Here is a 71,823-nt window from a genome sequence, read left to right as displayed (position 1 = left end):
GGTGTCCAAGCTTCCTCCTCAGTCAGTTGTTAATCGTCAGAGCTCCAAATCAAGCAACCGTCCTCCACCAGCGCACCAGCCAACTACTACTACTACTACTACTACTACTACTACTACTACTACTACTACTACTACTACTACTACTACTACTACTACTACTACTACTACTACTACTACTACTACTACTACTACTACTACTACTACTACTACTACTACTACTACTACTACTACTACTACTACTACTACTACTACTACTACTACTACTACTACTACTACTACTACTACTACTACTACTACTACTACTACTACTACTACTACTACTACTACTACTACTACTACTACTACTACTACTACTACTACTACTACTACTACTACTACTACTACTACTACTACTACTACTACTACTACTACTACTACTACTACTACTACTACTACTACTACTACTACTACTACTACTACTACTACTACTACTACTACTACTACTACTACTACTACTACTACTACTACTACTACTACTACTACTACTACTACTACTACTACTACTACTACTACTACTACTACTACTACTACTACTACTACTACTACTACTACTACTACTACTACTACTACTACTACTACTACTACTACTACTACTACTACTACTACTACTACTACTACTACTACTACTACTACTACTACTACTACTACTACTACTACTACTACTACTACTACTACTACTACTACTACTACTACTACTACTACTACTACTACTACTACTACTACTACTACTACTACTACTACTACTACTACTACTACTACTACTACTACTACTACTACTACTACTACTACTACTACTACTACTACTACTACTACTACTACTACTACTACTACTACTACTACTACTACTACTACTACTACTACTACTACTACTACTACTACTACTACTACTACTACTACTACTACTACTACTACTACTACTACTACTACTACTACTACTACTACTACTACTACTACTACTACTACTACTACTACTACTACTACTACTACTACTACTACTACTACTACTACTACTACTACTACTACTACTACTACTACTACTACTACTACTACTACTACTACTACTACTACTACTACTACTACTACTACTACTACTACTACTACTACTACTACTACTACTACTACTACTACTACTACTACTACTACTACTACTACTACTACTACTACTACTACTACTACTACTACTACTACTACTACTACTACTACTACTACTACTACTACTACTACTACTACTACTACTACTACTACTACTACTACTACTACTACTACTACTACTACTACTACTACTACTACTACTACTACTACTACTACTACTACTACTACTACTACTACTACTACTACTACTACTACTACTACTACTACTACTACTACTACTACTACTACTACTACTACTACTACTACTACTACTACTACTACTACTACTACTACTACTACTACTACTACTACTACTACTACTACTACTACTACTACTACTACTACTACTACTACTACTACTACTACTACTACTACTACTACTACTACTACTACTACTACTACTACTACTACTACTACTACTACTACTACTACTACTACTACTACTACTACTACTACTACTACTACTACTACTACTACTACTACTACTACTACTACTACTACTACTACTACTACTACTACTACTACTACTACTACTACTACTACTACTACTACTACTACTACTACTACTACTACTACTACTACTACTACTACTACTACTACTACTACTACTACTACTACTACTACTACTACTACTACTACTACTACTACTACTACTACTACTACTACTACTACTACTACTACTACTACTACTACTACTACTACTACTACTACTACTACTACTACTACTACTACTACTACTACTACTACTACTACTACTACTACTACTACTACTACTACTACTACTACTACTACTACTACTACTACTACTACTACTACTACTACTACTACTACTACTACTACTACTACTACTACTACTACTACTACTACTACTACTACTACTACTACTACTACTACTACTACTACTACTACTACTACTACTACTACTACTACTACTACTACTACTACTACTACTACTACTACTACTACTACTACTACTACTACTACTACTACTACTACTACTACTACTACTACTACTACTACTACTACTACTACTACTACTACTACTACTACTACTACTACTACTACTACTACTACTACTACTACTACTACTACTACTACTACTACTACTACTACTACTACTACTACTACTACTACTACTACTACTACTACTACTACTACTACTACTACTACTACTACTACTACTACTACTACTACTACTACTACTACTACTACTACTACTACTACTACTACTACTACTACTACTACTACTACTACTACTACTACTACTACTACTACTACTACTACTACTACTACTACTACTACTACTACTACTACTACTACTACTACTACTACTACTACTACTACTACTACTACTACTACTACTACTACTACTACTACTACTACTACTACTACTACTACTACTACTACTACTACTACTACTACTACTACTACTACTACTACTACTACTACTACTACTACTACTACTACTACTACTACTACTACTACTACTACTACTACTACTACTACTACTACTACTACTACTACTACTACTACTACTACTACTACTACTACTACTACTACTACTACTACTACTACTACTACTACTACTACTACTACTACTACTACTACTACTACTACTACTACTACTACTACTACTACTACTACTACTACTACTACTACTACTACTACTACTACTACTACTACTACTACTACTACTACTACTACTACTACTACTACTACTACTACTACTACTACTACTACTACTACTACTACTACTACTACTACTACTACTACTACTACTACTACTACTACTACTACTACTACTACTACTACTACTACTACTACTACTACTACTACTACTACTACTACTACTACTACTACTACTACTACTACTACTACTACTACTACTACTACTACTACTACTACTACTACTACTACTACTACTACTACTACTACTACTACTACTACTACTACTACTACTACTACTACTACTACTACTACTACTACTACTACTACTACTACTACTACTACTACTACTACTACTACTACTACTACTACTACTACTACTACTACTACTACTACTACTACTACTACTACTACTACTACTACTACTACTACTACTACTACTACTACTACTACTACTACTACTACTACTACTACTACTACTACTACTACTACTACTACTACTACTACTACTACTACTACTACTACTACTACTACTACTACTACTACTACTACTACTACTACTACTACTACTACTACTACTACTACTACTACTACTACTACTACTACTACTACTACTACTACTACTACTACTACTACTACTACTACTACTACTACTACTACTACTACTACTACTACTACTACTACTACTACTACTACTACTACTACTACTACTACTACTACTACTACTACTACTACTACTACTACTACTACTACTACTACTACTACTACTACTACTACTACTACTACTACTACTACTACTACTACTACTACTACTACTACTACTACTACTACTACTACTACTACTACTACTACTACTACTACTACTACTACTACTACTACTACTACTACTACTACTACTACTACTACTACTACTACTACTACTACTACTACTACTACTACTACTACTACTACTACTACTACTACTACTACTACTACTACTACTACTACTACTACTACTACTACTACTACTACTACTACTACTACTACTACTACTACTACTACTACTACTACTACTACTACTACTACTACTACTACTACTACTACTACTACTACTACTACTACTACTACTACTACTACTACTACTACTACTACTACTACTACTACTACTACTACTACTACTACTACTACTACTACTACTACTACTACTACTACTACTACTACTACTACTACTACTACTACTACTACTACTACTACTACTACTACTACTACTACTACTACTACTACTACTACTACTACTACTACTACTACTACTACTACTACTACTACTACTACTACTACTACTACTACTACTACTACTACTACTACTACTACTACTACTACTACTACTACTACTACTACTACTACTACTACTACTACTACTACTACTACTACTACTACTACTACTACTACTACTACTACTACTACTACTACTACTACTACTACTACTACTACTACTACTACTACTACTACTACTACTACTACTACTACTACTACTACTACTACTACTACTACTACTACTACTACTACTACTACTACTACTACTACTACTACTACTACTACTACTACTACTACTACTACTACTACTACTACTACTACTACTACTACTACTACTACTACTACTACTACTACTACTACTACTACTACTACTACTACTACTACTACTACTACTACTACTACTACTACTACTACTACTACTACTACTACTACTACTACTACTACTACTACTACTACTACTACTACTACTACTACTACTACTACTACTACTACTACTACTACTACTACTACTACTACTACTACTACTACTACTACTACTACTACTACTACTACTACTACTACTACTACTACTACTACTACTACTACTACTACTACTACTACTACTACTACTACTACTACTACTACTACTACTACTACTACTACTACTACTACTACTACTACTACTACTACTACTACTACTACTACTACTACTACTACTACTACTACTACTACTACTACTACTACTACTACTACTACTACTACTACTACTACTACTACTACTACTACTACTACTACTACTACTACTACTACTACTACTACTACTACTACTACTACTACTACTACTACTACTACTACTACTACTACTACTACTACTACTACTACTACTACTACTACTACTACTACTACTACTACTACTACTACTACTACTACTACTACTACTACTACTACTACTACTATTGACAGCTGCCAGAAATGGCCACGCCGCTCCCCAAAGGGAGGTACTGTCAGAGAGGTTAGGGGAGAGGTAGGCAGTACTTCAAATGGCGCTCCAGGTCCTGTCGCCTCCGCAACTGGCGTTGATTACAGACTCGGCAATGATGTTCAAAGACTGCTGGCGATCAGTCACTGTAGGGCGCTTTGGGCGGGGTCCACAGCGATGGCGCTTGAGGCCAGCAGTAGACTTGAAAGTACGCTGGCAGGCAGTACACACCGGGACCTCGGCAACAGGAGGAGCATCACTAGGCGGTCGATCGTCACAGTTGTCACTCTCTTGGCACTTATGCACTGCAAGCCCACCCCTGCTCCGGAGCCATCTACTGCAGGCAGGACACTTCACCGACCCAGGCTGCTGTGGTACAGGGAGCTGTCAGACTGCTGTGCACTTGTGCCGGGCCATGTCGGCCGCAAACGTGGCACACAATCGTCTTTGGGGCAGGCTCCTTCACCCCCGCTGCTGCCGACACTATGTCACGCCACTCTCCGCGATCGTTGGCCGATTGGAACCAATTTTGCACACCGGCCACAGTCAGATCAGCCTGGACAACGTCCTTCCAGCGATGTCGGGGGCCGCAAAACGGGCGGGTTCGTGGGAGATGAACGAAGAGCAACTGCTTGGGTAACCGATTGTCATCAAGCCGAGCTAGGTGCCCAAGCCACTCCAAGCGTCTTCGCTGTACCATGCACGACAGTGGAGTAGGGTCACCCCACTGTGTGCGTAGTTGCTCCGATGTAATGTGCTGCTCCCACTGGCGGCCGCGCGAAATGCCAAGGATTGACCGTAGGTTGGCGTGATAGAACCTGTCCAGCTTGTCCAAGTCCGACTTCAATGGGGTCCAACATTCCGAGCCATCCAAAACCGTGGTGAGAACACATGCCACATACAAATGCCGTGGAGTAGGCAGGTTCAGGCTCTGATCATGTAAAATCCGCCGAAGACAGCCAAAGGCCCTGGCACCCTTCGCAAGGCGGCTCTGGACATCGGCATGAGCTCGCGAATCCGGAGTTATAACAGATCCAAGATAGGGGAAGGAGGTAACAGCTTCAACCCTTTCATTGCCAACTGCCAGATCGGAACAATCAGTGGCAGCGACTCCATAGCCCGCGACCAGTAGCTTAGTCTTCGTCATGCTGACCGTGAGGCCAAAGCTGGATGCCACATCGCAGAAGGCGGACAGGGACAGGTCGGCTGCAGCACGAGTTGTTGCGAGTAGGACGGGGTCATCGGCAAACTCAAAATCATCAACATGACCAGTCTGAGACTGTCGACGTCGCCCAGCTGCACGGGGAAACAACTGCCCATCAATCAAGAAGCTGAAATCCACACCAGACTCACACACACACACACACACACACACACACACACACACACGCACACACACACACACACTGTGCACATTGTTACACTGCAATCAAGCATAGTCTCTGCCTCTCTGCTATCAGTGAGAGCAGCCAGTCTATTACAAAGGCGGTCATTGGCAGCCGCGCATGCATTGTCGCTGCGCAACAAATATCGCATAAAAATCTAAAATATCAGAAATATTATAGGTATCAGAGATCACATAAAATATAGAAGCATGTTAGAAAGTTCCGATACCGCTCAGCTCATCCTGGATCAACCCGACTGTACTGGGGTATGATGATTATTAGTCAACTTATACACTATGATAAGGTCAAACCTGCTCAAAGAAATATGTGTGTGCGGCGTGCGCACGCACGCAAGCGGGGCCAGGGAGTCGGGAGTATCATGGATGTCGGTTGTCATTGTTGACGTTTTCATGGAGCACACGTGCTTACTAGCACCGGGTGGGAATGCATGGGCTGACGACGCATGCACACCAACACATACGGGCTGCCGGGGCAAGAACAAGCAGCGGCGGAGTTGTAGGGACTGATGCATGATCTAAAGCAGCGGTGCTGAAATGCCTAGGAAGAGACTGCTTTGTGAAGCAGTCAATGTTTTGATGAGCGTTGCAGCGGAGCTCGCATAGCTGACCCTGCGGGAGCCTGGGATCATCAATCGCCTCTGCTAGTCCTGCGAGAACCTGGGATCGTTGATCACCTCCGCTAACCCTGCGAGAGCCTGGGATCATTGATCACCTCCGCTTTGATCCGCGCAAATGCAGGAGAAGCGAGGAATCTGCGATACGAGTCTCGGCTCATGAGATCCATGATCTGTTTGAGGGAATTGTCAAACAGCACTCCATCGGCATCTTCTTCATTGAGTTGATCCTCGATTTCCTTTCTACTCTGGTACTCTAGATTCACCTGAGCATGCGGAAACAACCATGAACAAGACATACGCTTTTTTAACTAGCTGAAAAAGAACGATTTTCCAAAGTGGTACATCAATGGGAATGTCAAAGATATTTGAGCTAGCATAAAGTCTTGCGTAAAGTTTTGCACTTGAACAGAAGCTGATCTCGAATAGAAGCCACGCTTCTGGACACATCAATTCATTCAAATGGCACATAAGCTACCCTGAGATAGTGGCCGTGGCTTCAAAGCGCGACACTACACTCACTCCTAGATCCTACAGGCTACTTTGAAGTACACTACAGCCACTGTCTGGAGTCAAAGTGTTGCCTGTACAAGCCGCACGGGCATGTGAACCCGTGACATACGCAGCGAAGTGAATCGGGGTCAGTCGGGTCAGTTTCACGCGTAGGCTTGTCTTATACATGAGCCTGTGTAAATACCCCAAACAATTCCTATATTAAAGTCGTGGCTGTTATACAAGACTTAACGGTATGTAGAAGAGCACAAGCGTTATGTACAGACCAAGTCTTACTGTATACTTCAACATAATCCTTGCTCTGTGTTTGGTCCGGAGACACCCCCTGACTTAGGTACCATTGCCTTTGGGTTATCCGTCATAATAATAATAATTTGGAAAGGATTGGGAGAACTTCAAATTCAAAGGATCAGTCGGGGAAGTGAGCTGCCTGAAAAGAGAAAAAAACGCCAGACCCACCATAGCTCAGTGGTTAGAGCATTGCTCATGACAAGCAGGGTCCCAGGTTCGAGTCCTGGTGGGTCCGGCGTTTTTTTCTCTTTTCAGGCAGCTCACTTCCCCGACTGATCCTTTGAATAATAATAATAATAATAAGCTGCGTCCCACCCGCCTGTGTGGATTCACAGGAAGTGTGAGTTACGAAGTCTGAAGAAAATGTTGAACAGTCTATGCTGGGATGACGACTTCACCATAGCTCAGTGGTTAGAGCATCGCTAGCTACAAGCGAGGGTCCCTGGTTCGAGTCCTGGTGGTGACAGTCAATTTTTTCTTCAGACTTTTCCCGTTTGTCTCTTTCCCTCAGACTAGTGAAAAAAAGAAAAAAAAAGAATAATAAAGGTTTGCTCCCCACACCGGAGCTCGCGCTGTTCCGCCGACTTCCGGTGTGGGGAGCAAACCTTTCTTACAAATCATCGCCGAAGTCGCAACCACTACTTAATAATAATAATAATAATTAGGACATGTGTCAAAGTATTGAACGTTTTCGTTCCCTTCTTGTCAAAATACTACAGGGAATGATGGAAATAAGCTAAAAGACTACAACTATAAGGAGAAGAAGTTCAGAAATATATCACTCCAATTATGTGTAGAAGTGACACGAAAAAATAGATGTGAAGAAACAAGAAAACAGCATGCAAATCCAATAAGTGACAAAAACGTAGTGACAAGAAAAAGAGAGAAATATCAAGAGATCTATTTCGCACCTTCACGACGAACAGTGCCAAACAACTGCAAAGACAACACATTCTCCTTCTGAACACAAAGCTCAGGGTCTAACTTACGTATGTACAAAGCTTCCAACACGGCAAGATGTAACAAAGACCTACCACGCGACAAAACAGAGAATACATCATCGTCCTCGTCAAGGCCCTTGTCTACCGTGCACATAGGATATGTTCCCCTCATCTGCTGGACGAGGAACTAGAACGACTCTTAACCATAATGACAAAGAATGGCTATCCAAAGACACTTTTAATGAAACTCATCAACCAGAAACCGACCTTGGAAAAGACGATTACTTTTGGACCAGAGAGATGCCCTGTGGTACTACGTTTGCCATGGGTTGGTGCCGGTTCTTCGCGCGTCGAGAAGGATGTGCGGAATATTGTTTGTTCCTCTTATCCGTGTGTCAAATTGTATGTCATCTTTGGGACGACCCGTGCGTTCAGCGTGAAGAAGGACGTTCTACCTACCCTAAGCAAAAGTAATTTAATCTATTTCTTTCAGTGCCGAAATTGTGAAAATCGGTACGTAGGTAGAACCTTTCAGCACCTGGGCGCACGGATTCGTCAACATGAACTGTTGAATCTTGTCCCTGTAGCTGCACGTGGTTCTCGACCTCGGCGTGGTCGTCCACCGAAGTGTCCAGTGCAGTCTGTATCTGAGGTGGACTTGTCCAAGTCCGCTGTGGATACGCTTGCCGACGCCTCCTCCTTTTCGTCGGGCGGAGGGCTGGAGCCAACCCAAACAACAGTCAACAAGAAGAAGAGACCTATACGGAAACCACCGAAACTGACATCTGGACAATCGAGCCCCGGACGAGTCACCAGAAGTCAATTGAGGAGACGAATTGATGACGAATCAAAAGAACCAATACTGGAAGTGACAACAACGGTTAATGTGAAGAAACGAGGTAGACCACGGAAGCAGGACAGACTGGACGTGGAGCAGCACACTGATCTCGACCGAGGCAATCGGAATTGCAGGGACGCAGGGCGTAATGGGAGAGATTCGCAAGCGGCAATATCGGAGGTGACAACGGCCAAGTCGTCGGGTCAGGGAAACGGTACCTCGGCAATCAAGTGTCACCTGTCGGGCAGTGCTAGTTGTCGTGAGTGGTATTCCGATGATGTATTCTCTGTTTTGTCGCGTGGTAGGTCTTTGTTACATCTTGCCGTGTTGGAAGCTTTGTACATACGTAAGTTAGACCCTGAGCTTTGTGTTCAGAAGGAGAATGTGTTGTCTTTGCAGTTGTTTGGCACTGTTCGTCGTGAAGGTGCGAAATAGATCTCTTGATATTTCTCTCTTTTTCTTGTCACTACGTTTTTGTCACTTATTGGATTTGCATGCTGTTTTCTTGATTCTTCACATCTATTTTTTCGTGTCACTTCTACACATAATTGGAGTGATATATTTCTGAACTTCTTCTCCTTATAGTTGTAGTCTTATTTCCATCATTCCCTGTAGTATTTTGACAAGAAGGGAACGAAAACGTTCAATACTTTGACACATGTCCTAATTGGCTGGTGGTGACTCTTGCGTAGATAATACATTTTTTGTAATATTTTCTGCCTCCGTCCTACTTTCAAATAATAATAATATTATTATTATTGTCTTGGTACCCTATTTTTGCTCACCTGGTATATGCCATCATCATGAACAAACTCTTCATAGATGTCCTGTGCAAAATTCTTGCTTGGGCTGTTGGCATACTTCTGCACAGACTTCCAGAACAGGACATTCTCGCCGCTGTGCTCTGAATCGACAAAGTTTGTGAACTCCGCACAGCCACCTTTCAACAAAACCAAGGAAAAAAGAATGAGAAGCAGCAGGATGTATGGTGACACCAGATGAAGCAGGCTGACAGATTGACCAGGGTAACTGACGTTTATCACAATTATGATCAGGTCAGCTGTTGGTCCTATGGCTTGCATAAAGTCCAGTCGCATAGAAGAGCCAGGCTGGGGGTTTTAAGCCCAGTTTATGGCTGAACTGAGGGTCAAAAGTTAAAACCCCACTTTTAAAAGAGAGTTTAGGATCTGTTTCTCTATACATTTCGGCAAGGTAAAGCTGCCTGTTTTTTTGTGGCTAAAACCTGGCCGAATACTGCAAATCAACGAATGTTCGCTGGAGATTTAATTTTGCAGATTTCGCCGCTTGGTGCCAACCGGCCAAAGTAAAACGCAGGCCAAAGTTTGTCATAGAGGCAAATGATGCATGATTGAACCCCAATCAGCCAAAGTTTGATCATGGCCAACAGTTTCATTTCGAGATTGGCCAATGTTTCTCACCGGCCAATTTTTTTTATTTACAGTATCTAACTCCCCAATGGGTCCTTTGACTTTTCCGGCCTCAAATGCGGAAATGAAATTTTCACGGGATACACAATGCAGGACAGAATCGAAAAGAAGTGGGAAAAGAAGACAGGCAACCAAAAATAGACGCTGCTGCTACTATTGCCTATACCCTCCAGGCAAACATACTTCTAGATTCTTTGTTACAAGCTACTAAACATGATCGTCAGTTGTGAGTGAGACACAGCTGACATTCACACGCACTAGGGGTGAAACGATTCGTTCGAATATTCGAGTATTCGTTCGAAAATTTCAAACGAGCGAGTATTCGAAATTTTGCACTCGATCGGTTTTTTTTTTTTTTTTTTTTTTTTTTTTTTTAGTATTGGCGTTCTATTTTTCAAAAACTTTTGTTGTACCGCTCGTCCACTGGTATACATGACATTGTGTAATGCATGCCTTTGAGTCAGTATTTTATGACTTGGACGATGCAATCACCATGGCAAGTAACGTCAGTTAACGTTCTGACATATGAAAGTACTGATGAAAATCGTTACTTTACACTCTGTACAAGACGTTGGCGACTTTTGTTTTATGTTCACAGATAATTTCTTCCCGAATTTGTGGAGAACTCACAAATCTAGCCCTTTTGAATTTTGATAAAATACTCGAAATAATCGGATACTCGATCGAATATTATGAACGAGTGATCGATTGGTCAAAATAGATACTCGTTTCACCCCTAACACGCACACTAACTTGAACACACATCTTACCTTCATCTTCCAGACATTCTGCTAGAGAGAGCTGCCACCGGAGAATTTGCTGTGCTGAATATTTGGATGTAAGCCTAAACGAAAACCCATACGCCCACGTCCACACAAACACGTCTTGCTGAGCCACTGTCACAAGGGTCACATGGCCGGGCCCGCGAGAGGGTGCGGGGGATGGAGAGAGAATTGGAAGATGTTGTCAAGTGGCGTTTCAGGTTCACCCAAAGTGCACACGGCGACGTTTCCCTTTCTCTCTCTCTCTCTCCATCTTGCAGATGGAAAACACTCGGAAACTTGCCAAGTTGCCGCGAGTGGATGCGAAGAGCAAAGGCAAGAGGTGATAGCTTCAATCACCACCCTCAGCCTACCCTCAACCAACGACCACCACACCCTCAGCCCACCCTCAACCAAAGACCATCCAACATTCAGCCCACCCTCCACCAACGACCATCCCACACTCAGCCCACCCTCAATCAACGACCATCCCACACTCAGTCCATCCTCAACCAAAGGCCATCCAACATTCAGCCCACCCTCAGCCCACTCTCAACCAACGACCATCCCACACTCAGCCCACCCTCAGCCCCCGGTGATGCCCTTCATCGACGATGGTCTTCTTGCCCGAAGCTAGGCAAAAGGAACTACCCAAGGCCTAGAAAACTTCGAAACAACCAGAAATTGGGAGTTTGAAAACCTTCAACCGTAACTAGTACAGAGGACACGTGCGCATACACGCACATACACACGCACACACACACACACACACACACACGCACGCACGCGCACACACACACATCTAATTTGTATTCGGAACATGGAGAAGAAGCAAGGACATGCGCATATCGTTTCTAAAGTAGGAATGTGGGAATTGTAAAAGTACATGCTGTGTGGGAGTTACTACTTCCCACATTCACCTTACCTTTTGGACAGCTCCTTCTCGCTTGCAGATGGAGATGTAGGGAGGGATGACGACTGGCCGAGCTGCCGCTCTTTCCGCATATTCACCAGCTTCTTCGGCAGATGCCTGAGTAGAAAAGCACGCCAGATTCACAATGTGGCCTTCAGTAGCTCCCCTCCAAGTGCAGAGCAGCCAGAAACAAACATTCTGCTTCCAAGCAGGACCTGATCGTCAGATATGCTGTCTCAACCTTGGACTGCTAGCCGGTTAACCCAGCTGAAGTGCTTGGAAATCATCACCCAGCCCAGAAAGCACAGCTAATGCTTGAAGTAAGTAAGAAGGCACAGAGCGTCAACTGGCATGGGTGCATTGCCGGGACATACACATGCATGTGGATCATCTAGCTTAGGTAGGGGGATTCGAAATTCAAAATCCCCCAGAAGAAGAAGAACAACAACAAGAACAACAACAAGACAACTTCACAAGGGTCGACGTCATGACCAGTCTCAACCAAGTATTTTCTGCGAAAAATGCACCCTTCTGGTAATAAAATTAATAACATTGTTACTCACGGATACTGTAGACCGAGAGCTCATAGCTACGGTGTAACGGGATGAGCGATGGTTCACTTTTAAGCCCATGTGCTTATACCCGAACGTAGGCACATGCTTAAGCGCGTCACTATGGTGTATTATTATTATTATTATTATTATTATTATTATACTCCGTTCGCCATGTTGGTTGCACGTCACACATCATTATAGTGAAACCCTTGGAGCTACATGTGCGTTGAGTGAGGTGTCAATTTGTCGTGTGACGTGCAGCAAACATGGAAAACAGAGTTGTTGGGCTTGTGCCGCTAAGTCAGTTGTGCGGCGTATGTCCTACACCGAAAGCGCGGGGGATACACACACTGATGAGACTATGGAGTATGGTGAAACAAACTATGATATCAGTAGTCGACGCGCTAATGCACAGCTTTGCGCCTTTTCACTGAGTCCATATACAACATCAACTTTTCATGCCGCATTGTCAACACGGGGAAAGAGTGTGTGCATGAGACAGAACAGAATTCTTACAGAGCTCGCATGAGTCCGCCGAACGACTTGGGACTGGGCTTGCGATCATTGCTTTGTGCACGCTTCAGCTTGTTGCTCCCATCTGTGCAGTGGTTATTCTGAATGGTGACAAGGTCCGGCTCACTGCTAGTTAGGATAGGAGAGATCATGCCCCGCAGCAGACTGAACGTTGAGCTCTGGACGTTCAGGCTGTGATTGGAGCCAGTTGATTTCATCGACAGAGTGCTGAGAGCATGGTCGCTCTTCGTGGCTCTGCGGCCGAGAGGCGACCCGCAAAACGTGCTGTCACAGCTGAGCGGATCTTGCTGAAGTGCAGTGCCGGCTGACCGATTTGGCGTGCTGTTTAACGGGCGATGGAAGGTACTTTCGTTGGCAGGATCGTCGTTCTCCTCATCACTGTCTCCGGTAATCGGTAAGGACACACCCAGAGCACTGTCGACTGACTGATCATCAGTCGGTGTGATGTGTAAACGAGCTACACCACGTGCACTGCTAAGACTCGATGTCCTGGAGAGAAGGCCGTTCGAGCGTGGCCGTGTCTGCATATCCAGATCGTCGTCGGGCTCCTGCCTCTTAAGCTCCTTGTGGCCGCCATCTTCGTCCTCCACAGTACAGTTGCAGTGCGGAACGCCTTTCTGCACTCCTTCTGCGTCTCCCTCCATGAACACCTCTCGGAACACCGCTTTGCTCTCGCTCTCTCTCTCTCTTTCTCTCTCTGTGACTGAGCAAGGTCATGCACCCACACACATGCACGTGCGTGCACACACACACGCACACACACATACACGCACACACACACACATACACACACACACACACACACATACACACAAGGGCATACGTACATGTATGCAAATTACATACAAGTTCAGAGCCAACATCATACCTGCCAAGTATCCAGATTTTTTCGCGATTATCCCGCAATTTTGGACGAATTCCCGCGATCCCGAAATTCCTGTCGATTATCCCGAAATTCACTGTACAAGAAACAAGCTTGATATTGTACCTGTCCTGGAGCACTTCAAATGACCTGTCACAGGCGAGTAGTTGTCCTTATTGATTCCGGACCACCATAGCCTCCAGTACCAGTGGATCTACTACAGTACTAGTGCTCCTTCCATGAACAGTCCCTGTAAAACCTCCGTTTTGAGTCTTGAACATGCGTAAGTGTGATCCGATGATCACCATCAGTCATCTATTTTCGATATGTTGGTGCTATCAAAAGTTTAAGAAAGGATTCTTTTGGAAAAAATAGGACATCCCGAAAAACCAAGGCAAATCGCGGGATTTTGCCATGACGATCCAGAAAAAGCACTCTCAGTACTTGGCAGGTATGCAACATGTTCCATCCAGGCGATGGCAACCCCGAAAGGTGACAGGTATGATCAAGAGTCCATAAACAAGAGTATGCAACTGTGATCTCTTTTCTATGGGCCAGATGCGCGGCGCGCTGCCTTCATTACATCATTCAGCTGCAGTCCGCGCACTGCGAAAAGTCAAACACCGCACTTTTCCTCTGGTTTGAAATGAACTTTCGTACGGAACTGGAGTTCACGCGCCAGAATTTAGAGATTGCGTAGGTACTGGAACGAATCGAGCAAAAACAGATGGGCTCGTACGAGAAATTGTGAGTTTGAATGCATGCTTTCAGAGCGTGATGAAGGTTAGTTACGTAATGAAGGCAGCGCGCCGCGCACTGACCCATAACCACAGTTGCATACTCTTGTTTATGCACTCTTGGTATGATTGGGGAGTCATTGCCGTAAACACGGTAAAGTACCCATGCAGGATAACGCGAGGTCAACGCAGAGCTATCATTGGCACCAGAAAGTTAGTGACAGGCGACAACCGGTATGCGAGGACGAGTAATCGCGTACTCCAGGGGGGGGGGGGGGGGACTCCAGAAATGCAGACAGCCAATGGACTAGTCCACACAGTCCTCTCATGGCCACGGTGTCTTTATTTCTGAGATTCAAATGTGTGAGCTAGCAGTTACTTCAGGAAACCTCTCACTGGTGTCTTCTATTTCCAGGTGTTTTGCCTACACGTATGAAAAGTATAGACACGTGCATGCAACACGAAGACCCAGGCGAGTAGACTGCTAGTACTACAATTGTAGACTACTTTTAGTAATTTCTACTACAAGACTGCTACCAGCACTAATAAATACCTACCTCGTCAGGGATTTGAGTAGGACGTTCAGTTCATGATCAGCCACTCCTCTCAGCGACCACAACCAATCACAGGATTGGACACGAGCATGAGACGTACACCTCTCGCTTCAAGTTCAGGCCATACACAGAATTGGGAAAATTATATGCAGGGGCTTTCCACCAGCTCCTCGACAAACATCCACACAACGTAGATCTACACCGTCACGCCACTGGACCCAGTCACTCGGTGTGGTCAGGCGTTGTTCAAGGCCTGGTGGCAGCCAGGAAGGGAGAAAGAGAGGAAGAAGACAAGCCACCACTCGAACTCGTGGTTCCTTTCACCAAGGACTTGGTGCCAAGTTGGTGGTGTGGTGCAGCTACAGATCAGTAGTCAGGTCGTACCCCTGCCACATGCATGGCGCATGGCCCCCACTCCGCGACTCGATCGAGTACAGTTCAACCTTGCTGGTGAAGTAGCTTGTGTGAAGTTTTGATGGTATGCGTGGACTGGTACGGTGGACTCGGAAAGAAACGCCCAGGATTTTATATGACTCCCTGAGCTGCATGCTACACCTATAAAAAAAATAGCCTCCTCCTCTCCACCTCGTACACCCTTGTCGTTGTACCTCTGCGGCACGTGGTGTGTAGGATGGCCACGCACGACTCCGGTGTACGCGCAGGTAGTCTACTAGTACTACACTACTACGTAGGTGGTGGAATTACTTCCATACGAGCTGCGACTGCGAGGGGTACTTTGTAATCATGTTCCCTTTCCAGATTCCTTTTTCCTGAGTTTCGACAAGTATCCAGTACTACCAGTAGTAGTTGTCCATTATTGTCCATGGCTGTCTGGTCGCAATGAAAGCGTGAAGGACTGTCCGACATGCATTCTCCCCTCTTCTGGATATTGTAGTGTAGCAGCAAGCTTATTGGGCCTTGTTTGTACTTGTCAAAAATAGTAAAAGCTACGAGAAAATTAATATTTGTGAGTACGTAGTACGTACCGTATTTCCGGTTCCCCGATCGATTATTTTTATTATTATTTTTTTTTACCGAGAGAAAATGAGCTGAAATGGCTGTGAAAACAGTCTTATACGGAGGAAGCTACAATGGCTGTGAAAACAGTCCAATAAGGAGGAAGCTAAAATGGCTGTGAAGACAGTCTAATGCGTAGCAAGGCGAGCCTCAGCCTGGACGAGGTCGACAGGCACAAGGTTGATGTGACGGCGGCGAACGGAGCGTGATCCTCGAACGCACCGGATCGCAGACCTAGCAAGAGAGAAAGCCAAGCAGCAGCGCATCCAGCAAACGACTTTGCTGTAGCTCTCCTTGCGCTTAGAAGCCAGAGCATCAGCAATCCGCTTGACGACGATGGCTGCCTCTGGACCCATTCCGCCGCAAGAGGAGAAGACCAGTGGTGTGAACGAGCCATGTTCAACTTGGTTAACTCTTTCGCCATACTCCCGCTTCTTGGCACCTTCCAACTTGCGATAAATAGATGCAATGGGCTGGGACCGATAGCTCGCTGCGTGGGGATAGAACACCCTCGTATCGAAAAATGCATTGCGGCTATGGTTCCAAAAGCCCCGCACCCGGATGTCCGCTCGCGCATCGGGCTCAACATTGGCAGTACGATAGCGAAAGGCTTCACCGGTGATGGGTTGGAGTGTCGGCTCAACTTCCACATCGTTGTGGATCTCTTTCATGCATGAGGCTAGGAAATTGGTGACCTCATCATGGCGCATGTGAATGAAGCCCGACAGCTTACATATCTGGGCATGGTCCACAGTGAACCGCTCTCCACAGGGACAGGTATCCGGCAGCCTATCCAAGGGCCAGCCATAGCGCAGGTGGACATGATCATGGAAATCAGCTTCGATTATAGGTCGCACCTTTTTACACTAAAAGTCAAGGGTGAAAAAGGAGGTGCGAGCATGACCGGTCAGGGAGTCGACTCCCTGAGCATGACTTACCACTGAAGTCAATAATTATCATTTAACATACGTCAATGAAGCAGTGCTTCACTGAAAACCTTGAAGTCTCACATATCTGGACCAAAACTGAGCCGAAATGGGTCGAATTTTCGGTAGTGTTGCTTGTCATGGCAGCCGAAACGGGTCGAGTTCACAACATAACAGCCCAAACGGGTCGAGTTACAACATCTTGCCATTCTTGGTTGCATTTGGGGATAGTACGACTCACTACGAGTAGATCTACGTGGTAGATTATAATAATAGGGAGGTTCCGGAGTACGATTTTTCGTGACAAAATCCGTGGAGGCTCTACGGATTTTTTATACGTCGTTTTCGAGCAGTGAAAAGTTCCGGGGTACGGAACTTATGTGTTTGCCGTCATTGCCTAGGTTACGATCGCAAACACGTCACATTCCCGCGCTATGCCTTTTTATTTTGAACATTTGTACCGAAATCAAAACTTCCCGCGAAAAATCGATGTTTCTCGTGCCAAATTTGTACGCGAAAAATCTTTCTGCACCCGATGACGCAAAATCTCCATACGAAGCATGGTTCGTATGAAAGCCAGTCCACACGGATTCTCGTGCCGAAAAATCGTATGGAGCACGCCTGGAAAAAATCCGTAGCGCCCATACGGATTTTGGCACGGAAAATCGTACCCCGGAACCTCTCTAATATTTATGTACGATTTCGCGCTAGGCATACGTACGTGTAGGCACATATTTGGCAATGCATTTCCAGTTGAAGCATGGCGTGAGTCTGGCAAGCCAAGCTTGTCAAACGACAAAACAAAAAAGACTGGTCTGTAGGAGACAGCGTGCAAGGAGGTGAAGCTATCGGTCATCACACTGATGGATTCTGGTTCTTCGACCGCGCAGCACCCTAGTAATAGTACCGGTAGGTCTACCGGCCGGATGCGCGTATCGCACGGTCTGTGGCGTGCACGCCTACAGTAGCGCTAGCGCCTGAGCTGAGGTGCATGACTGCATGCATGCTATGCTGTGCAAGGTAGACCTACGCGGTCGGTGTGCATGTGGTGCCGATGTGGTTGAGTCAGTTGGCTAGAAAGACAGAGTGCAAGGCTGCAAAACAGTCAGGTGGTAGACCGATTGATCCCCAGATCGTCTTTGTACACTGCTCTTCATCAATCAACCATACGTGGCTGCATATCTGTGCATCGTTGATCCAAACTTGGCTTTTGACTTGATTTGGAATGTTTCGTCTGTTTGCGCCCGACCTAAAGAGCAGGGACCAGCAGGGACATCGAAAGTCAGCAGTCTTGTTGAGGTCGGCCGGTTCCCAAACGTAGCGTGCCTCTGTCCGGGCCAGAACGGGATCCGGGAGCCAACCAGTTTTCGTTCTGAGGGGTTTTGCTGTTGGATATGCTTGTCAAGCAGAATGGAGGATCTGCAGATAGACGAGAATTTTGTGGTGAGCTCCGTTCTTAACATTGCTATAAGCCGTGAAAAATCTTTTCAGCATTCACTCTCGATGTTCCTTATCTTTTGGGACGCTTTTGAGCAATTACACCAAGGAAGAAGACGATCAAGAACTTTGGCATGTCCCCTATTTGTTTCAATTTTGCAGAAGAACGAATTTCATGAAACTGTTATTATTATTTTGGTCTTGTCGGGGAGGGGGGGGGGGGGGGGGGGGGCTCCTTACATTTGTCATTATCTGATTTTCACGTTGAAGGGCTGTGGGCAGCTTTCTCATGCATGTACATGTACAATGCACATGTCAACAGTTGAAACTGCTAGTTGTGATGAAGTGGGCCCACACAGGCTAAAGTGTCAATTTTTCAAATTTATTTTTCATTTGCTATCAGTAAGGGCCTGGTCAGACTGCGACAAAGTTTGGTTGCCTGACGAAAAAAGAACAGCGTCCAGAATTAGAATCGCGATCACACTACACATGTGGGGAGAATGAAGATTCAAACTTCATTTCGAGCGTCAAGTGGTAATCTCCACGAACGACGTCAAATTCCTTCACCTTGTGGATCGCCAACACCTTCAGTGCAATCCTTGCAACCATCCTTATGAGTTTTGTTGTTGTCCGTGGCCAATTAGCTCCTCGATATCGAGATAAACAAATCAGTGATTATCAGCGTCAATGGCGTATCAGCGTCAAATCCTGTTTGGAGCGGAAAAGCATGGTCCGTTCTTGCTTTTTTTTTGGAGCGTCAACTCTCGCTTTTGCCGCTCTGGCGGCAAGTTACTGTGGAGATTCGGATTATAATCCTAGGATTATTTCGATTTTGCCGCAGTCTGATCAGGCCCTAAGTATACACAGTCATCGTGGGTACAGTCCATAGTCCTTATGCACATTGTACAGATGTACGGAGTTCTGTACTATGGCCGTAGGTGTGTACATACCCGGTTGGGTGTTCATTGTGTGCTATACATGCGCGTTTGACCCATTTAGCCTTTACAATTCATGGCAAACGATCACTTTTCAAGCCTTCTTCACTTTGGGATTGAACTAACGACTAGCTAGATCTCTGCCGGAAAAAGATTTCGTATGAAATGCCTTCATGGCCCATTTCATAGTGGAAATAGCAGTAAACACAATAGGGTCCTGCACATTCAACACCCAACCGGGTCTACGGGATTCTACAAGATTATACGGGATTTCGTGCATCTGTACAATGTGCATAAGGCCTATTCAGAAAAAGATGATATCCTAGCTTTTGGCCATAAACGGGTCAAATTTTGAGTTTTGTCCCAATTTGTTTGGCAATCCCCCATGGAATACTCTTCCAATTGTGTTTTTGAAATCCATTTCTCCAAAGAGCAAGCCATAACAAGAATAGGATTTCGGCCAGGTTTTGCCCCCAAAGCACTGAATTGGGGAAAAACCATGAAAATCCAGGCCGTTCACTCCACTTGCATAACAGTACATTTGCGCTTCAAACCCCAGTTGAGGTACCTTTTTGGACCCTTTTCAAGTTTCGAATCTCGCGGCACTGCACAGGGTACCACAAAATCGCCAAATACGGGAGCTCTCCAGAGCCAGCGCTCATCTTTTTCTGAATGGACTGTAGTAACAGACGCCTAGGCTCAAGATCAAAGACAAACGCGATACGCACTACAGTTGGAACCAGGATACAGTGATAGCACTGGAAAGACGACGTTAGATCCCAACACCCAAAATAATGTGAGTGCGACCCTACATCTGAATATCCTGCACAATCTGTCACCTATAGTCCATTCATTGGAAACTGGCACCCTAACTTTTTGGTGTCTCTCACATAGTTTTGGATATCGTGAAAACAACAGTACATCCTGCATTGTGTGACCCGTGCAATTACTCCTTGCCACATTTGAAGCCAGAAAGGTCCAAGAACAGGGAAATAGAAATTCAGCCAGGTTTTACAAAATTAGGACAGGTATGCCATGGCAAAATGTATGGAGAAGCAGATCCCAAACCCAGATTTTTGAGATTTAAAGTGGGTTTTTGATCCTCAATTCGGCCCAAATCCAATTTTCAAAAGCCAGCGGTCCAGTTTCCGATGAATGGACTGTAGGTAAGATGCAGCCCCGATCGTGGCCATCAAGAGTACATGAAAACCAGAGTGCGCAGCTTGGGGCCTTTTCTACTATGGGCGTCTGTCACGGCGGAATTCCATGATTACATCATATTTGGCACAGATCTGAGGCGGGAAATGGCGTAGTGCGTACAACTGCGCTGCAGTTGTGCAGAAAGAGACCTGCTTGAATCCTGCTTGTACGCGCTACATCACTAAAATGATGCAATCACGGAATTCAGCCGTGACAGCAACCCATCCGAGCTGCACACTCTGGTTTTCATGCACTCTTGTGGCCATGAATACCAACACCAATTTTGAGGAGGCTTCAATTCGGGAGGGGCCTTTTATTCTTTTCAATGCATACCGGTATTCCCATCAAATCCCGAAAATTCTTATGTTCAAAGTAGTGGTGTGCACGGGTAGTCGGGTACTCGTGCTACCCGTGAGGACTTCGGGTAGACGGGTACAGAATAGTACCCGAAAACCCGAAGTCGCAGACGACATGTACAGTGTACGTGTACAAAGTCATGTAATACACCGCATGTCTACCCAGTGTGTAAGGAAAGGTGTGCATTGTGGCGTTACCCTGGAAGCATTACCCGATCGGGTACCCGTGCTACCCGAACCCGCTGCCCGAAGAAAATGCTACCCGACTCAGCCCTAGTTCAAAGCAACTCGGCCTCGAGTTAGTTCACATGCACTGCGTCGATCTGGATATGTACCGTTAGTATGTAAATGCATGTACACATACGTGATGTTTTGTACGTACTTCAGCTTACCGAACGTGGCACTGCTTGGGCACCCCATGCTTTTCGAATAGTAGTCCTTGCTTCCATTCAAGAGAGGCTTGTTTTAGTTCCAACGGTCGTTGCATGGGTGCTATCAAGAGTACATAACCAAGAGTGTGCAGCTCCTATCTCGAGCTGTGATGGGTTCACCCGCGGCGGCAGAAGTATGATGAAGTGCATATGCTTCCTCACCCTTGTTTTGTATATAAGATGTGAGTTCAGCAGGTTCAGGACACATCAATCTACCATCCTTTGTTCTGCTTCGACTACCGTAGCTGCGATAGACAAATTCTTTGTACTTTGATCGCTGGCTACTGCTAGTAGCCAGTGGCTACGCACGATGTCAAAATAGCTGCGAAAGACTGATGTCTTAAAACAAATTCCACCAGTGGCTGCGGGATCGTTGAGTTGCACACTCTTGGCTATGTACTCTTGATTTTATTCAAGAGGGGCTTTATTCCCGAGGGAATTCTAATGGAGTGAGCACGATAACCAAAAGAAAAATGAATGGGCGTGCCCAGGTATAGGTCCTTGCCAGGAAACTCTACGAGTACAGCAAATTTCCGATTTAGCCCAAATTTGAATAGCAGCGTGTTTTCCTGCACATTTAAAGAGGTAAAGTGACCTTGTTTCATTGACCGGCCTCTTGTTATCTTTGAGCTCAAGTGGTATGCGCAAGTGGTGTTGGAAACCAGAGTGACCCTCCTTATGTATAATACCGGTGAGAGTAGATAAGCTCCCAAGGCGGCAAGAGTGTGCGACTCCGGATTCCATTACTATTGGGTCCGGCGACAGCGAACACTCACATTGTGTGGTGTTCACGTTTGCTTATGCGAGTCGTCAGCATGATCATTGCAGATAGGACAGCTGCACACTCAGGGGTGGGGGGGGGGGGGGGGGATGAGTTAATGTACTCTTGCTAGTAGCTAGAGTGCATAGATCACAATAGTGTGTAAGCAGGGAGTCGTAAAATACCGGTATTTTACGACTCCCTGTGTGTAACTGCCTGTATAACCTGTATCCAGTGCTGTGAGGGAAGAGTTTCACGTCACGTGACATGGTTCAATGAGTTACACTGGCAAACAGTGCAGCATGACCACCAGAGAGTTGTACGCAAACCAGGGCTAGCGCTATGTGCAACCCTGTAGCTGTTATACGCAGGGTGCACAATCATCATATTTGCACCCAGGTTTGTCGTTTGACTATTGGCCATGCTTTCCCACCAAGTCCTGCTTGCTTGTCTGGCTGGGTTGTTGGCAACTTGCAGGCTCAGCAGAATGCTCTTCTTTCTGAGTATTCAGACATCCTGAAGAACTGCCAGGTGGCCGCCAAGCATCTCGAGCATCACATTAGAGATTGGTAGGTTGGGAGGATATGAGGATGTCAGGACAGGGCATTTCCACAAACTGCACACCTTGACCGTATCTGGAAAGGTGCTGTCTATTCAGTAGTTCCACCCTCAACCCCTCTCTCTCTCTCTCTCTCTCTCTCTCTCTCTCTCTCTCTCTCTCTCTCTCTCTCTCTCTCTCTCTCTCTCTCTCTCTCTCTCTCTCTCTCTCTCTCTCTCTCTCTCCCCCCCCCCCCCCCCCTCTCTCCCCCTTCCTCCCTTGCTCTCTTGCTTTCGCCCGCCCCTATACTTTAAAGCATATGATCATAATCAATAATTATTGGGAGACAGCCAATGCCGAGTTGATTGTTGTAGGTTAGTGGGAGATCATCACCCTGGCAAGGCTGCTATAATACAAGAGGAAGCCAGCTGCTAGGATTTTAGCGACGCTTTTGTTGTTTTATGTTGCAAGTTGCGATGCCATTTAACATTCAGCCCAGTCAGCATTGCTGATTGTCTTTGTCAGCAAGCACTCCCTTGATGTCTTGCATTTATTGCTAACGTTCATAGTGTAGCTGAAAAGTTGAGCCGCCCGTGTGGACATCCTTGTGTTTCTTCTTACCCGCAGTGCTCGCCTGGAGGAAGCCCACAGCAGAGAACAACAGAAGATCGTTCGTCCTCTCAAGTCCACCAGTGGGTGGGTACTTTTTAAAATAAGACTTGAATCCATTCCTCTGGGGTAGCCTGCCATGTTCGCTATTTTTGTAGGAGCGTACTTATATTCTTGGTGTAAACTGAGTATTAAAAAATATAAAAAAAGCGTATTCTTTCCTGCAAACTGTGGTTGTAACAGCTGGTGGCCAACCAAACATCTTACTTTTTAATCTTTGGCACAACGGAATTTCGTATGCAGCACTGTACTAATTTTTCTTGCATCACGTATGTACGAAGTAGCGGTGAGGCATCCGGCAGCTTCATAACTCGAAGAGAATTGGCGAGCACACATGCTCATTCCCTGAGCACTGCAAATTCACAACTCATTTCATTTCACAGAATCATTTTCAACGTTTCGGCAAATTGCCATCATCAGGATACAATATGAAGTGGAAGTCTGCCAAGGAGCAGTTATATACACCAATTTGGTGTTCTTAGGTGTTGATAATATTTCTATGACTACATATGTTACCTCAGTGCTAGAAATATGACATGTCTAAAACTAGTGAAAGATCACAAGTTTTCACTGACTCATATGCTGGGTGTTGGTAATAAGTTAGCACAGCGCAGATGTCACCAGATAACTTGAGAAATGTCTGAACAGGTTTCTCGCAAGCAATTCACGTATGTGTCCATGGTTTCACCCAGTGAAGCTGCAGTTGTGGAATAATTCTGCTACTGTGATATTCATTTGGCCCTGCACTGTTCAGGTTGTGTTAACTTTCACCTGTGTGAGTTTGTGGGTGCGCGCTTATCACATCAGCTTGTCGTGTACAGAGTAGCAATATCCATTTCAATTCTGTCATTCGATAACTGATTATCATACAAGGCTTGTTTCTTTCCAGAAGACGACGGGAACTCATCAGATTCTGATGAGTACCCGTCGTCTTCTGGAAAGAAACAAGCCTTGTCAGGAGCAATCTTCTGTCATGAAGTGTTGCTGGGGAACTGGTTGACCTTGTTGGACCTGAACAGGCACATTCACTGTTTCTTGTGGAGTGCTGGTGATCCAAGAACAAAACCTGATATGGATCCGTTGGTGTAGCGTGCGTCCGGCCATCCGGGGCATGTACCCATAGCCATGGGTACATGATTGTGCGTATGGATGGGTGTGTAGTGGTTCAGGTTAGTACTACCAGTAGTAGTAGTTTTATTATTTTACTAGGGGAGTCCCAACAGGCTACTGCCTTTTTACTGTGAACCCTAGAGTGTGCTTGGGAATCTGTGATATCTATGCGTGCACCAATGTGCAGGTATACTCGTGCATCATAATACCCTCTGTGTGTGTGTGTGTGTGTTTGTGTATGGCATGTGTTTTGTACGTTGTCTTCCCATGTGCAGGTATGCGACTGAGCTGTTTGACGCATACGTAACATGCAACAGTGATCTTGGGTTCAGAACGGCTAGCCTGTATAACAAACTTCTCGACATTGCTTCTGGTATTGGAGAGTACTCGAGCAAGCTGAAGGATGTCTTGAAACCCGTAAGCTGCCTTGCCTTGGTTGAGTCCTAAATATACTTGCACATGTACTAAGTACGAAGTACTGAATATACCTCCTCAGTTCAAGAACTGAAGTGTGTCATCCTTCTATACTTCTTCGACAGGGTCATTGTTTACTGCCTTTCTCTTTCAAGCCGTGTGGTACAACTTATGCCTGATGAGATGTACCATTACTGTCATGAGATGGAAAAGGTGGACCCAAAATCCCAAGAGATACTCAGATTTCTCTTGAGTCTTGACCCAGTGAAGCGAACAAGGGAGAGCAAACATTGTTTTACCTCACTGTTACGGGTGTACAACTTACGGACCCGAGTGCAACTCGGCTCCATTGTGCCGTGGAGTGCCGCTGAAACCCAATAGTGCGGTGTCGCTTCTCAGTTGGTTTCGCAGCAGGGGGTGGGAATCAGATCTAGGCTGTAAGGTGGAAACCTAGATTAACTGTACTGCTACACATGTATTGATATTCTCTAGCTGATTTTCTTGTTCTTTGGCCACCTGCAGGTTAAGGATGAGATAATCCCTTCTGCTAGTGAATCCCTAGCTGTTGTCGACTCAGAAATGGGTCATGTTGAGAAGGTAGGCACAGACTTTATAGGCTATTCTAAACTACGTTCCAATACTCGTCACGTTCAGGAATTCCACGTACTGGCAGACGTCGTTTTCATGCAAGTGCATTGACACAGGCACATACATGCTGCTCGTACAGCTGTGCGTACAGCTTCTTTTGGACACAAACTGCCAGGAACGACAGAACGAATCTCGGTACGACTCGTACAGGGGTCTGGATATGTCGTCTACGTTTTCGTATCAGGCGTACGATTTTCTCGCCACGTTCCATGTTGTCTTGGCTATTCGGACGAAAACGTCGCATATGCCACGTTTTGGGCGTAGCGTGAATGGCCCATTCCGTTCAATGTCAAGCTCTTGGCTGCTATGTGCTCATTGAAAAAAGAGGCAGGTATAAGAAGCTGTTGTCAGACTTGGCATTGTTCACTGCACAGCTGTCAGCAGTCAGTTGTGTTACACAAGGCAATGTCATGGGGAAGGTAGCATCATTACGACTCCGGTAAAAGCATGTTGCACTGTCCATGCTCGTGGTACACCGCTCACCAGTGCTTACCAAAGAACCACTCCCACTTTTTTTGCGAGTGAATAGTGATGTGACTAAAGAATCTCTGTATTCCTGTCTCTTGCCTCATCTCTCCATGATTACTCCTCTCCTTATTTCTTTCCCAACAACACGGTATTGCGTGCGTGTGCACTCCTGTTCAGGTTCGGGCAAGTCTGGCGGAGGCTGACCAACAGCATCAGCGTGCCACTGAGGCTTTGCACCGGTGCCGAGAAAAGGACAAGTCAGACAAGGTTTGTGATCTTCTGCTGCTGCTGCTGCTGGCATATCACTTTACAATGTATAGATGTTATGCCAGCTATGTCATGGTGGTGAGTCAGTGGAACTGCTTATGGGTGCTATGTATACAGCATGAGTCGGCGGAACCGCTTATGTACAGTCAACTTTGCGTATAACGACACTCGGCGGGGCATAAGAAAAGTGTCCTTATACCCGAAGTGTCTTTATACCCGAAGTCTCATTATGTGTATACAGGTTAGATGGGACTTTGCTCTGGGCATGGAAATTCTGTCGTTATTCGCGAATTGTCGTTATATCCTCAGTCGTTATTCGCGAATTGTCCTTATATCCTCAGTCGTTATATCCTCAGTCGTTATTAGCGAAGTTGACTGTATACAGCATGGGTCGGCAGTTTCCATTGAGAATCTCACGTCTGTTGCTTTCAAAAGTCTAAATGGTACTATGACAATGTGCAGCACTCCGAGACTCTTTCAGCAAGGGTTGCTCTGTGCAAAAGTGCGACTGACTCCTGGTTGATGGTCTGATTCCATTGCCCCTCGTCATCTCCGCTATCGCCCTGCTCACGATCATTCCATACCAGTAGAACATTGTACTGTATCTGTACGTTGATGTATTGTCTCTCCTTTTTTTTCTCTTGTCTCGGTGTTGTTTCAATTCTCAGTATGAAGCTAAGCTGAAGAAGGCGCTGGTCGCCCTAGAAGCTAACAGTAAGCCATAGTCTACATGAGAGTGTCTGCCTGGTAGCAAGGGGTAGGGCGGAAAGCTCGGCCCAGGCTGCGGACTAGCTGCTAGCCGTCCATGGTTTACCCTATCTGTGACTTGTATGGCATCTTTGACTGCCGTAGTTTGGGCTTTTTTTTGTCAACAGTGGATTAATGTTGGTTGGTGCCCTCAGCCTTGTGTGATTCCTTGTTGAACTTTTTCTGCTCTCTCTCTTTTGCCTGCACAGATGCAGACCTGGCTCGTTCCAGCGCAAAGTACTGGGATGCGTATAATGTGTACATGGAGCGACACACCTATCTTGCAGTGGTGAGCGCTACCGATGTGTGTGTGTGTGTCTGTCTGTCTGTGTGCGTGCGTGCGTGTGTGGAACAGCATGCCCATCTCATCATGCTGAGACATGATAATGTGTTATGGCAGTAAAAACGGCCTGCACTGTGGTGGGCTGATTTCTTTTCTTCTACATGTACATAGAGGCTATAGGTGCACTTGGTCAGTTTTCTGATGAATGTATTACCGTACTTCCCCACATATAAGCGCATGCGCTTATAAGCGAAAATTTGCTGCAAAAAGATCTTTGGCTGTGTACACATGTTCGGGTAGAAGCCCTTGCGCTTATATGCGCAATACAGGTTTGTCTGTGTCCTAAACAATGGTGTCATCACACTACTTAGTGGTATATTTCGCTCCCGCCTTTTCACCAATAGTGTTCACATATAAGCACATGCGCTTATAATTGAGGGGTGCGCTTATATCCGGACATGCGCTTATATGTGCGGAAGTACGGTATGAGCGTTAGCATGCTAACACAGGTTAGCAGCCAGCCCAGCAAGCTGGCCCGACTGGCACGAGTGCGTGAGTCATGCGGGCACACGCCCTTCAATGTCCTGTGCAGTGTCTCTTGCATTGTCATTGCACTCTTAGTTATGTATTCTTGGTAACAGGAGTAGAAGATGACATCAGGCAATGACCTCTGCGGCGAGAGGCAAAGAGAAGCAAGGCCGAGAGAAATATGTTGTGTCAATGCAGCGCGTCATGTGCTGCGAGGGAATAGTTACATTGGACTATGCCCATGCTGTAGCAGCTGTGTTGTTGGATTCCGTTTAATCCACACTTGCGTTTGTATGTGTCTGTGACCCTTGCATGCAGAAAGTCACCGAGATCGAGGCATACGCAGCTGAGAATCTAACAATGTTCATCTCAACGTACTGCAACATCCGCTGTTCCATCTACCATGAACAGGCAGCTGTAAGTGGAATGTCAGCAGTGTTCACAGACTTTTATCTCTTCTTTCATCACCAATTCCGCTCAGTATGGCCCATGGCGGGATTTTCTGTTGCATCATTTTTCCTACTACAAAGGAACCTTACTTTTTTTCACATCCAACCTCGATTGTCACCAACCGTTTGCTCTTAAATTGGGAGCCACCGTCTACTCCCGAAACGAACAGTAAGCTTTCGAAGACAACCACCTGCTAAAGCGCACTGCATGCATGCAGGCGTAAAATGCAGATTGTGTTGAAATTAGGGCTGAAACGACCGTGGATTTTCACGTATCAATTACTCTTTAGCTTAACGATCAAGCAATCGATTATAATCGTTAGCAAATAGTCATAATTCTGTGCAAACAATACTCTGTTTCCACAAACTAGGCCTTCATGATACCAACAAATCTGCATTAGTGAAAGGATAGCTCCGAAACATGGCAGTTTTGAAGTCAATTTAACCTCAGAACATGAAACATACCCCTGGCAACTGTATACTCCCAGCGGAAACTGATTCAAACTTCACAAAACGAGGGTTTACAGTACTTTCTGGACACAAATTTAAAAAACGCAAAATAATTGTAATCGGTAATCTAAACGATTGCTCAATCGTTAGAGTTATCAAAAGAGTACTCGATTATTCGGTATAATCGTTTCAGCCCTAGTTGAAATAATTGTATATGCATCATGGCTGCTGAAAACCTGTCGTCAACAGAATACCCCGCCCGTGGCTCAGACTAGGAGCTGAGTTGTACACTCTTGTTTATGTGCTCTTGTCGATGTGCACCTCTGTCCAGTGCCACAGATTGCTATCAATTTGTAAATCGTATTGCGCAGCCAGTTTGGCATGTGCTCAGTCACAAATAATCACGGCTTTGTGTGCATCAACTACTCTCCCATTGCTACAATCTTTGTGAGAACTTCGTTCTGTGAGCTGTGGTTCTGTGTCAAACTTTGAAAGACGTCTCTGACCGCATGGGTGTTGGTGCGCTTTATGCTTTCTACAGTTTCACTTCACCTGTGATGAGCGTGTGCAGACCATCACGGCCAATGCGATGGAGCGGGCGAGGCGCTATTGTAGAACACAACCTGGTGAGTGTCTGCGTTTAAGGTTTATTTATATTACTGATATGGCATGTATTGTTTGCCCTGCTTACAGCGTTCTTGTTCTGTGCTGCTGTTGCCGTTACTGTTGCGCTAGTATCCCCGTCTTGTCCAATCCACACTATTCACATGGTTTTATCCAGCACACACACACACACCCACCCCCGTGTTTAGCGTTGGAAATTGACTGACGAAACGTGTTATCCGTGTTTTCAGTAATGTTGGTGATGCCGGTTAAGAAAGATTTTCATTCTACTACAGGTGGAATCCTGATAATTCGAACCTCAAAATGCCAGGAAAAACTTCTGATTACCTGGACATTCTAATTATCCAAACATGAACCCAGAACACAATATGTATGTCAAAATGCTCTCGTGGTCACGCAGAGTTGCGCTATGGACCTTAGATACAGATTTCACGGATGCTGAACTGACCGGCACAGCCTGCTCATGCAAACTGAACTGACCAGCACAATGTACAGTGAACTTCGAATTACACGTTGCTAACTTCGAATTATCAGCACAAATCCTACACATTTTCTATGTAAGTGGAATCTGTGGAACTTCTAATTAACCGGACATATCCAGTTCGAGGTTCGAATTATCAGAATTTTTTATGTGGGAATCGTATTGATAGAATTCGGTCCTGGAAAAACTTCTAATTAAGCGGTATGTTCGAATTAAGCCATATTCGAATTATCAGTATTCCACCTGTATTGTCATCACTTAACACCGGCGCCTGTCTATGCCTGTATCTGCAGACAATTTTGCTGAATCCCAAGAATCGGAAGATGCTGTGTCGACAACCATTGCCACGAATGAGATCAGCCCTTCTGCAAGTTTAGGCGCGGCCACCGTTGCGACTAGCGCTTCCGACTGTGACCGCCACTACATGGTCGACTCGGCACCTTCCGATGCCGACCTGTCACTGACGAAAACAAGCGTTGTCGGTACGTCCTCACCGCGTCCATGCCATGCTGCATGCACTGTTTTGTTCATTCACTGGGCTCTTTTCACATGTGTCTTGTGCCTCAGTGAGGCATTTTCACATTAAATTTTATGATTATGCTTTTATATGGCATGTAAGTGTATGCGTGTATACTAGTATGTGTATCAATCTGCAGTAGTGGCGACTTGGATCAATGTCGTCTTTCTTTTGTGAAAGAGAAAGAACAGGCGACTACCAGTTATGAGTAACAATCTACCAGTTGAGAAGCAGGTAGTGAACAGTCAGAACATGCAACAACTGTGTACAAAGTAACCGGCAGTACCAAAAGTATAATACTCTTGGCAGTACTGTAACACTCAGTGGCCTGGCACAGTACCTACCTTAAACAAGTCTTCAAAGTGTGGACCAAAGGCCTTCTTCCTACCTGGAATGCTGAAGATTGGGGGTAAAATCTCACGGGTAGATTCAGCAAAGACGAATACACGTAACATCTCACACAGCAGCGAAGATTTAGTCGACGCTGATTTAGCAGAGATACTTTTATGGGAAGCTTTTCAAGAAGGAAATTGCACAAAACTCGGATGACAAGATGAATGACTATAGTGTACTTGGCTTCAATAATACTTCAATACCTGGTTTCACACAACACCTATATAGTTAGGGGCCGTCCGTAAATGTCGATAGTTTTTACAATCCGTGTAATTTTCGTACCTGGGTGGTGGGTGCAGCCGAAATTCAAAGTAAATAAAATATCGATGACACGCGGACCTGGCGCCCAGTACTGTGTGTGCGTGGGTCTGCGTGCGTCGAACCACACGTACACGTAGATTGTTGTCTCCAAAAAATGTAGTGGAGATCGAAACTCTTGAAGCAAAAGAAAGAGGGAAGTTTGTCAGATATTATTCACAAGTATAATTATTGCACAATTATTCGAAGTATCACAATACCTGATTAAAGGGGAAGTTGAGGCAAAAATTAAAATTTCACCAGTTGTAGTCTTCGGGGTGCTGAGTCGAATGGTCTTGGTCCGAGAAAGCTGAGACGCTCCCTTCCTACTTGAATCCCAATCGAACTCGCGCACTTCCACCGAAACTGGGTGACTGCGCCCTACTAGATGGGGATTTGTATGCAAAATGTCACTAAAAGCGCCGTTTCGTTCTTATAAAAGCACTGATGACCGCGATTGGCCCATATGTTGTACTCTTTTGGACGCTGAGTCGACTGGTTATGGTCCGAAAAGGCTGCGACGCAGCGTACCTCCTTTATTCCCAATCGAACAGGGTTGAACAAGTGGTCACGTGCTCCTGGGTGCCCAAATCACCTGGTCACCACGCCAGCAGGCGACAACTTTCACACCAAGGTTCAACTCGAGGTCAACTCGAGTGACAGGAGTGCACCCGAAAAAGGTAAACAAGGTAATAAGTTGTACCCTGCAGGCACGGTGACCAGGTGACTGGTGTACGCAGGAGCACGTGACCGCTTGTTCAACCATGTTCGATTGGGAATAAAGGAGGAACGCTGAATCGCAGCCTTTTCGGACCAAAACCAATCGACTCAGCGTCCAAAAGACTACAACATATGGGCCAATCGCGGCCATCCGTGCTTTTATAAGAACGAAATGGCGCTTTTAGTGACATTTTGCATACAAATCCCCATCTAGTAGGGCGCAGTCACCCAGTTTCGGTGGAAGTGCACGAGTTCGATTGGGATTCAAGTAGGAAGGGAGCGTCTCAGCTTCCTCGGACCACGACCATTCGACTCAGCACCCCGAAGACTACAACTGGTGAAATTTTAATTTTTGCCTTAACTTCCCCTTTAATCCGGGTCAAGTCCAGCTCTTATTTGAACTCCACATCGAAGAATTGCTACATCGCCAATGGTTGGAACAGTTCCCATGTGGAGCGTGGCCTAACGAAAATGGCACGGCAGACTACTTTGTTTGGTACAGCTGCCTAACAAAAATGGCACGGCAGACTACTTTGTTTGGTACAGCTGCCTGCGTGTGTATGGACTCCATGGACTCCACCTACATTTATGTAGGTACAGTACATGTGTCATCAATATTTTTTTCCTTAAAAAAGTAGGGGGGTGGGCGGTGGGTCCTGGTTACTTTGTAAAATTCACGGATTGAAAAAACTATCGATATTTACGGATGGCCCCTTATGTGTCTTTGTTGTGCTAAATATTCCTGTCATGCAGATGCTATGGCAAGGATGTCATCTACTGTATCCCTGGAAGAGGATGCCAATGTGCCAGAGAGGTCAACGCGCACTCGGCGACGGCGAAGCAAACTACCTTGTAAGTGGCCTAGTGTGCCGCATCGCTTGATCTCCCCCCCCCCCCCCCTCTCCTCTCTCTCGCTTTGTGTGTGTGCGCGTGTGTGCATATGCGTACCGTGTGCGCATTTTTCCATGAACTGTGCATCATGTGGAATGGTGTACATGTGCTTTTCTATGCTCAGTCATAGTCCAGGAATACTATACAAAAGGGATTTTAATTACCAGTACAGTGGAGATCGGATATAACGACCTTGAATATAACGACAGATTGAGTTTAGCGACACAATTCTGTTCCCCAAGTCGTTTTGTAAGTCCTTTGTGAAGATCGGGTTTAGTGACAGATCGAATATAGTGACATTTTGTTCTCTCCCGAAGGAGTGTCGTTATATCCAATCTCCACTGTACTTCAATTCCCTCTGATAGATGGGACTCTATATGAGAATGATCACTATTGGGGCTCTATACGTGATGTGATGCAAAACCAGAAAGAGTGGGCTTCCAAGATGTGGCGAGGAACTACAGTATATTTCTGATATCCCGATTCCTTTCTTCTGCATCTGGTCCCTAGCGTTGGACAGGACCGCTCACTACAAGACGTCGTCCGGCGGCAATGCAGCCGACCAGGAGAACGGCGAGGGCGGCGGTGGTGGTGGAAGTTGGACGTCTAGCGGCACATTTCGCCACAAAGGCCGATCGACAGGTATGTTTGTAGATTAGAGCATACAGGTCCTTGATGATATCACCGGGCTACTTTCTAAGCCTGAGGTCCATTGCTGTTTCGAGGCACTGATTTTCCGACATACGTGTGTTTGATAACTGGAGAGCACCTACACTCATACCTCTCTTATCCGGACTTCCAAGTTACGGCCACCTTGGTCTACCGGGCACCCTGTGGGTGAGTTTTAGTGGAAATAGCACTACTAGTTTGCCAAGTTTTGTTGAAATAGTGATGTCATATCCCAGATCTCTGGCCCTTCCCCATCAAAATTGTATGGGATTCAGAGTTACGGACAATTCCCAGTTATGGCCAGTGCCCGGTCCCAGACTGCCCGGATACGAGAGAGTGTACTCTGTTTAAACAGACGTGCTGATCTTGCGTGTCATACTGTTCAGCCCGCTCCATGAATAGCTGGCGCCGCATACTTCCCGTGTTTAAAAACTTTACAGTTTTGGCGCTTCGTAGCGCACTGCATGCATGCAGCACAAAAGTGCAATTGAGGCACGCGCCACAAGTTGACCGGACCGTGATTTCCTGCTTGTCAGTGCTTGCTCTTGCACCAGCTTAAGTGCCATATTGGTGGTATTGGACACTCATTTCAGAGTTCCGAGCATCTTTGCACAATACATGTGCTTGTGGGTGATTCATACTGTTTTTAAAGGGGAAGTATACCCTAAAATAAATTTTTCACCAGTTGTAGTCTTCGGGGTGCTGAGTCGAATGGTCTTGGTCCGAGGAAGCTGAGACGCTCCCTTCCTCCTTTATTCCCAATCGATCTCGCGCACTTCCACCGAAATTGGGTGACTGCGCCCTACTAGATAGGGATTTGTGTGGAAAAAGTCACTGAAAACCCCATTTCGTTCCTATAAAAGCGCGGATGACTGCGATCGGTCCGTATGTTGTGGTCTTTTGGCCGCTGAGTCGACTGGTCTTGGTTCGAAAAGGCTGCGATGCAGTGTTCGGCCCTTATTCCCAATCGAACACGGGTGAGTAAGCGGTCATGTGCTCATTTTCAGCCATTTTGGGCCCGTTTATGTAACTCGAGTTGAACCTTTGAACCAGGGAGTCGTAAAAGCCTCTTATGTCTCCCTGCTTTGAACCTTTGAGTTGAACCTTGATGTGAAAATTGTAGCCTGCAGGCACGGTGACCAGGCGACTGGTGTACGCATGAGCACGTGACCGCTTACTCAACCGTGTTCGATTGGGAATAAGGGCCGAACGCTGCAGTGCAGCCTTTTCGGACCAAAACCAGTCGACTCAGCGGCCGAAAGACTACAACATATGGACCAATCGCGGTCATCCGTGCTTTTATATGAACGAAACGGCGTGTTTAGTGACTTTTTCCACACAAATCCCTATCTAGTAGGGCGCAGTCACCCAGTTTCGGTGGAAGTGCGCGAGTTCGATTGGGAATAAAGGAGGAAGGGAGCGTCTCAGCGTCCTCGGACCAAGACCATTCGACTCAGCACCCCGAAGACTACAACTGGTGAACATTTGATTTTAGGGTATACTTCCCCTTTAACCTCAACTGGGAACGAAACACAGGGGGGGGGCTAGTACATGTATTGCAGTCATATCGGGGGGGGGGGGGGGGTGTCCCCCATGGAGGTGCGTCTAACCAGAGTTGCACAATAATGAACTTAACCCACCCTGTGTTCTGTACATATTCTCCAGTACGCCGGAAACTGAAGAAGATGAATAACCTTCTGCGGCCGGCAAACAAGTAAGGTGGCTGGAAGACTCATTTTGGATTTTTGCTAGTGATGTAACGAATAATCGATCGGATAAAATCTAGGTCGAAGGTTCGAAAATTTGAATATTCGCGGGCGGGCGAAGTCTATGCGCTGCATACCGCGCGCGCACGCGCGCAACTCTAGATCTCTCGACTTGAATGCATAAACTTTGTACTGTGTTGCAGACAACGACTAGACTACGCACGGCAGACCAATGTAGACTCTACTTTGACTCGAGTCTGAGCGCTTGTGTTGTGTGTTTGCTACATGTACACTTCTTGTGGAATAGTAGAATAATCGTCCGTTCGCTTGAGTGGTATTCGCTAGATAATTATTTATATTATTATTATTTTGCTTGTTCGCGTTGGCATCAACCTGCATAAAGCAAGTATATAGCCTTCGCTTAAGGCGGCTGGGGTGGTACAACTTTTTTGGGAAAATTTTGACTGCATTTTTGAGTTTATCGGCAAGGCAGAGATGAAATTTGAAAATGTTTTCTGGTGAATCTCTGGAGAATAGCCTTCTCTAGCTTCCTATAGTTTTATTTTTACTTTTGGACAAAATTTGAAAACGTTTTATGAAAGGTTCGTGTTATTTTTTCACGGACCTTTCATAAAACTTTTTCAAATTTTGTCCAAAAGTAAAAATAAAACTATAGGAGGCTAGAGAAGGCTCTTCTCCAGAGATCCACCAGAAAACTTTTTCAAATTTCATCTCCACCTTGCCGATAAACTCAAAAATGCAGTCAAAATGCTAGAGGAAAAGATAACGATAACAAGATACAGAATACAAAGAAATCCAATGAGTTAAACATGCAATTCAAAACAAGAAAGAAAGAAAAGAAAAACAGAGATAATTCTTTCGCAAAAGTCATGGTTCGTTACATCACTAATTTTTGCTCTTTAAAAGATTATTGTTAACCCTTTGTGACCCCATCGATCGATATCGATCGATTGGTATACGGTGGCACTAAAAATAATATATCTCTGGTGTTCCTTCCCCGATTTTCATAAACAAAGCATCTACGTCTCGAGAGGAACCTTGGCTATCACGTCGAAGTTATCCGAAGTCTCTACGAGGTACGATGCCGCCGTGGTGAGACTCGAGGTCAGCGGAAACTGAAAAATTCACTCCGATCGAAAAATTCAAATTTTCACACTGCACTTGGCAGGGTTTTTCCCCTGAGTGCTACGTCATACTCAAGCATGCTACACACCAAAATGTTGCGCTTGAAACGAGCTTTCTGCTGTAGTTTATTTGAAGTCGATGTGATGAAGGAGAATGCCGGGAATGGCGGCTGTTTGAACTTTGCTGGAGCTGTTCGCGCACGGCTGCTGTTTTGAGCGGCATTCTAGGCCACGCAGAGCAGAGGCCGTGCAGGTAGCTGGCTTGAGTGTGGTATAAGTCGCTTCGTCTTGGAAATACCTTTCCAGCGGTGGCAAGTTTGTAAAAATCGGTGAATGTTTGGCAGAGATACAAGCGAAAGTGCATGTTATTTGGAGGTGAGTAAATTGTCGTACTTTCAGTGGGGTCACAAAGGGTTAAGCATCCCTTGTACATGGTCAGCCTGTCCCTTTGTTAACCTAACACTTCTATGTGTTTTTTTCTTCATTTTGTCTCTCCCTTCCTCCCTCCCTCCCCCTCCCATATGCGTTCTGGCTGGCAGGACCACGCGGAAGACGGCTGCCAATGCAGTTGATCTCAAGGAGGTTAGTGATAGCAACAGTACGTAAACAACACCGTCCAAGAGTGGGCAACTAAATTACTTGGCAATTTCTTGGCGCAACCTGCAAGAAGCATCGAATGGCTTCCTTTGTATCACTTGACTTTAGTATTATGAGCGTGACATCATCCGGTGTTGTTTGTGAGCGTGACATCCGGTGTTGTTTGTGAGCGTGACATCCGGTGTTGTTTGTGTCGGACGGTATGGGAGCATGCGTTGTTGTTGTTTTTATTTTTATTTTTTAATTTGAATTTTATATTCTCACGATGGCACCATCGCCAATAAGAGTTGTTGTTGTTGTTGTTGTTGTTGTTGTTGTTGTTGTTGTTGTTGTTGTTGTTGTTGTCGTCGTTATTGTGTGTGTGTGTTTGTGTACATGTGCATGCCACCCATGACATGTGTCACACACGTATATTTTGTGCAATGATATTGTGTCCAGGGAGCAGAGCAGGAGGATAGCAACATCCAGGTGGATAGCGAAGGATATTCCATCCAGCCCGACCGTCAAGAAGATATCCTGTCAGCAATGAGCGCTGCTGCTGTGTGCATGTGTTGTGTGCTCGTGTGACCGGTGTGCTGTGCAGTTATTACTCATTACGGCGGTCGCATCACCGTCATGCATACTTCTCACTGAATAGACTTTTGTTTACAGCTTGCGTGTACATGTACGTGGTAAGCTTGCTGTTGACCCTCTCCTGGTGTGTAGTCTAGCTGGTCTCGCCCCCCCCCCCCCCCCCCCCCCCCCCCCCTCTCCATTCCCGCACGCAGTCGTCGTGTGTGTACTTGTATGCTCTCTTTGGAAATGTATCCTTGACTATCGCTTGTACTGATCAGTGGCGATGTCGCATTCTCTTCCAGTTCTGACGACGAATCCGACAAGGAAGCAACGCCGGAAATCTTGAAAGGTACAATGTCCATCCCACCACTGTGTACTGCTAGTCTCTGCTACATGTACTCGGGTTGTCTCTGGTTACTGCCTGGCTGGCTGCTCTCATTCTCCTCTTTTCCGATAGTGCGCTTTAGTATTGTGTTGGAATGATTTGATTGATTCCCATACTGGCAATGCTCGCTTTCTCTCTCTTTCTCGCACATGCCTACTCTCACTCGCTCGCTCACTCTCTCTCCCTCTCCCACTTTCTTTCTCTGTCTTTCTTTCCCTGTCTCTCTCTTTCTGTGGGTTTACGTATGCCGTGTGCATGCGTCTAGGCCTGAAAGGAATCGTTATAAAGCCAAATAGTCAGCGATCTGCACCCACCGAATCCGAGAATGCCAATTCCACCTTGTTTGAGGCAGCCACAGCTCTTACACTCGTCAAGAAGCGTTGCTCCAGTATTGTGAGTGCTACTAGTCATGTCTCCGACAACACAGCACACTGCTCTTCTACCATTATACCAATCTTTTTTGGTGGCAGCGGACGGGGGGGGGGGGGGGGGGGGGGGCAACTGAAGCAGGTTTCCCAAAAAAACATCTAGTATTGACCCTTTTCTACCCCGATACCTGACTTGCCCTAGACTGTTGCGACGTAATAATGGGTATGTGTACTGTATTTCACCAAATAAATAAAAATTCTTATTTCGAAGAGGGAGATGTGATTTACAATTGAGTGTCTTTCCCTCAAGTTTACATACTGGAAATTTGACAGAAACCTGGAAGTTGGGTGTGACCCGGGAGTTCTATAAACCAGCGAGGGGCCATGGCTTGCAAAAGCTCGGAGTATGTGTACCTCGCGATTTTTGGAGAAGCCCCCCCCCCCCCCCCCAGAGTGGATCCAATTATACTGAAGCATGACCCAGACATCGTCAATTGTTGACTGCTGACATCGTCACTTTCAAGCCCTGTTGATAGGCTAGGCCGCTCGCCATCAGTGCTGAGTATTGTGCATAAAGCCGGTTCCGCTGTGGTAGGTGCATGTACATGACTTCGGCCCCAAAACATGGGGTATTGATAATCTTTTCTTATTGTCCGCAAACTCCAGCGCAGCCACTTACCCAGGTAGTTTTGGGGGTCGGATGTGATCAGTGGGGTAAGATCCTTCTTTTCTTTTCTTTTTTAAATAAACATGGGTTTGGGTATCATGATCCTGTGAAAATCTGTTATTGAAAACACATAGTTTTGCAGTATTTTGAACTGTATTTTCTGTACCGATATATCGACTCATTTCTTCCATGCTGTACGTGCATCTGTTGCTGCTGCTGCTGCCGCGGCTGTAGGGATCAGCATCTGACGTCAGCGACGTTGTTGTTACCGGTAAGTTCCATCGAAGTCCCTAGCCGCATGTATGTGTTAGGTTGGTTATGATTGGTGCATAGGTCTGGTTGATGCTCTGTTGCAGCCTTGGAAATACCGTATCTTCTCTTTATAAGCGTAGAGCTCCATTACAATCACAGTCTCCATGAATTAGTCTTCGAGTATGGGGGGGGGGGGGGGGGGGGTGTCCACCAAACTTTGCAATATTCAAGCCCAGGCTCTATCATACACGCTGTCTTCAAATTACCTCATTGTGGTGGTATGATATACAAAATGAGTTTTGGAAAACGGAACCCAGAACACTTTGAACAGATATGGAGGACCTCCAGAAGATCCAAGAAGATGAAAATGTGACTCCACTAGAAGTGTCACTGTCTGGGCATTCGGCAAGGGGTTATTCATAAGCACCGAATGTAACTTCTCTACTGTGTCCATTATAAACCCAGAGCAGAGTGGAATTGAAATGAAGAAAATACAATACATTCATGCACCCGCGTTGGTGTGTTATCTGTTTGAGTGTATTTGTTTTCTTTGTGTGTGTGTGTGTACGTGTGTGTGTGTGTGTACGTATGTGTGTGTGTTTGTGTACGTGTATGTGTGTTTGTGTATGTGTGTGTGTGTGTGTACGTGTGTGTGTGTGTACGTGTGTGTGTGTACGTGTATGTGTGTGTGTGTGTGTGTGTGTTTGTATGGGTGTATGAACCCGACACAGCTACATCCAACCAAACGGTGAACACGAACTGCCTTGGTACGACACGACCCAGACGTGCCTCTGTTGCCTCAGATATTGTCCGTACAACAGAGTAAGCAAAATTAACAGTTTTTTAAAATAATTTACGGGTGGGTGGCATGGTCCTGAGAATCTAGTCTTCTTGTGTTATATCCGTGAGCTCAGCACTTCCTCCGTAAACCGGAGGGCTAGATTACTCTTGTCTCGTCATTAGTGTATTTCAAAACCATACATGTGACCCTACAGCAGAGTTGAAAGAAGCTCAGAGGGATCTTGCAGAGATTTGTAAAAGCCAACTTGTTTTACCATGATCGCAGCTCAAGGGCAAAGACTATAAATATAATTCATGATGGGAGCATAGTGATGGCGAGGCTTGTTGCCCTCAGCCAACCTGGGGTCTAGCCATCATGGGTACACCCAATCCACCAAGAAAGAGAAGTGACAGGTGCATGAAGTGAAAACAAATGTTAGGAGAACAGACTACATGCTGGTCCAATTCAGTATACATAATCTTGAATGATGCTTCGTTAGGGATCTCAGGGTGTTTGCGCATACATTGCGTCATCGAGTTTTGAGTGCAGCTCGTGGACACAGCTACAAAATGGCGACGGTAGATTTTCGACACTAGCGGAAGCGACTATCGACACTAGCGGAAGCGGTCGACACTAGCGGAAGCGGTCGACACTAGCGGAAGCGGTCGACACTAGCGGAAGCGGTCGACACTAGCGGAATCGTTATCTATTGTCGTCGAATACATAATTGTGATTCCTACCAAAGGATAGCGTGGCCTAGGCGATATCGCCCGGTCGATTTTTCTATAATTTGCCACATGGCAAGAACCCACTTCAGAGAAGATTCAGAGAAAAATTCAGACGTTTTCCCCGGTTAGAGTGTCCTAACTTCGATTTCAGTGCATCGGCCATCATGAACATCACCACCATTATCACGCAGAGAGAAGACATCGCGCTCAGAAGAAGAGGTGTAAAATATAAGAGTAAAATATTGTGCTCTTTGACCCTCCATAGTTCCTCTGAGAGAGTGTCTGGGAGATAGGTAGCTTGGAGATGGCCGTAGAACGTGCTTTCTTGGGCGCAACATTCAGCCATTTCTACTGTCTTCAACTTGATTTATTTCGAAAAAATGTTCTTTTTCACGGTTTCTGCACTGGACGCGTTTGGGATCGAAAATCTCACCTGCGCAAACTGGGTGCGCAGTTCACGCGCTGAGATCCCTAGCTTCATGCAGTTTCATTGTAAATATGAAAAGATTGCCAGCAACATTGGCTGACACCCAACACCTGCTGATGGTCATGAATCCGAGTCATGATGACATACACGTTGACATCTACACTTGAGGAGGGCTTTAGTGAAATGCAGCTGTTGAGCGTCGTCGGTCACTGTTGCTGGCAACTATATTTCTGTACATGTATACGCGTTGGTACTATACACAATATATAGGGTGGGTATTGTATGAGGTGACCTAGAAATCCGCTGTTGGCACCCCTTTTCACGGGGACCTGATTTATACGGCCTGGCTGCATTGCTCTTCGTAAGAAATGCCTGGTTTGCTGTTGCTATGAGCATTTTCTAAGTATGACCGTGAAATGTATTGTAGTAGTAAAAACCAGCCTGGTGGTGTGCATTCAGTGATGCTTGCCGTCCTGTACATCTGCTTGCGTGCGTGTGTGTGTGTGTGTGCGCGCGTGTGTGTGTGTGTGTGTGTGTGTGTTGTCATGTTGGTGTGCTCGGGCATGTGTGTATGTGGCTGTGCTCGTGTGTCTGCGCATTGATTTCATTCGTCTGTAGCTTTGCAAGTGGCAGTGGCAGTTGGCGGGATAGTGACTCACTGGAGAAGAGTCCACAACAAGCGGAGACGTTTCAGCAACAGCACCGGGCAGGCCTGCAGATCGTAGACACTGACCAGCATTCGCTCGGAGAGAACTATGGTTCGTCGGATAGATTACATGGTGAGCTATCACGCAAGGGCGTATTGTCTCCGACAAACAGCAGCGTTTCCCTGAAAGCTGCCTTTGCCGGCGACCTCTCGCGCTCGTTCTCTCCCTTTGTCTCTCGGCGTGACACCGGCCTTGCTTATGCAATGTCAAGTGGCGGTACTAGTAGCGTCGCAGCGAACACTGATAATAGGCATCCAGCGCGATGCACCGGTGATACAACAACTGGCTTAGTCACAAGAAGTCTGGAGCAGGGGATGGTGATGGTTGAGAACCAGAAACAGCTGAGTTCTGCTTGGTCTAGTCAAGTGAACAGCTTCACTTCGAACAACTCGTCTATATTGTCACCAAAACCGGTCGGTAATGCATGGTCGTCGAGTTCAACGCCGGTTGTCCCTCAGCTTTCCTCCACATCGCCGTGGGGCGATTCTAAAGCGGACATCGGTGACAACAATGACACCTGTGAGGAATCAGAGGGTCCTCTCCGCTGCAGCTTCTCCGCTATGTCATTCTCGCAGACCATTGCCAGTATAGAAGCCAGCAACACTCCCATCGCCTTGCAGACCTGCTTGTCCGATGACGCCAGGTCATCCCACAGTGACTCCTCGATGAGTCCTGTTCCTGGTATCGGCGCAGAGATGCATGGCACCGGTGGCCGGCGGGATTCGTACGACATTGCTCCGACAACGACAGCTGCAGCAGGAGCCTCTCCGAAACAAGAAGAGTCTGGACTGAAGTTGCCGGTGTCCGGGTTTTTTGCTGCCGAGGAATCTAATGACATGATGACTATGGAAGCATTCTTAGAGGAGCTAGGCAAGGAGAAGACGGAAGCGGGTAAATGCCCATCGTCCCCATTGAAAAGCCTAACTGCTAAGATAAGCGAGTCGTTCTCACCGATCACTCGTGCCGCTAGTGCCGTGGTGCAGTCGTCGCGGTCACGCAGCGCACACAGATCTCTGTCCTCGGACTCTTTCAAGGGCCAAGTCCCGTCCTCGCCAAACAGCATGTCCAACGTGCCAAGTTTTGTAACCGAAGGCTCCATTGCTACAAGCGAAACATCCATTGCTACAAGCGAAACTTCCATTGCTACGAACGGAACCTCCATTGCTGGGGATGATGCACCGGTGCCAATCAATCCGATGCCCTTCAATCTGGTGCCAATTAGTCCAGTGCCCATCAATCCAGTGCCCACCCATCCAGTGTCTGCCCACCCGGTGCCCTTCAATCCAGTGCCCTTCAATCCAGTGCCCATCAATCCAGTGCCCAACCATCCGGTGTCCACCCATCCAATGCCCTTCAATCCAGTGCCCATCAATCCAGTGCCCAACCATCCGGTGTCCACCCATCCAGTGCCCACCCATCCAGTATCCATCAATCCAATGCCATGCCGTACACGATCCCTTGGTTGCGGTACAGTTTCCGATAGTCCTGCTGCACAAAACGAGCTGACATCCCTGGCAAGCCCAACGCGGGAGGAGGCGGATTGGCCCGAGCATGAGCGGAGGGACTCAACTGCCACTCAAACAGACCATGTCGAGGGACTTGATTCTGTATCGTGTGCACAAGATGATCTAGACGACCAGGACGCTTTCCTTTCCGACGTGTCAACGCAGATGCCAACAGAAAACCAAGCAAGTCCACTAAGTGAGCCCTCCTCTCCGGATTTAGCTTCAGCAACTACAGGGGAAGCAGTAGCAAGGTACAGTGCATCACATGCCCCTGTTAGAGTAGCAAGGTACAGTGCATCACCTGCCCCTGTTAGAGTAGCAAGGTACAGTGCATCACCTGCCCCTGTTAGAGTAGCAAGGTACAGTGCATCACATGCCCCTGTTAGATCGAACACAGTAATGACCGAGTGTTCTGTGGAATCTTTGACATCTCTCAACCAAGTTCATCTTGCCACTGATGAGCTTGATGTTGTAAGCAAGGAGACGCCTAGTAGTACAGAGAATGAGGAGATACCTAAAAGTACACTGAACGAGGACATACCTAGAAGTACGCAGAACGAGGAGATAGCTAGAAGTACACCGAATGAGTCTTCTGAGCTGGCATGGGTGACTGCTCGTGTTGGTGAGAGCCAACTTGCTGCTATTGAAGGAGGGGTGCCGCCGTCCAGTGCTGAGAATGGTCGCCTAGAACAGGAATCGGCCAGCAATGCGTCACCTGAGCTTGCCTCTATGGTGAACGCAGCACCCTGCGGGACTGAGAGTCGGGATGCTGTTCGTGCAGAGGACGCACCCTGTCATGGTGAGAGTGAAGTCGCTGCTACTTGCGTTGCTAGAAGTTCAGAAAAGAAGCCCTGCAAAGAGTGCAGCACGACCAGGCCCCTGACCGTGTGGCCGGAAGTCTCCATGGGCGCTTCGCATTCCAATACCCGCGTTAATAGTGTGGCATCAGCCTCAACAGCTACCAGGCGGCCCGAAAGGATCGTGCTGGTCAACAATCCCAGTACACCACAGTCTGCACCACCAGCAGATGTTTCCCAGAACGCGAGTGTGCCGGAAGCAACTGCGTCTGTACCATGCCAGCCTGCCGGTGCTTGCGTAGGTGCTGAAGCGAGCAGCGAGCACTGGGGTCGCATGGTTCCTTCTCCGGTGAGCACTCCGGATCACACAACGGGAACGGCACTTAGCAGGCAGTCAAGCTTAACGCCGTGTGATGACCAACACGTCGTTGAACCGTTCTGCGTTAATGTGCCGGTGCTGGCTATTGTCGAGACCATCAGCTCTATCTACACGCCCAGCATGTCTGACATTATATCTGAACTCGACGGTGCCGTATCGATTGACATTCCACAGGACCTGCTGTTGTGTGCTGCTGACACCATCATGCTAAGCAAGTTCAAGCTGGCCGGATGCCGCAGCGTTTCCAATCTCATCTTCAACTCGCTGTTCAGCAAACGGTAAGTGCAAGTCTGCCCACTTTCTATTGATAATATTCAGACCATGCCAGGTCATGATCCATAGCGCCGACGATACATGTATATGCTCTGCATAATTTTCAAATCTTTCGCACAAAACGAAACAGTTTCGTTTATGGGTTTGTGGGACGAGGAGAGTTTCGTTATGAAAAATATCAAGAGTGCATAAACAAGAGTATGCAACTGTGGTGATGGGTCAGTGCGCGGCGCGCTGCCTTCATTACGTAACTTGCCTTCATCACGCTCTGAAAGCATGCATTCAAACTCCCAATTTCTCGTACGAGCCCATCCGTTTTTGCTCGATTCGTTCCAGTACCTACGCGATCTCTAAATTCTGGCGCGTGAACTCCAGTTCCCTACGAAAGTTCATTTCAAACCAGAGGGAAAGTGCGGTGTTTGATTTTCCGCAGTGCGCGGACTGAAGCTGAATGATGTAATGAAGGCAGCGCGCCGCGCATCTGGCCCATAGAAAAGAGATCACAGTTGCATACTCTTGTTTATGGACTCTTGAAAATATTGATAGCTGAAACAACAGTCCATTCTAGCTGTCAAGTCAATATATTTTTCGTTCAGGGCGGTGGGTGTGGGCCAGGTCGTAACTAAACTATTTCGTTTCGTGAAAATTATCGATAATGCCGGATGGCCTCTTAGCGATATTTCTGCAGTTTACTTGCCCTACGTGTACTGGTGAAAAATTCCACAGTCTTGATACTACACAGCTCTGATACGATCAAACTATATGCATCATACTCCAGTATAATTACGTCTGGTAGACCTGAAACGAACCTTACTTGTAGGCAAACGAAACATTCTGATGAGCTGCCCATGTCCACCAAAGCCCTCCATCACACAAGTGACACAGTCATGTCAGTCAAATTGCTATGGCCAGCTGTAGATCATAGCCTAGTTCATAGTACAGTGACTGGTACTTCAGAAAATCAACATCACTGAAATGGAATGAGAGAAATTCTGATTCGAAACTGGAAGCCAAGTTCGAATAATTTGATAATATAATGTAAGGCAACCAAGAAGTGGACAACCTGCAGTCTGCTGTCTTGGCTCTTGGTTAGAATAGCTGTGGTGATTGGGACATGCCAGGGCTGGCTGGCTGGGCTTTGCATGCATGCTCACTTTTACAGTTTTAGTTCAATGTGAGCACGGGACTGCATGTACCTGCACATGCATCGACAAATGTGCAACCCCTTGAAGTAGTAGCGAATCGAATGCACTTCAACGGATCGAACCTACAATTGTAGGCGAACATTCCAACATTCGTTTCAACCCTAATTTCTAAAACACCCCTAATGATTTGTCTTTCTCTCCATCACTTGTAACTTCAGAACATCTGGGGACGAGCTTCAGGTCAACTTGAGGAAGATAGTCAGCAAGATAGCCAGAGAAGAGTTGGAAGACACGGCAGTGTCAGAACTGGGACGAGTTGTTAAGCTTGCCTACTATAACGTAAGCACACACACACACACACACACACACACACACACACACACACACACACACACACACACACAGTGTCATACATACAAACACACACACACACACACACACACACACACACACACATATACACACACACACACACACACACAACACACACAAATACACACACACACACACACAAAGACACACACACGCGCACACACACACACACACACACACACACACACACACACACACACACACACACACACATGTGTGTGTGCTCTTACATACGGTAGAACCAGAACCTCTGCAATGCAACTACATCTATCGTTCATAATAGGCAGGTGCAAAGTGGTTTATGGTGTGTTCCATGCCTGACAGATGTAGTGTGTGTTCAAGGCTACTTCTAATTCTTTGCCAATGGCTCCTGCATGGCTGCTCAGCGTGTGTGTGTGTGTGTGTGTGTGTGTGTGTGTGTGTGTTTGATGGCTGTACCGCTTCTCTCTTTTCTCACTGAAGATCAATTTGCGGAATGCTGATGTCATGCCAATGCGCATCACTGGTACGTTCACTCCGACTAAAGAGGGCAACGTGTTTATTGATGTTCGTTACGGACTCAACCCGCAGTCCAAGGTGTACCGGGATGTCACCGAGCTCAAGATAGCACTGATCGTTCCACCCGGGTTTGCTGTTATTGATGCGTCGGCCAATGCCCTTCGGTAGGTTGCATGGCTATCTCTCCTTCTCTCTATTCTCTCTCTCTCTTTTTCTCTCTCTCTCTTTCTCTCTCTCTCTCTCTCTCTCTCTCTCTCTCTCTCTCTCTCTCTCTCTCTCTCTCTCTCTCTCTCTCTCTCTCTCTCTCTCTCTCTCTCTCTCTCTCAGATAGCACTGCTTACAAACATACACGCAAAACCCACTGTCTGCTGTTTTCAGACATGGGTGCCCTATCTGATGGGAACTTGGTGATTATTCAATACTTGTTTCTCCCTCTTTTCCCCATCTTCGTTGTAGGGATGAAAGCACAGTTAGGTGGAGCATTGAAACTATCAAAGGTGAGTAAAACTAGCTCAAAGCCCCTTTGAATACTGTATACGGTAATCGCTTTCCTGTGTAGAAGCTTAAAAAGCTGCTTTTATGTGGTTTTCTCCAAAACAATCCTCAGTGCATTTCCACTTTAGCCTGGCTGCAATTCATAATTGTTGGACCGGAGCAATCGCAGAAATAATTGCGCATGTATTCAGTTTCTCTGCCACCCTTGCTACCGACAGAGGACCAGAGCTGCGTTATTTCCAGCCGACAAACAGTGTGTCTGTGTGCCGCATGTGCCTTGTCTGGATAGCTCGACGGAACAGTGACGTGGGGCAGATGAAGCCGATCACGCTGATGTGCCATGCAACAATGCCGGAAGGCAGTGGCGCCAGTGCCATGCAGGGCGTAGCGGACGACCTGAAGTGGATGATCAAATTCCACTACTACACAGAGGGCACACTCCTGTCGAAACTCACCGGCGAGGTGTTTGACGGAATACCCGACCACGCGCTGTCTGTCAAGAAGCGGGTCATCGTACGAGGTGAGTGCTTATCTGAAACGTACCGCATGCCTTTTTTTTGTTTCACTCTCGCCGCCGCTTGAGCATTCCCCTTTATCCAGCGTGGGGGACTTAATTTCTGCTGAATGAGCAAGGTTGTGGGATGAGCAAATCTGATGTGCTGCGTTGTAATGTGCATGAAGGGCTCGTGTTCCTGAAGATGATGCTGGCTTAGCAAGGCTACTTCTGATTCTTTGCCGATGGCTCCTGCATGGCTACTCAGCGTGACTATGGGACATCTAGATGGGAACAATGATAGCCAGAAGAGCTGAGCCACAGTGCAAGAACAAAAATCTATCACCAGGACGTACCTCAACTCTTCTGGTCTTCTTGCCAGGCGGATGTCATTCGCACCGCAATAAAAACCCTTCAGAAAATCGACAATCACTGGCAGTCTGGCATGCGTGAGTCCCACGGAACATGAAGGGCATCTCTTCATACCCGCAATGAACATGAACGTCAACTGCTAGTCCTGGCCAATAAGGTGACTTCCACAAGCACCCCCCCCCCCCCCCCCCCCCCCCCCGCAAGCAAAATTAACCCTTTCAGCATGGCCAGGGTGTGTAACTGACCCGCGGAGCCAAAACCAGTGATTTTCGTGATTTTCCAAAAGTAGTCCTATTCACTCACAATTTTTTCTGCGGAATGCATAGGTTTCAGTGAGAACAATTCCCAACACAAAATTCCATATTTGGTCAATAGAAGCCAGTAAAACGAGTACAAAATATACGCATTTTTGATGAATTTTCGCATAACACGGGTTGAACGTACCAGAGCATGCAGCTCATTTATACTAGAATGGCCAGGTGGATATGATGGTAAGAACTAGGTTTGGCATAATTTAAAGAGTCGGCGTGGAGAAAGCAATTTTATTAGTGCAATTAGGAGTATAATCGATGCAGACATGGCCAGACAACAACGAGTTCATGGAATTTTTAAGGCCTCAGTTCCGATACTATTCACTGATGAGCGGAACACGAAAATCGATTTTGAATAACATAAAAATCCTTAAAAATTCCATGAACTCGTTGTTGTCTGGCCATGTCTGCATCGATTATACTCCTATTTGGCATAATTAGTAGTAAATTACGGTTTTGTTCTTGAGTAGATGATGACCAAATATGGTCATGTTTGCTGAAACCAGCTGAGGGGCGTCAGGAACTATTCAATGTGCATACGAATAGCTAGGCAACAGGTTCTTGCCGAACAGACACCGGCAGAGACATGCACATATTCACAACCATACAGATCTATCCAGCCATGCAATTCTCGCATTCACATTCACCCGTACACTCATGTACACTATTGGACACGTGTCTGAAAGCGCACCCGAGCGCGGGCACGCGTGCGCCCCCCCCCCCCCCCCACACAAATTATATAATGTAGCTCACATAAATTATTGAATGCAGCTCACACAAAGTAGCTGAGCGCTGCAATACCACTACAGTGAACTAGCAGGTAGCTAGCAACTACATAAAGCCTGTCACGATCCTCAAGCGGTGCCCAGACCTGAACACCCATGACACGAGCGAGTACAGCTCTATTTCCCTCGGTGAGACTCCTCGAAACACTGAATGCAATACGAATGGCTAGGCAACAGGTTCTTGCCGAACAGACACCGGCAGAGGCATGCACATATTCACACCCATACAGACCTATCCAGCCATGCAATTCTCGCACTCACATTCACCCGTACACTCATGTACACAATTGGACACATGCATGAAAGCGCACCCGAGGGCGCGCGCGAGTGCGCGCCCACACACACACACACAAATTATAGAATGTAGCTCATACAAATTATTGAATGCAGCTCACACAAAGTAGCTGAGCACTGCAATACCACTACAGTGAACTAGCAGGTAGCTAGCAACTACATAAAGCCTGCCACGATCCTCAAGCGGTGCCCAGACCTGAACACCCCTGACACAAGCGAGTACAGCTCTATTTCCCTCGGTGAGACTCCTCGAAACACGGAATGCAGTACCCAGGATTCCCGAGGCAATCAGCGCACATGGTGCGGACATCCTTCCGGTTACCCTTGCCGTAGCAGACAACACACTGTTTCTGCGGATTAGCCTTTTTCTCGGTTGCCGGGATGTAGCGGAGGAAGTGGCTGTCCATGCGCTTCGTGCCTGTGGCTCCACCAGTTGCTGCAGCAGCTGCTTCCGCGTGAGCTACCATCTCCGCCTTGCCTTCGGCGATGAGGGCTTTCAGGGTGCGCTTCACAAAGTCGAAGTGCGTCATGCGGTTTGACTTCCTGTGCAGGATATACGCGTTCAGGAGTGCTTGCTCAATCAGATGCACGGCGAGCTTCTTGTACCACTTCCGGGACTTGCGTGCAGCGGTGTAGAACGACAACATCTCATCATTTTTGTCAACTCCACCCATCTTCTTGTTGTAGTCCTGTACAAGACGAAGCTTGCGGACTGGGCGGCGCTGCCGATCTCGCTTGCCAGTTGGCTCTACGTTTGCCTTGTGCATCGTGGACAGAAAATGCACCTCCTTCGTGTCCTGCAACTTTATAAACATCATGCCACCACCGCTCCGGTACAGAAAGTGGCCTTTCTTTAGCCCCTTGAAATTTGCTATACGCTTCGGTAGTCCGATCCGGTTCTTGCGAATGGTACCGCACACTCCCGTTGCGTTGCCCTTGAGGTAGGTGGCTATCGGGATACTCGTGTACCAGTTGTCCACGTACAGCTTATACCCCTTCCTGAGAAGCGGCTCAACGAGCTTGTGCACTACCGCACCGGACACGCCGAGCTCCTTGACCTTCTCAGGGCAGAAGGTTTCGTTGTCCTTCCCGACGTAGACAATCAGATTGAAGAGGTAACCGCTGTCTTCGCAGAGCGCATAGATTTTCATCCCGAAGCGTGCTCGCTTCGACGGAATATACTGGCGGAATGATATCCTTCCCTTGAACGCCACCAGTTCCTCGTCAATTGAAATGTACTCGTTGGGAGTGTAAACGCTCATGAATCGCTCCTGAAGCAACGTCAGAAGAGGCCGTATCTTGGAGAGCTTATCGTTGGGATCTTCTTCAGCGTTGTCCATGAAGTGCAGAAAGTTCATGATAGAGGTGAAGCGCTCGCGCGGCATCGTGCGGCTGTAGAACGGTGTGGCGATGATGGGATCTGTGCTCCAATAGTGGTCAAGCTCGGGCTTAGGAACAAGGCCCATGTTCAAGAACAAGCCCAGGAACACTTTCATTTCGGCTACGGTAACGGGTGTCCACGAGCGGGCGAGGCTGCGCCGGGCCAGTGTTTCAGCGTTAGCGTCGATGTATGCTCTTGCAAACCGGTTTGTCTCCGTCACTAGCATCACCCAGAATTGTGCAGTGAAGAACAGCTTGACATAGTCCAGTGGAGTTGGATCGTCCGGGAGAGGCATCTTGATCCCTGGCTGGCCAGTAAATGGCGGCACATTAGGTTCCACATTCTGTTTCACCCAGATACCTGCAGTAACAAAAATCCATGACAAATCCTATGATGTTCCCAGTGTCACACACAAATGCTAATAATTATAATAATTTGCATTGTACAATTCTGTCCGCTGATTGAGTTGTACATGTGTATGAATACTAAAAATATAATTCAAATTTAGAACTCACAACGATAAGCATTTGCAACACAATACACATTTACATGCATTGTGAATGAGGAAAAATGTCCGTGCATGATCATTGAGCGATCAGCTGAGTGACAAGATTTTTAGTACAATTATTTGAAAATTTGAAATTATGAGTACTATTTTCAGATCCATAGGCACACTGACCTTCACTTCCATCGTCGCCCTCAGCGAGTGCTTCGACTGCTTCCACGTGCGTTTTAGCAGATATCCCCTCGTTCTCACCGTCACTGTCGCTGCTGGCGCTACCTACATCGTCATCCGCGGCGTCTCCTACGACATCGTCGTCGTCCAATTCATTTTCACTATCGCCTGGCGACGCTGCGCGATTTTCAGGCAGATCTCCATCTTCCTCCGACAGAACGATGTCGTCTTCAGACAATGTCGGCTCGACATCACTGTCAGGGTCGAGTACGACAAGGTCGAGGACATGATCGAGATCGTCTGCACCATATCGACGCCGCACCATGACAGCAAATTGTCAAAATTTCTATTGTTCAAATAATTTCGCACGCGACATCTGTGTAGGCGTACATAGCCGCACATGCGCGTGCGCCCGTCAGTACTATCGTAGAACTGTCGACGTTCATCCAGCACGTCACTGGTCCACGTAGGGATAAGATCCGTTGACCACGGATGTCTCGAGAGTACGTTCATTTTCACTGTACGCATCACGTATATATACGTGATCCGTGGGCCAGTTACATGTACCATCACGTACATATACGTGATGCGTGCTGAAAGGGTTAATCTGCAGAGCGACATTGTAGAGTTCAGAGCTTTTTAATTCACCTGTAACTCAGACTTTGACCACTTTGCTTCCTTGATGGATGGGTTGGGGGTGAGGATCGCCGACTGTGCAGTAACATGGGAAACATTTCTTCTATCCAGCCGTCGTAAAGGAGCAGAGCACAAGACTTTGTATTTTCAAGTCATTTCACTGTTCAGTCATGTGTTCTTCGTAGCATTAGGGCCGGGTTCCACTGCGGCTCCGCTGCTCCGCGGCACTTGGCTGCATGCAGCGGAGCAGCGCGGTTCCACTGACACTCGCCATTCGCGGTACTGCATTCGTGCTTCACGCTTTTTGATGACGTTCTACCTGCGTGTGCGCGCACGCGAAATAAAAAAATCCTCGTCTTCTGGCCTACACAACGAAATAAAATTTGAATTTTAAAATTCTGGCGTACAAAACAATGAACAGTACGGGAAACAGGTCGTGCCGCGACCGCGGCTCGCAGTTTTTGATCAAGAATCGTAGCAAAAGTTTGCGGTGAGCCGCGGCCTCGCTGCTCCAGCTCGAGCCGCGGTCACTATGGTAATGATGACGTTTCAAGCCGCGGATGACGAACAGCGGAGCCGCAGTGGAACCCGGCCCTTAGCAATAGCACCCTCAGATGAACTCTTTGTTTGTGAAATGTCAACTTTGTAGCGAAAAGTCAACTTTGGTTGTGAAAAGTCAACTTTGGTTGAAAACGTCAACGTTCATTCTATTGCATATTTGTGAACCGCATGTACGCTGTAGTTATCTTCAGATACTCACGTGTGTGATCATTGGGCTGTTGATGATCGCAGCGGGGAATTCTGCCGAGCATGCAATACATTGTACATGGTGTTTCGTGTCTCGCTGTCTGAACGTCTAGGTGAAGTGCCAGTGAAGCTGGACGACACCGTAATGAATTTGAACTGCGGGTAAATTGCCAGACTAATGGAATGGGGTTGTGTACAGTGTACAGTGTACAGTGTAGCCGAGGTCTGAAGCCGGTACTGACTTTAGGATACCACACATCTAGAAAGAACTACTAGTACGTGTAAAGTCCACAGCTAGGTATCACTCTAATTTATAATGGTGACTGACCGGGTAACTTGGAAAATGGATTCCAGTAACTCTTCATCTAAGGCGCTTGGTGAAAGCACTCAAGGAACTCATGCGAAATGACGGCGACGTAATCCTATTTCATGAGGTGACTTCCTCTGTTTTTATTAGCTGCCGTGGAACAGCATCGATACGCTTCAGTTCATTGGCAACAGCCTGATCTAGCTGTCTCGCTTGTGCCTCGTTTCCTGGCAATGCATTTTACACTATCATTTCTTTCCTCCACCACCACCACAGTTTTATCCTTCACAAGTGTCATGTGGTACAGCATTTCTTTTTTTAACAATAGGATTGTCGCAACAGAACTTTGCCTTTTTAAAGCTTTTAGATCGCTTCACTTTGCATCGGCTTTCACTGCTCCGTATTGGCAGTATTGACGATTTTCTACTCTAGCCCTTTCGCCATCGGCTTTTTACTGATTTTACTGCCAGCTGCATGGGCTGCATGCAGTGATGCTGCGCCTGCGCTTTACTCTTCTTTTCACCTTTGCAGTTGCTCACTGCTTCCTGGACCTGCGCACGTGCTGCACCTGCCACTCTTGCCCGCACTTGATATTATGACCTCAGTTATTCAATACGCACCTGCAACACCGTTTATATGACTTATATCATACACTTTAACTCCAGCACCCAGCGGGAATTCCCCCCCCCCCCCCCCCCCGTGGACATTTGCTTCCCGTCAGCTCATTTTGCTTTCTTCTCCACGAGCATTGATATTATGGCGCACTACCTCTGAACTCTGGCACCGCTAGACACATTGGCCTCCGTGTGGTGCAATGTCGCGCAGTGTCGTGCTCTGCAGTGCCTTGCCATGCTGTGGACAGTAATGTTAGTGCAGTGCAACACTGTGCCGTGCGTGTAGTGCTGTGGACAGCAGTGCAGTGCAACACTGTGCCGTGCTGTCTCATAGATGCACATTTTCATTGATCAGTTCAGGATGCATGGACCCACTCCAAGTGCATCCATTGGTCTTCTTTGACTACCGTGGCTGCGCTGTACAGATTCTTTGCACTGTTGATCAGCACAGCGAGGAGAGGTCTCTCTAATCCGCCCCATGGAAAGGGTCGAGATGACGAGTTGCTCTGGTTGCGGCATTTTACGATAGTACTCAGTAGTGTAGTCAAGAAGCAAACCTTTGTAAACCTTTGTATACTCATATACATTATGCATGTAGCTGTGAACTCCATTGACACACACTGTGACACAGCACTGCGACAGCTACAGTCGGCCGCTACACGGTCATTGACTTGAAACCAGGGAGTCATATCCAAACCAATGTACGACTCCTTGCGTGAAACACAGCTAAACCAGATAATATCCAAAGTAGAAGCATGGCAATGCATACTGAACGGGAAAGTACTAGTACTGCTTCAAGCATAATAAAATATACTAAAAATGGCCTGCATGTGTTAGACGAGGGCCACTAACCGACAAATAATTCCATGAAAGCAACATGTTGGTAAAAAATGTCTAAAACCTCAACACGAGGATAAAATATCTGCATAAAAATTCAACATGTCTGTGAAAATAAAACATGGAAAAACCATTAGAACATGGTGCAAGTGTTTCAAGGAATAAGTCCTATGCGCACAAGAGAATAGCACTGTTAAGCACGTGAAAGGAGTATTTGAAAGATACTGTCTCTGTGATGATTGTGTGTGTGCTAGCTTCCTACATACTATGCAGCAATACTTTGGAGAGTGGTGTGAGGCAAGGCCATGCGAAAACAGTGTGCAATGTTGTACCAGCACAATCCACTAGGGCAGACTCGTACCAAAAAACTGGCCAAGCATGGAGTCCCGCCAGCGTCTTGAAGCGCAACTTGTACAAACAGCTGCCACGTAGCACTATACTGGCTATGCATTCTGTATAGTACACAGACAAGCTACTCGATGCATTCTGTATAGTACACAGACAAGCTACTCTATGCATTCTGTATAGTACACAGACAAGCTACTCTATGCATTCTGTATAGTACACAGACAAGCTACTCTATGCAAGCACGTTCACTGGTGTGTAGTCTCGTTGTGCGGGCGTCACAGATAGTCCAGGGACAGCCAAGTCCATGTGCGTGTAGATCTTCATGTACATTGGCAAACCAGCCGTCATATCACACGCACAGCATACCTAGGCGAGCATGCCAGCGCTGGTCGGCAAAGAAAACATGACCGCCTCCGTACCATTGTGCACAGTACGTGCCTGTACCTATGTGTCTGCATGCTGCGAATCACTACCGCCCGTACCAGGGTCTGTGCCTGCGCCACTGCTTGTGTCTGCACTTGTGCCTGTACGAATGCTGCTACTACTGCTGGCCGCACTCCCGCTGAATGGCACTCCTGCAACGCCTTTGCGCACAGCGTCCGGACTAAGGTTACGGCGTATGCGTCGCCTCCTGGTGTTCTGCGAGTAGCGTGCCTGGTGCATGTTCTCCAGGTCGATGTGATACACAAAGCCAGCAATCAGCACCTCGCAGGCCTTCTCCTCGGCACGGTATGCTTTCTCGATCTCAGCATTGGTCCTGGGTTCGTACTGCCACCAGCCATTGTGTCCTTCATAGTACCATACACCAATATCATCTGTAGCATCACCAGCACCACCAGCAGCACTATCACCGTGCCTCGCCACCTCAGCATCCTCATGGGAGCCTGCTGCTGATCCTGTCGCAGTGCCATCAGTAACACCATGTGTCTGATGATGGCTGGTGGTATCCACACGGGGCAAGCTCACTGGCTCTACCTGCTTACTGTCTATCTGTGGCCGGGCTATCACCTCGTCAGGTATGGGCTGTCGACACAGCGCGCACCGTCGACTACGGAACGCGATGCCCTTGGCGCACAGGTAACAGAAAGTGTGGCCACAAGGCAGACAGAGAGGCAGAGTGCATTGCAGTAAACAGACGGCACATTCTCCTCGTTCATCTGAGCCTGGAGTAGAGCTGCTCCGCGTGGTAGTATCTCCTCCCCTGGCATCGTCTCTTTCATCTGGACATGATAGAAACACACCGAGCAACGAGAGGAATGAAGGTCATGCGAACTCATTTGCACCCATTGCTCCAAAGAGAATTATTATTATTATTTGTTCATATTCTAATAGGGCAGTCCCCAATGATTGTATTCAATCTCACCTGATATAGAAACAGACGATAGCTGATCCTGGAGGTCCTGTACTTCACTATTATCTGCCTCTTCCATATTGTGACGGTGAGCAAGCTTCAGACAACAACGACTGTGCCTCGGATTTGCTTTTGTTCGATGTTGTTATTCGCTTCACTCAGATTCAAACAAACACTCATTGTTCAGTTTTTTCTGCTTTGTATACATGTACGGGATCGCGCGGTACGTCCAGAGCGCGGGCGCGTGGGGAAGCGTGATCAAGGCAACTAAACAGCTACACTATACTGTACTAGTGGTAGTAGTGCACCGTAAAAGAGGCTCCTTTGTATTTCGCGAAAAAAAAACTGTATTGTACTCAATCTCAATCTACACAGTATACTGTATAAAAAATTCTACACACATTAAAATTTTGTAGGCCCAGCAGGCCAGATAGGCCTCCGCTCCGCGGAATATGCTCGTATTTTTACCGATAATTCCTTTGAGCATTGCTCAAAATTTCGACCGATTATTCCACCAATAATTCTCACAATAATGCTTTTTTCTTCCTTTTTTTGGAGATACCGTACCGCGTACGGGGTTTTTTTGCCACTTGTACGGGCAAAAAATCACGGTTCGCGTGAAACTCGGCTGGAAGCTTTTTTTCTTTCTTTTTTGAAATACCCGGCGATCAACTTCAGGATCACAAGCTTTTTGGTACAAATTAGGGTGTTATAAATGGAAAAAAATGAAAAAGGGGGGCATTGCTCAAATTTTACCGATTATTCCACAAAAATTGCCAATAATTCCCGTTTTAAAAATCACACTGATAATTCCCGAAATTATGCCGGCACATTCCGCGCCGCGGAGGCCTAGGCCCAGACAGATTCTGCTCCGCGCTCGCGGATCGCCTCGATATTTTGCCGCAAAATGTTGCTGCGAAATCTTCGATATTTTGCCGAGCCTAGGGGCGCGTTTGGTTGGTACGATCTAGAACAGGATTCACCAGAACAGCGCGTTTGGTTGGGACTGCACCTGTTCTGGGTCGGCCAGAACATGTTCTGCTTGCTCCGGCCTCAAGGCCGGAGCAGACCGAGCAGTTTCACTTTTTCACAGTGAAACCTGGCGGTAACATCGATTTTGGTCCCAAATGATCACGTGCATACGCTTATGGGCTGGACTCGTCGTACCGTACACAGTGACCATGGTGACCCATACACATTTTGAAGAATGCACCAAGTTTGGCATATTTTTCACAAAAAATGTGCTCTGTTTCTGGAGTACCGTTTGGTTGACATGAGGCTGCTCCATGTGCACCAGCTGTTCGATCCTGTTCTAGATCGTACCAACCAAACGCACCCTAGCTTGGCCTGGCCCAAGATTAAAAAGAAACTCGATATTTTGCCGGCTCCATTTTGCTCCGGAAAAACATGTATTTTATCCACTTCCCGTACGTTTCATAAAAATCGTGCAGGGTCGGTTTCTCAACGGGGGTTTCCACGCCCGTGTCCCTGAGTTCTTCCTAAAGTCATGTCGATCCATGATAGTGAATCCCAGCGATATTTCGGTGACATGATCTCGTCCTGGGCAGTGTACCGGTATCCTGCTGAACGGGTATTCCCGAAACAAGGAAATCCAAGTATCAGGCATCGATTTAGTCATTTTACCCAACCGATCTCGATATTTTGCTCCGATTTTGCCGGCAATTTCCGCTCTTTCAATCAGTCTTCGATATTTTGCCGAAAGAATTGCCGGCAGGATCTGTCTGGGCCTACTGTATAGTGTATACTCCGATCCGATCCCCCGAGCTACAATTGTACATGTAGCTATGCTAGCTAGCTGCTGGTACAGAAATATCTCGAACTGAAAAAAACCCCGCATGCAGATACATGTATTATCATTCTGTGAAACATGAGTTTGTCGGTGAAAACCAGGGAGTCGTAAAATACCGGTATTTTACGACTCCCTAGTGAAAATATAGCGCTTGACTGAATAGTGCCCCCCCCCCCCTCCCCCAGTTTGTAACCAAGCGGTGAGCGCATGTGCACGTTTGGTGTTCTACAATGCGAAGGACGCACAGTGCTCCTGACTACAACCATAACCCGGTTGGCAGAGTCCCGGTCTTGCAACCATTTGAACCATATGGGAAAACACCATCCCCTCGAATAAAAAGAGGGTCCGAACCGGGTTTTTTTTCCCTATACGGCACGGTTCAAATGGTCGCAAGACCGGGACTCTGCCAACCAGGTTATGGTTGTAGTCAGGAGCAATGTGCGTCCTCTCATTGTAACATGCTGTCGAAATCGAATACACAATTATACTAGTACATGTAGCTATACGTACTTACTAGTACATGTACTGTACTCCCTGGTGAAAGCCAAGGAACTACGATCTGCTTATAATGCAGTGCTCACAAGTCACATGGTAATGTACAGCTCAGTATTACATTGTATGCAGCTGTTTTCAGAGTCATTAGTGCTTGGGTCTGCCACCCGCCGAGCATCACGACTGATGCTTATCTGCTGTAGTGGACGAGAGAGATAGAGAGAGCGAGCGAGAGAGAGAGAGAGAGAGAGAGAGAGAGAGAGGGGGGGGGGGGGGGAGAGAGATACTGCAGCCATATGCGACTTTACAAACTGTAGCAGAAATCTCAGGTCAGATCATGACAGACGGAACCAGTCCAACGAGGCAGCTCATCATTCCGGGAAGCAAGAACAGTGGCTCGGTCATGGTGATATGGATATGGGAGATGAAAAATTGAAAATAGCCTAAAGAAGCCAGCCGGTGGGTAGAAAAGCAGGCAACACATCAAATGAGTAGCGACGGGTTGAGAATATCCATCAAATATCTTTTGTAAAGGGCAGAAGGTATACGCTTCACCGTATAAAGGGGCTTTGTCACAGCAATCTACCATCAGTACTTCATAGTCGTAGCCACTCCGTCGCTAAGCTTGGCTAGGGATAGCTTCATGTGTAGAATGGCATACAAGTAGATATAATATTAGAATTGTGCATCTGTGTTCAGGATGTTGAACCAGCAACAAGGCTACGTTCGCTTTCAAATATGGACAATATGGACATTTAGGGAGTCGAACGCACACACCGAAATGGTTATCATTTGTTCCATTAGCAGGGTCAAAATTCAGTCAAAATAAAAAAGCTAATTCGTCAACGCTGGAGGAGACATGAAACGTACATGCACTCATGCCGGGATGGTTATAGACAAAGCTGAAGGTTGATGCAGCGTGAATGATTTTAGACCGTTCGCAACTAGACACAAACAGTAAGGCAGCACGTGCTGCACATGCTACCAGAGATCTGGACGCCAGCGAGACACATGGCTCAAACTACGAAAGGAGAAAGACAATGTACATGTTCAAACAGTGACTACAAGGAGTTCTGTCAGTACCCGTCTCAAGTAGAAGCAGCAGCAAATATATGTGCTATTGACCTGCTGGCATGGCGTCAACCGTGCTATCATTACGGCACATCATCAGCTTGGTGATAACTCTGCTAGCTAGTCACCAAAGGCTTTCAAAAGCCCTCATCCCAGCCGGTCCGATCCTCTTCGGGCAGCTCTGTGTTGGGCTCGAATGGGTCGAAGTTGGACAAGTCCGTGGGGGTCTTGACTCGCGGGACGATTGGAGGTCTCACCGTCTGCAGCGGTAGGCCAGCCCAGTCGAAGCCAGTGAACCAGCGATGGCACTTGATGCCTTTGATTCCCTCCTTCTGGTTGCCAAGACGATCGGCGGGGTTGTCACGGCAGAGCTTTCGAATAAGATTGTGCGGGTGCTTGGGGAAGGTGCGCGGGAAGATGATACTGTCCAATCCCTTCAAGATGTTGTTGTAGGTCTTCATGGGATCGTCACCGGTGAACGGAGGTGTGCCGGTCAGCAACTCGAAGATCAGGATTCCAAGAGACCAGAAGTCGGCCGAGAAATCGTGGCCTTTGTTGAGAATGATCTCCGGGGGCACGTACTCTGGAGTGCCGCAGAACGTCCATGTCTTACGTCCAAAGCCGATGCGCTTGGCGAACCCAAAGTCGACAAGTTTGACGTATCCGCGGGCATCCAGTAATAGGTTTTCTGGCTTGAGATCGCGGTAGATAATGCCTTGCGAGTGCAGGTACTCGAATGCCTCGATGACGCACGCGATGTAGAAGCGGGCAGTGGGGTCGTCAAAGTGACTCTTGTTGCGCAGCACTGTCCACAGCTCACCACCCAGGCAAGCCTCCACCAGCAGATAGAGGAATCTAGAGTCGCGGAACGTACGGTACAGGCGGGCGATGTACGGACAGCGGACCTCCATCATGATTCGCTTCTCGTTGAAGATGTGTTCCTGCTGCCTGGTTTCGACGATGTGTTTCTTCTTGAGACACTTGAGGGCGAAAGCTTGCTTCTTGTCGCTTTTCAGGCAGACCAGCTCGACACGTCCAAAGCCACCAACACCCAAAGTGCCGACAATCTTTAGATCATCGAGCTTCATATCGGGAAACTCGCCGACGATGGGGGTGCTGTCCTTTTTCTTCTCCGGATCATAGGCCGTCCGCTGGCCAGCATAGTGGTTCAGGTCACCGATCAGTGTTTGGAAAGACGAACGCTCCAGCACCAGGCATGTGACGTGGCTCTTGGCTCTGACGTTGGCCGTGCGCCGCGAGTCGCCTTGCAGCGCCAGCTCTCCGAACGTCTGGCCTGCCTCTAGCGTGCGGATTAGGGTCTCGCCGACCTTGCCCTCCTGCGTCTCCGTGACGTCGACGGTGCCAGAGCGAATGATGAAGAACGTGTCGCCGACGCCGCCTTGCCGTATGATGTAGTCGCCGGTGTTGTACTCGTCCTGTTCCAGGCAGTCGGCCACTTTGGCCAGTTTGTCCTCGGGCAGGCCGCGCAGCGTGCTGTGTTTGCGCAGGAACTGCTTGTAGCTATCCAGTCGCTTCTGGCCAGTGGACATCATGATGCTCTTGAACGTTTGCCGGTCCAGACTCCATACTTCGGTTTCGCCGAGCGTCACCACCGTGGCTGTGCGTGTGCAGTTGTAGAGAATGGCCAGCTCACCGAACACACTGCCCGGCTCCAGAGTGCGTAGCACCTTGTTCTTCTGCTTCACCTCCACGTTGCCTACGGCTGTTACGTATAGCTCCGTTCCTGGCCAGCCTTCTCGTACGACGAATTGGTCGGCGGCGAATTTTGTCTTCTTCATGCAGTCCACCATCTCATCAATTTGCGCAGGGTCTAGATTCTTGAGGAAATCATTCTTCAGTATTGCTTCCCTAATCAATTTCTTGGCTTGATCAGTTTTCGGATATTTGGTCCGTGGCTTGTCTTCAATAGCTGCGCTGGGTTCACCACTGACGGCTGGGAGCTTTTCACGGCGGAGCAGAATGCTAGGCGTTTCGCGTGTCATTTGCGACTTGCTCATGGATTCCAAGAGCGAGCGTATTTCGTTGTTCTCCTTGCGTAGCCGGTCTATGACGAAATCTTTCTGCACCAGTTGCTGGCGCAGAATATCTATCTCCTGTCGCAGGGTGTCCACCTCAGCGGAGTGTGCGCCGTTCACCTGCGGAGCAGAGTCAGAGTTTTTAGCGTCCGCCATCTCGACGGATCGCCTTTGATCTACAAACTACTCCAAAGCAGCCACAGTAACAGAACAGTATCTGCGACAACTGTGTTTGTACAGATTGACTGTTGCTCTCTCGGTCTTTTGAGCAACGGTAGCGACCAAGAGCGTATCAGCGCAGCTGTTCTCCAATCTGCAGATCTAGGCGTTGGTGTCGCTGATTGACTCCGAGCGAATGTGTGCACGCCTATGACACACACGGAAGACACTTCAACTGCTTCCACAAGGCCGAAGTACCGGGGTTCGGGAGGATTTCGGAACCTAGTCCGGTTTCTCGTACCTGCTGTAGGCTGGTTGTTTCCTTCAAGCCCCGAGAGCAAACTGCACTTACGCAGCTTTGGAAAGGTCCTTGGCTCTTTCTCTGCAATCTTTCATATCAACTGTGAAACAGCAGTGCCAAACTGTTCCCATCCTCACTCCAGTAGAGCCTGGAAAAAGGTTGAAGGAAGTTTGCTCGATGCAGGGGTTGCACCTACTACCTATCACGTAGCGCTGCTGACTTCTGAGTATGAGTCACAGGCCATACGGCTTGGTCGAGCGGGAAAGGGCTAGGCCTAGGCCAGGGAGAGATGCTCTGGTGAGAGCGATACCCGTCGACAAGCTGTTGCCATTGGGACAGCTAGCACGGAGATCGCAGTTCACGGTAGGTACAACTAGCGAATCGAGAACGGTGGCGGTCGCGGTCACACGAATGCAGTACAGACTCGCACGTACCACTCGCACGCGTGCACGCAGTGCCAAACTGATTGAAAAATACCGGTAGCTAGCTGGGGTCTGCATGCGTCCATTTGACTCCTACTTGTCCCAAGCCAAGGCCTAGCTAGACTACAACTACAGTACAAGTACAACATGTAGACTAGACACGCCATGCAGATGCTGAACGTGAATTAAAAGCACGTATCGCTGGCTTGGTTGTGCCCCTGTCAACGATCTATGTCACTGCACTGTCAGTGTCACTGACTTGCTGTTCGTCGGCCTTCCATACTACAGACTAGTAGTAGTAGACCCAGGTGCTCGAAGTCCGTACATGGTATCCTAAGTTCGTACGCCCATAATTTCATGTTCTGTTATTGTATTCGACTCAAATATTTTATGGAGGGGACAGTGTGGTATGTTCTCCTCGCGTAGCAATTTTCAGGGATCTACGATAAGCAGAAGTCCCATACCACGCGAGTGGGTTTTCGAGTGTCCATACGAAATACAAATTGGGTTACATTTCATGCAAAAATCAACTTTGCGAACGGACACAGCGTCAAACAGACCTTCACTCAATCATCAAGAGCCAGCTTAGAGCTGACAATGGCCAGAGGAGAAGAATTTACAGAGAACCACCAATCCTTGCAGAAAGGTTGACACTCCTGGCATCTCCACCACTGTTTTCCCGCGGTTTTCACAGCGCAGCTGCTTCTTCTCTGAGCCGACTAAAAACAGCTTGCATTTCGGCAACAAACTACGCTTTTGCAAGAAATACTGGTGGAGGCACATGTCAAACATATCCCTTCGGTGCTTTCGTCGTAACCGAGGGATTGCAAGTTAGCAATTAGCAGAAATGTGTGTGTATTTCGAGTCACCTCTGATCAGTACGGACTTAGAGTACCCTCTGGGACACCAACATTTGATATGAAAAATCAGCGAACTCCAGAGAAACAGATCGGATCGAAAGATGGCCTGGTTCAATCGAGCCTGGCCTCAGAACAAACTTGGACAAGATACCTTCCATCCACGAGCAGGATTCTGGCAAGTGATCATTGCTAGTGTGAGTTTCAGCTCGGCAAACACACACTGTAAAAGTGTACGGACTTCGAGCACCTGGGTCTACTGTAGACCCGGGCAACTGCGGAGTGCTGTCGACATGTCCCCGGCACGGAAAGCAGAGTGCAGACAAACTCCGGACAGTATTATAATAATTATTATCGTACTAGTGTGGCTGGGAGACTGGAGTGTAGTCTGTAGACCATGGTGGATAGGCTAGGCGGAACCAGCATTGCCCGCTAGCTGTCATCGCCGTGCAGATCAGTGTGAGCTCACTGAGCTGGCAAGCCTGGCATCGTTAGCTGTCGGTGTCACGATGACATTTTTGCCAGTGCATGTCCACAGTCTAGTCCAGTGCTAGGACGACTTCTTGTGTAATCAGGTGCATGACTGTGTAGTGTTCTTAGTTGGTAGTCAACAGGCCTGTTGGTTGTCAACAACTTGTCACTGCTACCCTATGCCAGCCCTTGAGCTAGCTAGTATGGCGTGGTGGTCGATAGTTATTCCCTTTCTTGACTTTTCCAGGAGCGGTATGCCACGTTCGTCTGGGAAATCTTGCCTCAAGCGGGTGACTAGAGGCCGTGGAGGCCCTGGTGTTCCCGGATTCTCTGATGCTGACGCAAAGGAACTGCATAGCTCTGTGAATGTTTGCGCTCCGTGTTTTGAAAACATCGCAGCACGGGGTTATTGTGCTTCTCTTCGGACCATTGTACCTGGCGAATGGCCTGTGCATGTGGTCGACACATGTTTGAGCTGTTTGCCTACGAAGTACGAGCTTTGAAAACCAACGAGCGTATCCTAGGAGGATACTTGACACGAACGAAGAATTTGACAATCCAGTCAGTATACTAGCATCTGTGGATGGATGGATTCTTTTAGTTTCACCGAGGCAATGCTATTTCGCTAAAAGTAACCACCACCACCACGTTCTGCATCAGTATCATCGCTGAAGAAAGCTTAGGTGGTGAACTAACTAATTCTCATTGGCGGCCATGTGAATGACAGGTCGTTTGTTACAGGGATGATTACACCGTCCGGACGGTGACGATCCTCCAGGACGCTTGTCAACCGTCTCAAATTCACTTTCTTCAGAAAAACCTAGTTACGCCCAGATATGCGCGGTGCAGTTGCTGTTGAAAACTGCTCGTGACTATCGATAAACACAGGTTGCGGCGACCTGTAGCGTTCTTGGAAATAGTTTTGGCTGTCGGTACTACTAGTATGGTTTGTAAAAGTCTCCAATGAAACATTCTCTTGAAGTCATGTTTGCAGATCTAGAGAAGCGCGGGTCGGTGTGAAGCAGGGAGCAGCAGTAGACCTGATAGTGATACGAAATAATTATTGGCTACGGGTACATGTACATGTACATGTATGTACACTGTCTAAACTCTAAAGAGAGAAACGCTGAGTGCTTTTTTATTGATTTTCAAATAGCGTGTTTGGGAACTAGACGAGTGTGACTGTTATGTAATTGTTACATTGTATTTTCTCGGCAGCAGCATAAATTATGTAGTCATTCCACTACCTGTACTTCCACCTACACAACTATACTACAGCCTACGGGCCATAGTAGTATTCACGAATAGTAGTAGAGAGCCACGTCTCACAGAAATAACTTCAAGCAAGGCTACAGCTGAAAACCGTCATTCCAAGGGTGTACGCGTGTCACCAGCCACAATACAAACTCAAAGTTTAGCTGTGAGTGTAGATGCCAGATGCTGACCACATGGACTTTTTCCCGCAACCTGACTCTGCTCGCGGAATCGTGATCTGTGATCAGCAGCAAAAAGTACATTATCGCGGTGAGACGTGGCATTCAGGAGGAAGTGAGGATGGCAAAGTCTAAATCATAGTAAAATGGGCTGCTTGGTGGAAACACTGAGTATTCTGATTTGGCAGCATTCACAATGATTCAGGAATCGGGTGTCATTGATTGCTTGGCCCTTGATGACGCCTCTGATGGTCTCTGCACCCGCGCGTACCCGTTCTTTTACACTTCCAGCCTCTACGGCTCCAGTTTGCCGTCCTGGGATATCCACCCAGCTAGCTAACGGTTAGTGTTACTTGTATGGCTGTGGCGTTGATATCCATGACCACACATGGTGTCGAATTATAGACTTCAAATCCGCTGCCAATTTTAGGAAATGCAAAAAATTCTACAGCATTGGGTATGTACATGTACATTATTTTAGTCACCCCTTGCACCTAAGCCGGTCAGGGATTGAGGAGGACACACAAGAAGCCCATCGACGGGGAAGTGAATTCAGTTCACTACAGTACGTGAGTTACCTAGCGATGGACAACATGACTGTGCACAACACTCCCCGTCGATGGGAATAGTTACTGCTGTTTTCATCACCATCTGTCATGCAGATTGCAGCAGTACGGGAAAGCCTGAAGCCAAGGTTTGTGAAGCATGGTGAAGTGGTGATGGTTTGAGAGGCACAGTAAAGTGATGATGGTTTCAATTGCATGGCTGGTTTGCCTGGAACGTGCCACACGCCGCAACCTGGGTCTGCCTCTCTCCGTCAACTAGTCGGAAACACTTTTGCTTCAGATTGAGGCTCTGTTGATGGGTTTCATTTTATTTGGGTCAGGTCTACATGGTTCTTGTTTTTGTATTGGCCACGGAATGTCATAGCCACGCCGGGTGTTATCAGCGAGGCCTTGCTAACTACATCAGTACATCTACTGCTTACTTCACTTTGATGTGTATTATAATATATACAGCTCCTGTTTTCCCGTCAATGCATGTAATGCTCTTTTCGCATCATTGACACCCATCCAGGTCTCACATGAGTGGCCCATGCCAAGCCACAGCCTGAAATCGTTACAGCTAATGTCCTCAGCTTCGTGCATGTTGCCTGTGGATACTGAACAAGACATAGTCATTGGTGCACGATTGATAATATTATAATAGTCATGCTAATTACAGAGAGAGAGGACTGGAAGCTGTGTTGAGACTCCGCGAGTTTCACGTTTTATTATTATTCTTTATTTCCACGATGGCCCATGGCCAATAAGGAAGATAATAATTATGATTCAAATCAGTCCAGAATCATATAAAATCAGTCTAGCAAGTAAGGAAACCAACACATTGCAGGGGGATGGGGTCACGATGGGGTACAGTGTGAGCTACTACAGGAGCATATGGATGATAGAATGAGGCTAGACGTTGTCATGATCATCAGGCAACTGATGGCTCCACAACACTATTATTAGGCAGCCTGAACATAAGAAGGACTATAGGAGTATGAGGCGAGAAGTAAGGGGCTAGGGGAAACCAAAAGCACAAACGGCAATTGTGCAGTCGAGAAGGCGAGAAGTATACGCTAATAACTACAGTAGTACACAGTGAGAGTCCCAGGAAGGATTACAGGCTACACAGTGAGAGTCCCAGGAAGGATAACAGGCTACAGCGAAGTATACAGTACTACAGTACTAACATCTAACGTTACTATTAGCAGTCCATGGAGGCTGGTTTTACTTCATATTCATTGTGCCATGTCCGTTGTCGGAATGATAATGATGAACCTGTGCTTTCATGCACCGTCAAGAGGTGAAATCAACGGACGACGGGCACAGAGAGCCACAAATCTTTCTTCCCGAGATGTAGCAGTAACAGTGGTCGATCAGATCTGCGTTCCAGTATCAGTTCCTTTAGTGGATTTCCCAGACTCAAACCCTTCATTCAATTCATGATCAGTAGTTACTATTACCTAGCCGCTGTCTAGCCGTGCATAGTGTACTGTCGGTACAGTAGTAGCACCAGTAACAGTCGCTGGCGCGTATCTAGAGATTCAACTCTTGATGGCGCCACTGTCTCTGATCTGTAATCTACAGTACAGGACTGGTGTAACGAAAATGCAATCATGCACGTCCCGGTGCATACTACCGTGGCGTGTGGGGCGCCCAAGCATATACAGTCGTCCCTCTTAGACTTTAGCACACTTTATAAACCAAACACCCTCTAAACCAGCATGATCTTCAGCAACCAAAATGTCCTTTTCATGCACATTACAGCAGTAAATCAGATTTCTAATCCAGCACCCTCCCGAATCCAGCAGAATTTCCGTAGCACAAATGGTGCCGGATTATAAAGGCATCCTAGTAGGCTACGGCTCTCAAACACTACAATGTCATGTACATGTACTGGTAGATCTTCGGCACCAGGCACAGACTACAGGCTAGTACCTACAGTCCATTCAGAAAAGGTTGAGCGCTGGCTCTGGAGAGCTCTCGTGTTTGGCGATTTTGTGGTACACTGTGCAGTGCCGCGCGATTCGAAACTTGAAAAAGGGTCCAAAAAGGCACCTCAACTGGGGTTCGAACCGCAAATGTACTGTTTTGCAAGTGGAGTGAACGGCCTGGATTTGCATGGTTTTTACCCAATTCAGTGCTTTGGGGGCAAAAACCTGGCCGAAATCCTATTCTTGTTATGGCTTGCTTTTTGGAGAAATAGACTTCAAAAACACAATAGGAAGAGCATTCCATGGGGGATTGCCAAAAAAAGGAGACGGAAACTCAAAATTTGACCCGTTTATGGCCAAAAGCTAGGATATCAACATTTTCTGAATGGACTGTACATGATTGTATTTATACCTGGCTTCTCGATCGTAGAAAGGGGAACGTCATGTGCATACAGTGTGGTGCTTCGAAACAATGATTTGTGCCGTTTATTTCGTAATACTACTAGGAGTGAGTTGGATCATCACATCGCTGTGCCAGTACTCATAAGACTTTAGGGTTTCTTATGAAGTTATGTATTCTTTGTGCCGCTGTCGCCCAAGGCTACGGGCTTGAGTGTCTAGTGGGAGCATGCCGCTCGCATGCAGCCTCAGGGGATTTGGAAATGATTACGAAAGTCAGTTTCAGAATGCTGAAAAGCATTTGAGGACTGGCCATACTGGTACAGGTACGGGTACTTCTGTTCTCGCTCACCATCATGTCACGTCGTTCCGCACAGCACCTGGTTGGCAAGAAGCTACATGTCTACATGTACGTATACATTGACTGGACTGTACATCATGTAGTGGATGTTAGTGAACGCTGTGTAGCGTCCACCTGGTCATTCGAGCTCTGTGGTTACTGGCCACGGTGTTTCCCGATTCCCCGCTGAGATTTCCCGGCTATTTTATGAGCATGTATTCCGTTTTCTCATGTAGTCGTCTGTTTATGAATTGACCTTTTCTTGATTCCAGTCGCGAGTGCAGTCATTTGCCCAAATTTGTGGCGCTCCTGCGTGTGGCGCCATGTGGACAACATCTTGTTGTCGGTGAGGGGCACATGACGGCACACTCAGAGCTTCTGACGAACATCTGGATTTCCTCGCCCCATCCGATAGACTGCCTGAGGAGCAGCGAGCAGACATCGACACCAAGCAGGTTACAAACAGTGACGTGACATGGCACGTTGTCCGTGCCCTTTGATTGCTGCCGCAGTCCCGTTATCACTGCATCAGTCACCATGGTCACGGACCTAACACTCAATGGCAGATGGAAGTCCTTTGTCTGCCAGTGGTTGGCAGTTGACTGTGAGCTGTTTGGTTATCTATCATCGGATATGGGTGAGACAAAGAATCAAGGACCTTGCAGTTGATTTTGTGACTAGTAACGGTCTAGTATTACATGTAGCAGACATGTACGGTAACACGCATTCAAGAGTCATAATTGTGCGCGTCAACATGTACTGGTACAGTACTACTATGGCGTGGAAAGTGGCTCAACTCCCTCTATTTTTGAAACCACAGTCTGGTATGAAAATCAGGACTCTTTGACCGTCTTGTATGCTTGCAGATGCATGTGCATTGTGCATGTGCAGGATTGTGTTTGTCTGCGAAAGGGTCGGACTTACTGAAACTATTTGATGAGATACATGACTGGTATGTCACGGAGCAGTGACAATTGTTGACATGTCTTTGCTGTGGGCTACACTACAACTAGTACAAGTACAACTGATCCTGTGCATCTAACATGTACTCGTACATGACAATCATGCACTGGTACATGCAGCAGCTGTATTTTGTACTGCTAGCGTTGACAAGCAAAATGGAAGACTTGCAAGGCTTTGCCTTGGATTCTGGTGCAAAGTCTAGGCTTTAACACCTTCCTTCCTTCCTTCTCCCACTGCCACATCTGACCAGGTGTTCCCAAACTATCTCTGGGACATGGCACGAGCTACTTTACATTGTAGTTCCGGCGGGACGCGAACAGGCTCCTTCACTGCTTTTTCTTTTTCGGAGCGACGGGATTTGCAGCTGGGCCTAGCCATGTCTTGTGGACCGCTGAAGCGACGTGTGCAAGTCGAACACGGGAGTGGTATAACCACACAGACACACACACAGACACACACACACACGCGCGCGCACACACACACACACGCTGTTACTACAACATACTCCATTGCATTTGGCATGTCGACTCACAGTCCATGGATAAGCTGAGGAACCAGCCAAACGCAGAGGACACGCCAATCTAGGAATAGTTGTCAAGATAAGTGCAGTTTTCGGACCAAGGCGAGGGCAGGAAAGTACCTTTCTCAGTTGGTTTTGATCCTGTTGTCTACGAACGTGTACAATACATGTACATGTACATGACTGACACATGTATCTGCATGAACACTTCAGCAGCAGTTCAGCTGAGGATAGGATATGGACACGACTTTACAATGTACATGTACATGTATTATGTTTTCAACTCCCTCAACCTTACGAATACTTTATAATTATGTTCTGTTTTTTTTTTAGTTTCAAAAGGACGGCAAAGTAAAGTTCCACCCCATCCAAGATCCAAGTAGCTTCCCCTTCCGCATTCAGTTCCTAATCATTTCAAGTCACGGTACGCGACTTGACAACCTACACGTACATGTACAATCAAAATATTACTATTAGTTTACCATGTACATGTAAATTAAAATTTAAATGATCAGCAACGCTAGATGTACTACTAGTAGATCTACACTGTACATGTATTCACCAGTACCCTCCACATTGTTGCGTGCGATGCCCTGTGTCTGTGAGTGTGATGTCTGCGAAAGAGGACAAAACATCAGACAGTCATACTAAAACACGTGCAGACTGTCTCAGTCAGTGTCTATACTTTGCACGATGCACCAGGCAAGCCACGAGATCGAGATCACACTATGTTTAGCAACCACCCGCTGTTCCACTGCCCCGAGACAGACACATTCCTTTGTGGTCGAGAGCATCTGGACGATGACACACTCGTGCACGGCCTAGACAATGGGTCAAATGTGTGTGTGTTTTTTATAGTC

At 46.8% G+C, this 71,823-nt stretch overlaps 5 protein-coding genes across 6 annotated transcripts; 1 reads left to right on the top strand and 4 right to left on the bottom strand.

Moving 5' to 3' along the window:
* Nucleotides 1-6,531: 6,531 nt before the first annotated feature.
* On the bottom strand, nt 6,532-16,541 carry LOC135830251 (regulator of G-protein signaling rgs-7-like). 2 transcript variants are annotated; one of them, XM_065342564.1, is made up of 6 exons: nt 16,055-16,541; nt 13,881-14,601; nt 12,823-12,927; nt 11,907-11,980; nt 10,474-10,628; nt 6,532-7,371 (listed from the first exon to the last, which is right to left on the bottom strand). In XM_065342564.1, exons 2-6 carry the CDS (start codon nt 14,540-14,542, stop codon nt 7,171-7,173), a joined length of 1,197 nt encoding a protein of 398 aa, XP_065198636.1. In that variant the 5' UTR covers nt 14,543-14,601; nt 16,055-16,541; the 3' UTR covers nt 6,532-7,170. The 2 variants fall into 2 exon arrangements, with proteins under 2 accessions (XP_065198636.1, XP_065198637.1); XM_065342565.1 differs by having other exon boundaries at nt 13,881-14,595.
* Nucleotides 16,542-19,078: 2,537 nt separating this feature from the next.
* Nucleotides 19,079-54,753, top strand: LOC135830219 (uncharacterized). The gene is made up of 26 exons (XM_065342561.1): nt 19,079-19,437; nt 23,591-23,682; nt 24,279-24,347; nt 25,706-25,847; nt 26,367-26,441; nt 27,138-27,227; nt 27,896-27,941; nt 28,184-28,263; nt 29,104-29,202; nt 30,226-30,310; nt 31,083-31,271; nt 33,470-33,568; nt 34,118-34,249; nt 35,942-35,990; nt 37,667-37,709; nt 38,163-38,235; nt 38,551-38,628; nt 38,930-39,057; nt 39,934-39,970; nt 40,683-40,773; nt 42,506-45,553; nt 46,912-47,032; nt 47,528-47,727; nt 48,020-48,060; nt 48,348-48,578; nt 53,867-54,753. Exons 1-26 carry the CDS (start codon nt 19,405-19,407, stop codon nt 53,917-53,919), a joined length of 5,424 nt encoding a protein of 1,807 aa, XP_065198633.1. The 5' UTR covers nt 19,079-19,404; the 3' UTR covers nt 53,920-54,753.
* On the bottom strand, nt 50,541-52,695 carry LOC135806731 (piggyBac transposable element-derived protein 4-like). Its single transcript, XM_065320957.1, has 2 exons — nt 52,374-52,695; nt 50,541-52,054 (listed from the first exon to the last, which is right to left on the bottom strand). The coding sequence occupies exons 1-2, from the start codon at nt 52,693-52,695 to the stop codon at nt 50,541-50,543; spliced, it is 1,836 nt and encodes a 611-aa protein (XP_065177029.1).
* A 564-nt stretch (nt 54,754-55,317) lies between the features above and the next one.
* LOC135830235 (E3 ubiquitin-protein ligase rnf146-like) lies at nt 55,318-57,399 on the bottom strand. The gene is made up of 2 exons (XM_065342562.1): nt 57,223-57,399; nt 55,318-57,079 (listed from the first exon to the last, which is right to left on the bottom strand). The coding sequence occupies exons 1-2, from the start codon at nt 57,287-57,289 to the stop codon at nt 56,304-56,306; spliced, it is 843 nt and encodes a 280-aa protein (XP_065198634.1). The 5' UTR covers nt 57,290-57,399; the 3' UTR covers nt 55,318-56,303.
* A 2,467-nt stretch (nt 57,400-59,866) lies between these two features.
* LOC135830203 (cGMP-dependent protein kinase 1-like) lies at nt 59,867-63,440 on the bottom strand. Its single transcript, XM_065342560.1, has one exon. It carries the CDS (start codon nt 62,773-62,775, stop codon nt 60,721-60,723), a length of 2,055 nt encoding a protein of 684 aa, XP_065198632.1. The 5' UTR covers nt 62,776-63,440; the 3' UTR covers nt 59,867-60,720.
* Between the last annotated feature and the right edge of the window lie 8,383 nt (nt 63,441-71,823).

This window comes from Sycon ciliatum, chromosome 1, assembly GCF_964019385.1.
Source record: "Sycon ciliatum chromosome 1, ocSycCili1.1, whole genome shotgun sequence".
In the NCBI taxonomy this organism is placed as follows: domain Eukaryota; kingdom Metazoa; phylum Porifera; class Calcarea; order Leucosolenida; family Sycettidae; genus Sycon; species Sycon ciliatum.
This window is presented reverse-complemented; position numbering and strand designations above follow the sequence as displayed.

What these genes read in the sequence shown, in the direction of transcription:
- LOC135830235 (XM_065342562.1), bottom strand. Translation starts at nt 57,289, where the DNA reads ATGGAAGAGGCAGATAATAGTGAAGTACAGGACCTCCAGGATCAGCTA. An exon ending in ATCGTCTGTTTCTATATCAG is followed by an intron (nt 57,080 to 57,222) that starts GTGAGATTGAAT and finishes TATCATGTCCAG; the next exon opens with ATGAAAGAGACGATGCCAGG.
- LOC135806731 (XM_065320957.1), bottom strand. Translation starts at nt 52,695, where the DNA reads ATGGTGCGGCGTCGATATGGTGCAGACGATCTCGATCATGTCCTCGAC. An exon ending in GGGCGACGATGGAAGTGAAG is followed by an intron (nt 52,055 to 52,373) that starts GTCAGTGTGCCT and finishes TTGTTACTGCAG; the next exon opens with GTATCTGGGTGAAACAGAAT.
- LOC135830203 (XM_065342560.1), bottom strand. Translation starts at nt 62,775, where the DNA reads ATGGCGGACGCTAAAAACTCTGACTCTGCTCCGCAGGTGAACGGCGCA.
- LOC135830219 (XM_065342561.1), top strand. Translation starts at nt 19,405, where the DNA reads ATGGAGGATCTGCAGATAGACGAGAATTTTGTG. An exon ending in TCTACCATGAACAGGCAGCT is followed by an intron (nt 29,203 to 30,225) that starts GTAAGTGGAATG and finishes TGCTTTCTACAG; the next exon opens with TTTCACTTCACCTGTGATGA. An exon ending in TTAAGCTTGCCTACTATAAC is followed by an intron (nt 47,033 to 47,527) that starts GTAAGCACACAC and finishes TTCTCACTGAAG; the next exon opens with ATCAATTTGCGGAATGCTGA.
- LOC135830251 (XM_065342564.1), bottom strand. Translation starts at nt 14,542, where the DNA reads ATGGAGGGAGACGCAGAAGGAGTGCAGAAAGGCGTTCCGCACTGCAAC. An exon ending in GGCGGACTCATGCGAGCTCT is followed by an intron (nt 12,928 to 13,880) that starts GTAAGAATTCTG and finishes TTTTCTACTCAG; the next exon opens with GCATCTGCCGAAGAAGCTGG. An exon ending in ATGATGATGGCATATACCAG is followed by an intron (nt 7,372 to 10,473) that starts GTGAGCAAAAAT and finishes CCGCATGCTCAG; the next exon opens with GTGAATCTAGAGTACCAGAG.